The sequence below is a fragment of the Onychomys torridus genome, chromosome 8, assembly GCF_903995425.1.
Source record: "Onychomys torridus chromosome 8, mOncTor1.1, whole genome shotgun sequence".
In the NCBI taxonomy this organism is placed as follows: Eukaryota; Metazoa; Chordata; class Mammalia; order Rodentia; family Cricetidae; genus Onychomys; species Onychomys torridus.
Genome location: NC_050450.1, coordinates 57,532,907 through 57,599,004, shown reverse-complemented (window position 1 = coordinate 57,599,004; position 66,098 = coordinate 57,532,907). Strand labels below are relative to the sequence as shown.

Below are 66,098 nucleotides of genomic sequence, written 5' to 3'. Positions count from 1 at the left end.
AGAGAAAGCGAGGACCCAAAAAGCAGAAGGAAAACAAGCCAGGCAAGCCCCGGAAACGCAAGAAGCTTGTGAGTATCAGGGTCCCTGATGCTGGAGCAAGGCGCAGGGTCCTCCTCCCAGAGACTGTCCACCTTCTCTGGCCCTGGTTACCTGAGTAGAGGTGTCCCTGGTGTCAAGAGGCTCCACTCTCTCCCTTCTGTACCTCATCTGCACCTCTTGGACCCGGAACCCTAACCTCACTTTCTCCGAGCTGGTGAAGAGTCCAGCTGTCACTGTAACTTGCCCTACAATCCGAGAGAAAACAGTTGAGAGCGCCCTGGCTTGCTGAGGGTGTAGCTCGGTGGTGGAGAGCTTGCCCACATGTTTGAGCCCTGGGTTTAATTCCTCTGTCTTCCTGTCTGGGTCGTTAGCTCCCTGGGCCTCGATTCTTCTGTAAAAAAGTGAATCAATATAGATCAACTACTGTTTCATAGGGTAGTTGTAAAGATGGAAAGAGATAAAATATGTTTCATGCTAAGAACAGTTCTTGGCACATGGTAGGAATGAATAAATGCTATTTTATTTCTCTCCCTTAGGACAGTGAAGAGGAATTTGGCTCAGAACAAGGTGAGTACCGGGAGAAGTCGGAGAGTGGAGGCAGCGAGTATGGACCTGGACCAGGTCGGAAACGCAGAAGGAAGCACCGAGAGAAAAAGGAGAAAAAGACGAAGAGGAGGAAAAGGGGAGAAGGAGATGGGGGGCAAAAGGTGAGTAGAGTTAGGAAGTAAGGCCGAGGAATTGGCATCGGAGATCAGCGTGGGGATGGAGGGATGCTGCGGAGCTGGGGTTTGTAAAGCATGGGGACTGGGCTGCAGAGGGGAACGGGAAACTGGTGGAGACTGAGAGAGACATTGAAGGATGTCTGGGAGAGGAGTCGGGGAGCCCCACCTTACCACGCTGTCCCCCCCTCAGCAGGTGGAACAGAAGTCATCAGCTGCCCTGCTTCTGACCTGGGGCTTGGAGGATGTGGAGCATGTGTTCTCTGAGGAGGACTACCACACACTTACCAACTATAAAGCCTTCAGTCAGTTCATGAGGTACAGTGGAACTGGGCCTCTTTTCAGACAAATAGTTAATATTGGGGTGTGGGCTGGGCCTCTCTGGAATCTGTCAGAAATATATGAAAATGCTTCCCAGGGAAATTGATGGCATGTGCACACAAAATTTTGCACATACTTTCAGTCTACTCTTGGTTTGGCATCTGTCAGCCCCAGCTAAGACTCCATCTTTCCCTAAAGTTGTGGGGGCAGAGGTCGAGTCGAGTACTACATTAGAGAACTTTCCAGAACTAGAAGATAGTGAGGACAGGAAGGATTGAGTCTGCTCCTGCTCCGACAGTAGTTCCATTTTCCTCTCCCTGACTTCTTTTTTTTTTTTTTTTTTGAGCTGAGGATCGAACCCAGGGCCTTGTGCTTGCTAGGCAAGTGCTCTACCACTGAGCTAAATCCCCACCCTCTCTCTGACTTCCCTAGGCCTGGGTGACGTCATTGTCCTAGAGCTCTCATTTCAGGCTTGACGGCTCTTTCTTAAGTCTTCTGACGACACACCCCGCATCAGTAGCATGGGGCTTGAGCTGTGGAGGCACAAGCTGAGGTTTAACGCAGCACTTCATGCCCTGGCTTCATCTTGGGCAAGCTACGTAATTTCTTTGGTGCTCAGTTTCCTATTCTGTAAACTAGAGAAAATACATACTTTGTGGATTTGGTGGGAAGTTGAATGCATAGCCCAGTGCCTTTGGAACCTAGACTCAAGGGATGCTGACTGGTAGCTGTCCTTAGCCATATCTTCCTTGTACCTCTGCCAAAGACAGTATGTCTGTTGGCACTGAAGATCACAGGTGTCCTTGTAGGAGCATTGCACACACACACACCCTGGAGGAAAATGCAACGTCTGTCTCTTTCAAAACGTCCCAAGGGAAGCTTCCTTCAGGTTCCATGGAATTCAGTAAAATGCAGGAAAATCAAAGCAAGAGCACCATTGTGAGGATGGTGTGCAACAGGGCATATTTCCCTTTTAACTTCTTTTTGCTTCATTTATTACTTAAATTAATATTTTTCTTAATAGGACACATTTCCCCACCCAGGATAGTTAGCGTAGACTTAATTGATATGGGGAGATGGCGGTATTCCCAGACCATCTGTGAAAGGTCTGGATTTTCTGCTTCTCTGTTTTCAGGCCCCTGATTGCTAAGAAGAATCCCAAGATCCCAATGTCGAAGATGATGACCATCCTGGGGGCCAAGTGGCGAGAGTTCAGCGCCAATAACCCCTTCAAAGGGTCAGCAGCTGCTGTGGCGGCGGCGGCGGCAGCGGCGGCGGCGGCTGTAGCTGAGCAGGTGTCAGCTGCCATCTCCCCAGCCACCCCCTTGGCACCATCTGGACCCCCCCCTGCCCTTCCACCACCCCCTGCTCCTGAAATCCAGCCCCCACCCATCAGAAGAGCCAAAACCAAAGAAGGCAAAGGTAGGAGTGCTCTTCTTCCAGCCGGTCTCCTGCTTTCCGCACTGCATGGCTTCATGGCTGTAGCTCATGCCTTCCCAGCCCTGACTGCTGGGGAGGAGGAAGTGCTTCCCATGAAGGGGCATGAGTAAAACCGTAGCCTGTGGCGCAATCCCGCGTTCCTGTGACCCCTGTTCTTCCAGGATGTGTCATGGCCTATGGATTTTCTCCCCTCCTCCCTATTCCCTCGTTCAGGTCCAGGCCACAAGAGGCGGAATAAGAGCCCCCGAGTGCCTGATGGACGTAAGAAGCTTCGAGGAAAGAAGATGGCGCCACTCAAAATCAAGCTGGGGCTGCTGGGTGCCAAGAGGAAGAAGGCAGGCTCGGTGAGCGGCTCTTCCCTGTCTGCTAAACACCGGGAGTCGAGGGCTGAGATCTTTGGGTAGTCCATGGGGAAGTGGGGAACCCACAGTCTCGGGACGCAGGGTAGTGGTGGGCAGAATCAAGTACGCCTCACTGATGACCGTGGGCTACGGGCAGTATGTTTTTCAGAGTGATGAGGGCCCTGAACCAGAAGCTGAGGAGTCAGACCTGGACAGTGGTAGTGTCCATAGTGCCTCAGGCCGGCCTGATGGCCCTGTCCGTGCCAAGAAACTGAAGCGAGGCCGGCCGGGAAGGAAGAAGAAGAAGGGTAAGGCTGTCGCTGTGTGAGCCTCTCTGTCCGCCCTCTTCTTCCTTTGCTGCCTCGCGCTGCAGAGTTTGACTTCTCGGTTCCACCCCTCTGTCTTCCCTGAACCCCTTTCTTCCTTTCTTTCTCTGTTCCCTTTGCCTCGACCGGGGTATATGACAGTCCTGGGCTGTCCTGCAGTGGCCGGGGAGGAGGAGGTTGATGGCTACGAGACGGATCACCAGGATTACTGTGAGGTGTGCCAGCAGGGTGGGGAAATTATTCTGTGCGACACCTGCCCTCGTGCCTACCACCTCGTCTGCCTTGACCCTGAGCTTGACCGGGCTCCTGAGGGCAAATGGAGCTGCCCCCACTGTGTGAGTACCTGGTGCCCTCGGGCTCCACCCATCTCCTCTTCTTGCTTTATATTATGGTCTTCTGGGCTTCTCAGCAGTAGGTACACAGGATTCTGGAATCCTCATGGGGTCCCCTCACTCAGCCCTTCCTCCCCAGAGTCAGTATTTTTGGAAAATGGGGCTTTCCTGTTTGGTAGGTCCCGTGAGACGTCTGTGCACTTCTGGGACTCGGTCTTCTTGGCTTCGCCCCAACTTTCCAGTCTCCCCTCCTCTTCTTCTACCTCTCTCTTTCTGCTCTTGGCCTCCAGGAGAAGGAAGGGGTGCAGTGGGAGGCCAAGGAAGAGGAGGAGGAGTACGAGGAGGAGGGGGAGGAAGGCGAGAAGGAGGAGGAGGATGACCACATGGAGTACTGCCGAGTGTGCAAGGATGGCGGGGAGCTGCTATGCTGTGACGCCTGCATCTCCTCCTACCACATCCACTGTCTGAACCCCCCACTGCCCGACATCCCCAACGGGGAATGGCTGTGCCCGCGGTGCACGGTATGCCGCCATGTCCTTCTGGGCCCAGGCATGAGGCTCTTCCTGCCTTTGCCCCCAGCCTTGTTGGGCCTTTGACCTACCTAACAGGGCTCTCTGCCTCTTCCCTTCCTTTCTCTCCTGTGTGTCCGTCCCCAAGTGTCCTGTGCTAAAGGGCCGTGTCCAGAAGATCTTGCACTGGCGCTGGGGGGAGCCACCTGTGGCCATGCCAGCACCCCAGCAAGCAGACGGGAATCCAGATGTGCCACCCCCTCGCCCTCTTCAAGGCAGATCAGAGCGAGAGTTCTTTGTCAAGTGGGTGGGGCTCTCCTACTGGCATTGCTCCTGGGCCAAGGAGCTCCAGGTACAGAGCTTTTCCTGCCCCAGGGTCTGCTCCCAGTCACTTGTCCTCGCCTCCCTCTCTTCTCGGCTTCCATCCCCTTTCCTGTCTTCCTACTTCAGTTTCTACCCCTGGTCCTTCGGTCTCTTTCCATGTCTGTTCGTTCTCACCCCTTTCCTGACCGCCATCTCCTTCCTTATCTTCTTATTCCTTATCCATCTCCACTGTCCTGATCGCCCTGTCTTGTCTCTCAGGGTTCCCTAACCGTCTCCCCGGCCTGGCCTTATATCAGTTGTATTTATTTCTGTCCTATCCATTTTATTTGTTTGTTTACTTTGGTTTTTCGAGACAAGGTTTCTCTGTAGCTTTGGAGCCTGTCCTGGATCTCGCTCTGTAGACCAGGCTGGCCTCGAACTCACAGAGATCCACCTGGCTCTGCCTCCCGAGTGCTGGGATTAAAGGCGCGCCGGCATTTTCTTTCTTTTGCACCGTTGTTTTTATTATTAAGGTTTGAGTTTTAGCCTTTTCTCACTGCCCTTTGTCTCTGGATTTGGATGCTATCTCTCCTCTCCCTCTCTGCTCCATCAGCTGGAAATCTTCCACTTGGTAATGTATCGAAACTACCAACGGAAGAATGACATGGATGAGCCCCCACCCCTGGACTACGGCTCCGGTGAGGACGACGGGAAGAGCGACAAGCGCAAGGTGAAGGACCCTCACTACGCAGAGATGGAGGAGAAGTACTACCGATTCGGCATCAAGCCAGAGTGGATGACTGTCCACCGCATCATCAACCACAGGTGAGCCCTCGGGCCGGGGAAAGGCCCACCTGGACTGTGACACTGTCTCGCTGCGGTGGCGGTGGCCCCACATAAACCAGGTGACAGTTGAGGTTTGGTGACTGTCTCTGCGATTCCAGTCTCTTCTAGGGGACCTGAGAAACCGGGAGGAAAGCCCGTCCAGAATTCTTCACTTATTTCTATAGCCCAGGGATGGGGTGGGACATGAAAGCCAACTACGAGAAACAGGTCATCCAGATGAGTGTTTGCAGTGTGGCTTTTACTACCACACTAGTCCATTTGTACCAAAGCATGAGTGACAAGAGAGACATTTGTGGTTCACTCGCCGCTCAGCCCAATGCCTCCGTCCATGGGCTGAGTGTCATGTTAGACACTCAGAAATCCTGTCTGGGCAAGTGAGTGGTACTGTGGGCTCTCTGGGATGTTCTGTGATGCTTGGCTTTTACACGCCATCTCGAGAAGGCTGAGGTAGCAGATGCTGTGTTTGTTGACACTATTTATCAGGACTTTGTGCAATGTGTGATGCATACTATTTTTTCTCTTCTTGGCCTCCCGCCCAACAGTATGGATAAAAAGGGGAATTACCACTATCTTGTGAAATGGAAGGATTTGCCTTACGACCAGTCTACATGGGAGGAGGATGAAATGAACATCCCCGAATATGAAGACCAGAAGCAAAGTTACTGGAGACATCGGTGAGGGAGCCAGCGCATAGCGCATGAAACTAAGCTGAGGCCTAGGGCGGTGGCAGCCTGGGCTCGGCCTTTGATAGCTTTGGTAGTGGTAGTTTAAGGAGAAGCAAGATAGGGCCGGCATGAAAATATCCCAGCAGCTAGGAGCTCTTGAGAGGATCTGAGTTCAGCATACACATCTGCAGGCTCACAACCTTCTGTGATTCCAGATTCAGGGGATCAGATGCCTTCTTCTGGCCTCTGAGGGCACCCCGCACACATGTGCATGCCTGTCACACATACACAAATAAAGATAATTAAATCTAAAAGAATAAGAAGAGGAAATGAGATGTGGTCTGAGAAGTGGGTAAGAGATTGCCTGGAAGAGAAGGATTGACTCTCAAGGTATAATCCCAGGAGTGAGGACAGAAGGCTTGGGAGAGGGTGGCAAGATGGCTCAGTGGATAAAGGTACTGGCCGCTAAGCCTGCCGACCTGAGTTTCATCCCCCAGTACCCACATGGTGGAATGAGAGAACCAGTTTCCAGAAGTTGTCCTCTGGCCTCTGCATGTAGGCCATGGCATGTGCATACATGCACACCCAAAACTACGTGTAGTTAGATTTTTTTTTTTTCCTTAAAATGCTTTTGAGGAAGAAACTGAGAGAATCTGAGAAAAGGTTTTAGGCAGAGGGAGGCAGGTCTGGAATAGATTTAGAAAAGTGGGGGCTCCCGAGGACCAGGCCTTGCTCAGACGCCCACTCTTTCCTCAGTGAGCTAATTATGGGGGAGGACCCTGCACAGCCTCGGAAGTATAAGAAGAAGAAGAAGGAGTTACAGGGAGATGGGCCTCCCAGCTCACCTACTAATGATGTAAGTTCGTTTCCCTGTCACGAGAGCCTTGGGACTGAGTCCTGGAGCGGTCAGCCGCCCTGAGCAACTGCTCTGCTCCACCCTTCAGTCTGCCCTGCAGAGGGGCTGGGGATTGGGCGTGGGAGTTGGGGTGCTTCCAGAAGTACTAGCCCGGTTCCTTTCCGAGCTAGCCCTTCTTAGTGGTACTGATGGGCTTGATTTAGGGGCCGGGAGGTGGGGGTGGGGGTGAGGGTGGGGGGGGGGGTGAGGGAGGCCTGAAGAGTGGAACTCAACTCAGGCCGTAGCTGAGGATATCACAGTTCAGCTTGATAGCAGTGTTAGGACAGGGCTGAAGAACCCTGTCCCCTTGAACCTTTGCATGTTTCCCCTCTACAGCCTACAGTGAAATACGAGACCCAGCCCCGGTTTATCACAGCCACAGGAGGCACACTGCACATGTACCAGCTGGAGGGACTCAACTGGCTGCGCTTCTCTTGGGCCCAAGGCACCGACACAATTCTGGCTGATGAGATGGGCCTGGGCAAGACCATCCAAACCATCGTCTTTCTCTACTCACTGTACAAGGAGGTGTGCGGTGGATTCTGGGCCCCTGAGGGTGTGGGTCCTAGCCTAGCTGGGGTGGAGGATAGCAGGCTAGAGCAGGCAGCCTGGTGTGCGGTGCTTGAGCCGGGACTGATGGGATCCCACCCTTGACTCCCAGGGCCACACCAAAGGTCCCTTCCTGGTGAGTGCTCCACTCTCTACCATCATCAACTGGGAGCGAGAGTTCCAGATGTGGGCACCCAAGTTCTATGTGGTCACATACACGGGTGACAAGGACAGCCGGGCCATTATTCGAGAAAATGAGTTCTCCTTTGAGGATAATGCCATAAAAGGCGGGAAGAAAGCTTTTAAGATGAAGGTGAGTCCCTGTCACGTGCTTCAAGATTCTTGGATCTGGTATTCCTTTGTCCCGACCAGGGATTCCTCTCCTAGTCTTTGTGCCTCTGTTCTCCATCGTAGACTCTCGGTACTGGGCCTGGGAGTGGAACTAAGAGCTCTGGTCCGTGGTCATGTTTGGCCTCCCGAGGGAAACACAGAACCTGGTTCTCCATAAAGGGCAGGAGCTGGGGGTGTAGGTGGGTGTGGTAAGTGGCAGCTGAGTGGGCAATGGTTTGTTGGCAGAGAGAGGCTCAGGTGAAGTTCCATGTTCTCCTGACGTCGTATGAGCTGATCACCATCGATCAGGCAGCGCTGGGCTCCATCCGCTGGGCCTGTCTTGTGGTGGATGAAGCTCACCGACTCAAGAACAACCAGTCCAAGGTGAGTGAGATTCCAGACTCAGGCCTGGACTCGCATCTGTCTCGATCCTTCACACAAATCCTTTGGGGGAGTTGTAGCCTGGAGGGAGGGTCCTTGTGCCGTGTGGAGAAAGGACTGTACTGGGAGGGAGCGGGGCTGGGGTTTGGGCTGTCTCATCCTGAGGGTGTGGGGTTCAGCCCTGGCCACAGGGAAATGTCTGTGAGGCGAGAGCCACTTGCCACTGATAACCCTTTCTCCTGCCTGCCCTGTCTCCCTTCTAGTTTTTCAGGGTCCTCAATGGCTACAAGATAGATCATAAGCTGCTGCTGACGGGGACCCCACTGCAGAATAACCTGGAAGAGCTCTTCCATCTTCTGAATTTCCTCACTCCAGAGAGGTTTAAGTAAGTGGCTCCCAGAGGGCGGCGCCAGGGTTCTCGTAAAAGGTCCCCGAGATCAGAGGCAGGGGACTGCCACCTTGTCCGTCTTCTTACCTCTTTGTGTCTGCTAGCAACTTGGAGGGCTTCTTGGAGGAGTTTGCTGACATATCCAAAGAGGACCAGATTAAGAAACTGCATGATTTGCTGGGACCACACATGCTGCGGAGACTCAAGGCAGATGTCTTTAAGAACATGCCAGCCAAGACGGAGCTCATTGTCCGAGTGGAGCTAAGCCCCATGCAGAAGTGAGACTCAGGACAGGCTGTCTTGACTTGGGAGTGGCGTTTGGGTGAGGGTAACTTTCCAAGAGTTGGCACCAAGTGCTGCATTAGAAGTGGTTGCTGCTGGGAGTGGTGTCCCTTGCCTTTAATCCCAGCACTTGGGAGGCAGGAGCAGATGGGTCTCTGAGTTTGAGGCCAGCCTGGGCTACAGAGTGAGTTCCAGGATAACCAGGGCTACACAGAGAAACCTTGTTTCAAAAAATTTTAAAAAGGAAGAAAGAAAAAAGAAGTGGTTTCTTTCTTATTATCCTTTGTACATCCCTACCCTGGTCTTTAGGAAATACTACAAGTACATCCTAACTCGAAATTTTGAGGCCTTGAACTCGAGAGGTGGTGGGAACCAAGTGTCGCTGCTTAACATCATGATGGATCTTAAGAAGTGCTGTAACCACCCATACCTCTTCCCTGTGGCTGCCATGGTAGGAAGCAGAGCAAGGGGTAGGGGTGGCTGATCACGTGGCTGATTCTCTGGGAGGGTCTGCGTTGAGCAGAGGGGTGGGACTAGCTTGCAGGGCCCAGGTTCTGCCCTTGGAAGGGTAGGAACTGAGAAGTGTGGGAGCCTTATTAAGCTTTTGGTTTTTCTAGTCACAGCAGAAGTAAGGAGTACGCTTCCTGACCCTCTTTCCCCCACTTTCCAGGAGTCCCCGAAACTCCCCAGTGGGGCTTACGAGGGTGGGGCACTCATTAAATCATCAGGAAAGCTCATGCTGCTGCAGAAGATGCTGCGGAAGCTGAAGGAGCAAGGACACAGAGTGCTCATCTTCTCCCAGGTGACCCGCTGGCCGCTCCTTCCCACCTGTGCTCTGTGGCCATCCGCCAATCAGACTTCAGTGCCTGTCCTCATCCCTGGGCTGCTCTAGTAGGAAAGACTGAGATCCTGCTCATAAGCATGTCTTAACTCACGCAGGCAAGGTGACACATGCCAATAATCCCTGAAGCTGGGATGCCGAGGCTGAAGCCAGTCTACACATAGAGAGACCCTGTATCCGAGTAACCAAAAGAGAGGGCACGTGGCTAGAGATGGCTTGGTGGTGGAGCCCTTGCCAGAGCCCTTGCCTAGCTTGCATGAGGCTCTGATTGGATCCACAAATAGAACAATAATAAAGAAGTCTAGGGCTGGGTCTGGTGGTGCACCCCTTAAATCCAGCCTGGTCCACATAGCGGGTTCCAGGCCTGCCAGGCCTACACAGTGAGTCCTTGTCTTTAAAAACAAAGCAAAAAGCCTGGCTTGCCTGGCTCATCCCTTGATCTGACCCTTGTTCCTAAGACTAGTATGGTTGTCAGCCTTGTGAATGAATGCAGGTAGGAAGTACCGACCCTTTAGGATTCCGATGAAAGGTATTCTTCCACTTCGGAGAAAACCACATACCAGTTTTATGAGCTTTTCAAAGTATTTATAGGTTTCTCTGAAACCTTTTCATGGGTCTCAGAGAACCTGTGCCTTATTAGAAGATTAATCAAGACTGGCACTAGAACAGTGAATCTGGGGATAGAGGGAGCTAGTCACTGGGAGCCTCAGAGGGTGGGTGGGTTTCAGTATAAGGCTTGGGGATTTGTTAGTGAAGTATTGCTTTGGGGAACTAGGCCCAAGCCATGTCGTAGCCTTCTGAACTCCTACTGTCCCTTGGTTTAGATGACCAAAATGTTAGACCTTCTGGAGGACTTCCTAGACTATGAAGGTTACAAGTATGAACGCATCGATGGCGGCATCACTGGCGCCCTTAGGCAGGAGGCCATTGATCGCTTTAATGGTGAGAATGAAATGCTTTGGTCCCTATGGATATGGAAGGCTCGAGAAACTTCTGTCCTGTCCTCAGGATTGGGGATGGTGAGGGGTGTTGGAAACTTAGACGTTGGAGTTGGGATATAGTGATTTATAGTCAGAGCATGTAGCAGCTGGAGGTGAACTTGACCTCCTAATTCTCGCCTTCTAGCTCCTGGTGCCCAACAATTCTGCTTCCTACTGTCCACCCGAGCTGGAGGCCTGGGCATCAACCTGGCCACTGCTGACACTGTCATCATCTTCGATTCTGATTGGAACCCCCATAATGACATCCAGGTGGGAACCTGCATCCTAAATCCCCTGTGACATTCAGCAAGTTGACATGGGTTCATGGAAGAGGTTGTCCTGCTCAGGTGTGGGTCTTAGGAGGGAGGAGAAGGCCTTTCCCTGCCAGCCTCCTTTCCTGACCGTGTGCCTGCTTCTCCATGCCACTCCCCAGCTGACCTCCCTTCTCCCCTGCCCCTGCAGGCCTTCAGCAGAGCCCATCGGATTGGCCAGGCCAACAAAGTGATGATTTACCGCTTTGTGACCCGCGCGTCTGTGGAGGAGCGGATTACGCAGGTGGCCAAGAGGAAGATGATGTTGACGCACCTGGTGGTGCGGCCTGGCCTGGGCTCCAAGGCTGGCTCCATGTCCAAGCAGGAGCTGGATGACATCCTCAAGTTTGGCACCGAGGAGCTGTTCAAGGACGAGAATGAGGGTGAGACATGTCCCTGAAGGTAGTCCTGTCCTCCCCTGAGGAACACAGCAAAGGTGAAGAAAAACAAGGGTTGGCCATCTAAGGAAACAAAGCAAAAGACCCTTGACATGCGCTCCCAGGGGACAGTTGTCCTCTGCAGGGCCCAGGGAGAAGGAGGAAGAGAGGAGCATCTCACCATCCTGCCTAAACTGCCCGGGCTCCTGACTGGAGCCTCAAGTCCTTTCTGTTCCTTGTCTCTGCCAGGGGAGAACAAGGAGGAGGACAGCAGTGTGATCCACTATGACAACGAAGCCATCGCTAGACTGCTGGACCGTAACCAGGATGCAACCGAGGATACTGACGTGCAGAACATGAATGAGTATCTCAGCTCCTTCAAGGTGGCCCAGTATGTTGTGCGTGAAGAAGACAAGGTGAGAGGCGTTGGGGCCACACCCTGTCTCTCCAGGGCCATCTCTGAGGGGCAGTGCCTCTCACTAAATTTTGAAATTCTACACTCTTATTTTTGACTTATTATCCCACCCTGGCCCCCAGCAAAAAGCAACAGTGGACTTCAAACAGTCTCTCATTCCGATAGATGAGACTGCACTTTGGAGAGAGACATAGGCAGAGACCGTTCTAGTAGTCACGGAACTACTAGAGTCTGTGGGAGGAAGTGAGGGGAAGTGGAGGAGAGCTTTAGAGAAGATGCCAGCACATTGCAAGGAAGAGGTGCCAGGAAAGCTGTGCAGTGTCCAGAGATTGCACGCAGACCTGAAAATGGGGGGTGGGGGGTGTTGTTGTGGGGGGAGCATCGCACAGGACTGGGCCTACGTGGGGAGAGGGGTTTTGGTGCAGCCCAAGGACCGGTGAGGGAGGCTGCCAGCCTCACTCGGCTGCCTTGCAGATCGAGGAGATCGAGCGAGAGATCATCAAGCAGGAGGAGAATGTGGACCCCGACTACTGGGAGAAGCTGCTGAGGCATCACTATGAGCAGCAGCAAGAAGACCTTGCCCGAAACCTCGGCAAGGGGAAGCGGGTTCGAAAGCAAGTTAACTACAATGATGCCGCTCAGGAGGATCAAGGTGAGGACTGCCCCGAGGGGTGGGAAGGGAAGATGTGATGGAGAGCTCTTTGGAGGCCAGGTGATTGGGAAGGGTCAAGAGGAACTTTTCTAAAGCCAGATGGATTTGTGGGGATTTAACTCTCTAGGGACTACAGAGGGATCTTGTGAACACCGAGACTCAGTGTTTAGGGTAGCTTTGACAGGAGGCAGAGTGGTACAGTAGGAGGAGGTCCCTAGAGACCAAAGATGGCTAGGAATATATGACTGACGGATCTGACCCAGAGTCTCCAGCAAGACCAAGGCCGGGTGGAGGGGAGAAATGTCCAAAATGAAGAATCCAAGTGGGAAGGGCCCCAGTATGGTTACCGCTGACCATTGAACCCTCTGTCCTCACAGATAACCAGTCAGAATACTCAGTGGGGTCAGAGGAGGAGGATGAGGACTTCGATGAGCGTCCTGAAGGTGGCCTCTTGTCTTGACTTCCTGTCTCAGCCTTGCAGTTTTACTTCCTAGCTTCCTTTATGCCCACTATTTTTTTCTTCTTTTTTCTGTCACATTTGGAGCACATAGCTATGTGGTATCAGATGCTCTCAGGTCAGGAAAGGTAGTGAGGCGTGGTGATGCGCACCTGCAGGTCCAGCTCCTAGGAGGGTCAGACAGGATTGCTTGAGTCTAGGAGTCGGAGGGCTGGTCAACACAGACCTCATCTAAAACTACGAACACACGTACACCGAGACTACACAGGAAAATTTCGGTGTTTTACTTTCCCATGAGTAAGACTGTCTGTCAGATATTTGTTATTAACTTTTAAATATAACTTCTTTTAGCCTTACTAGGTAGTATTGCTGGCAACATACTTGGAGGAAAATTAGAGGCAAACATGACACAGGCTAGCCTGAGTTTTTGTATTATGGGGTGGGTGCTAAGGAAGACTGAGGGCTTAGAGGAAGCGACTCTGCTAACCAGTGTCACCCTTACCCTTAGGCCGTCGACAATCTAAGAGGCAGCTCCGAAATGAAAAGGACAAGCCACTGCCTCCACTGCTGGCTCGAGTGGGCGGGAACATTGAGGTGAGACTCTGCCCAGGCCCCATGCATGATCTCTAAGGAGAAAATGGTGGCGGGGGTGGGGTGGATGTTGGGGGGAGGGGCTGAAATTGAGGACTGGGCCACCAGCAGTTGAAAGGATTTCAGATTCCTAATCATTTGTGGCCCTGCCTCTTTGCCCTATCTTCAGGTATTGGGATTCAACACCCGACAACGGAAGGCATTCCTTAACGCTGTGATGCGCTGGGGGATGCCACCCCAGGATGCTTTCACAACACAGTGGCTAGTGCGAGACCTGAGGGGCAAGACTGAGAAAGAGTTTAAGTGAGTGTGGACGATTTGGGGATGAATTGAATAGGGGCTAAGAGCTCCGGGAATTACTTTCTTCCTCTTGGCTGCCATATGATGTGACCTTACTCAGCTGATCACCACCTCCCTACCTTAGACATGTCCAGGCTCGATTTCCTGGGAAGTGGGCTCAGCCTACCCCACTTCCCCTCAACAGAGCCTAGAATAAAGGGGCCAGGCCTCTTCCTTCATGGGGGTGTGTTTGAGGAAGGAGCCTCACCCCGGCTAGCCTGGCCTCACATTTACTTGGCCATGATAACTTGGCAGGAGGAGCTGGTGAACAGGATGAATAACTGACTGATGGGGCCCGGAACAAAGTGCCAAGTCCCAGGAGCTGCTGTGGGGGAGCTGAGGGGGAGGGTCAATGAAGAGTTAGGTGTGGGGGCTGATTCCAGTGGGAGGCCCATGGGCCGAGTCTTGGAAGCCACTGGGGAGTTGAAGTTCAGGAGGTAGTGATCTCTGCACCTCCCTCGTGGCCTGACCCACCCCTGAGACCTTGCAATCTTCTTCTGCCCCATGCTTTCCAGGGCCTACGTGTCTTTGTTCATGCGCCATCTGTGTGAGCCGGGGGCGGATGGCTCAGAGACCTTTGCTGATGGGGTCCCTCGGGAGGGGCTGAGTCGCCAGCAGGTGTTGACTCGCATTGGAGTCATGTCTCTGGTCAAGAAGAAGGTATCAGACTTTCCTCACTCAAGCATCTAGCCAGCTGCCTGGTCTCTGTTCTTCCTTCCTCTGTCTTAGTTCTAGCTTAGGCTGGTGTGCTACAGAGGAGACTAGGCCTTCCTCCGTGCCCAGTGCCAGGAATCAACCCTTGTCCTGTAACCCTCCTTCCCCAGGTGCAAGAGTTTGAGCATATCAATGGACGCTGGTCAATGCCGGAGCTAATGCCTGACCCGAGCGCTGACTCCAAGCGCTCTTCCAGGGCCTCCTCTCCAGCCAAGACGTCTCCCGCCACTCCCGAGGCCTCTACCACCAACAGTCCTTGCACCTCTAAACCTGGTAACTGGGAATCAGGACGGAGCGGGACAGGTGCAGTCAGATGTCAGGGTAGAGAGCCTCTGCTCCCCGCAGTGTGTGTGATTCTAATGCGGCTCCTGAAGCTGGGCAACTTTATAGGAAGTAGGCTTATCTGGGCTCATGGTTTTGGAGGGTCAAGGTCAACAGCTGCAACTGGTGGTGACCTTCTGGCTTGCAGAATTCCTGAGGTCACACAGGCTATCCCGTGGTGAAATGCAGAGAGCATGCATGTGTGTTCTTCCTCTCCCTCTTCTGAAGAGCCACCAGGATTCAGCTGCAGGGGAGGGGGGCTTCACCCTGACCCTATCTAACCCCACCTGTCAATAGTGTACTTAGATTCGGTTTCTACCGTTTTATTACCTCACACTGGGCATTAAATGTCAACACATGAACCCTGGGAGAACACTTCAGTTGTCAAAACCACAGCACTCTGCCTTCACCCACAGCTACTCCCGCCCCAAGTGAGAAAGGAGATGGTATAAGGACACCTCTCGAGAAGGATGACACTGAAAACCCAGAAGAGAAGCCAGAGAAGAATAGCAGAATGGGGGAAAAGATGGAGACAGAGGTGTGCAGACACCTGGATCTCTCTGAGGGGCTGGGGTGGAAGGTCTGGAGGGTCTTGGTACCTAGAAACTTTAGCTCATTGTGGCTCTACTGTCCTCCAGCAGATTGACTCTCCCAGCCCAGCCCCGTCACTTGGAGAGCGACTGGAGCCAAGGAAGATTCTGTCAGAGGATGAAACACCAGGGCTGCCTGGAGAGGTGGAGCCTGAACCTGGGTACCGAGCAGACAGAGACAAGTCTGGTGGGTCATTTTTCTAGTGCTGATGGTGATTGGAATGTGGGAGCTCTGTCTTCCGGAGCTGGGAGAGAGAAACATCTTTCCTTCTATTTCCTGACTCTTTCCACAGCCTCAGAGCCAACGCCAGGAGAAAAGGGGGAGGAGAAGCCGTTGGATGCACAGGAGCACAGGGAGAGACCAGAGGGGGAAACAGGGGATTTGGGCAAGAGAGGTAATGGGAGGAAGGACTGGACACCTGAGTCCCTGCGGGCACCAGGGGAGGTGGGATCTGGGGGAACCAAATGCCTGGGTCTTGGGTGGGTCGCCGTTGGAAGAGCCAGCACGGTTTATGTACTAAGTAGTCTTGAGACCTAGTAGAAGGCTGTCCTGAGGTGTGAACTCTTCCTTTTTGGCCTAGCAGAGGATGTAAAAGCAGAACGGGAGCTTCGATTTGGGCCTCCTCGTGATGAGCCACGGTCCAATGGGCGCCGTGAGGAGAAGGTGGAGAAGCCAAGGTTCATGTTCAATATTGCTGATGGTGGTTTCACAGGTGCGCTGTCGTCTGTTACCTGCCATTCTGGGCTTTCTCATTGTGCCTGAGGCTGCCTGCTCCATTTAATTCTAAGTACTTCCAGTGAGATAGTGCATGCTGACAGTGAGCCTTCCCACTCATCTCTAATAGAGTCTTTTGTCTTAATCCTAATGTGAGCCTGTTCATAACTAACTTTATTTCTTCCAACCTAACATAACCTTTCCCCACTTTTTAAATTTAGTCTTTTTCAGATTTATTTTATGTCTGAGTGTTTGCCTGCATGTATGTGTGTGCACCACTCTCTGAGGGTGCAGGACCCCCTGTACCTGGAGTTGCAGATGGTTGTGAGTTACCATGTGGGTGCTGTGAACTGAACTCGGGTCCTCTGTATGAGCAACAAGTGCTCTTAACCCCTGAGCTCTGTCTGTCACCCTATTCACAGTTCTTAGGAGCCTTTAGTGCTCTGGCGTCACTCAGCTTTCCATCTGTAAGAAACTGTTGGGATGGATGCAGGTCACAAATCTCTGATGCTCCCGCTGGTCTCTCTGCAGAGCTACACACGCTTTGGCAAAATGAAGAGAGGGCAGCTATTTCCTCGGGGAAACTCAACGAGATCTGGCACCGAAGACATGACTACTGGCTTCTGGCTGGGATTGTCCTGTATCCTTTGTATATATGCACGATCGAGGAGAAAAGGGGCTTAGCCATGTTTCTGTTGCTGCCATAAGCATCGTGACCACAAGCAGCTTGGGGAGGAGAGGGTTATTTCATCTTACAACTTGTGATGCACCTTCCAGAGATGTCAGGGCAGGAATCAAGGCAGGAACCTGGAGGCAGGAACTGATGCAGAGGCCAGGGAGGAGTGATTATTGGCTTGCTCTTCATGGCTTGCTCAGCCTGCTTCCTTATAGCAGCTATCCAGGGGTGGCACCACCAACAGTGGGCAGGGTCCTCCCACATCTGTCATTCTTAAGAAAATGCCATATAGGTTTGCCTACAGCCCAACCTTATTTAGGCATTTCCTCAACTGAGGCTCCACTTCCCAGATAACCCTAACTTGTGTCAGGTTGAGAAAAACTAGTCAGGACAGAGGAGAACTACGGGTCCATGAAGGGTCCACACTTGGGGCAGGGGGCCTTGTGCCACACTCTGGGGAAATCTGGCCACTCAGAAGAAGTGTTCACAGTCAAGCCCATTCAGTTGGTCTCCTTGATAGTTCCCTTTCCTCCACTGGCAGTCATGGCTATGCCCGGTGGCAAGACATCCAGAATGATGCTCAGTTTGCCATTATCAACGAGCCGTTTAAGACCGAAGCCAATAAGGGGAACTTCCTGGAGATGAAAAATAAGTTCCTGGCCCGGAGGTTCAAGGTGGGGATGAAAAAGGAAAGAAGTAGGGTGAAGAAGGTCTTGGGTCAGAGGTTGTCTAGGGGGCTGTTAACATCTTGAGAGTTGAGGTGTAGCTCTTGGGGCTAAGATCAAGTGTACCCTAGTGATGGAAACTGGTCTGCATCGGCATTGATGTTGGGGTCACACACTGAGGACCAAGAGCTGGGACAGAGTAGCTCTCTAGTGCTGTGTCCTGCCCCTCTGCTCACCTCTGTGCTCACCTCCGTCCTGTGCCCTCAGCTCCTGGAGCAGGCGCTGGTGATCGAGGAACAGCTGCGGCGGGCGGCCTACCTGAACCTGTCACAGGAGCCGGCGCACCCCGCCATGGCCCTCCACGCCCGCTTTGCCGAGGCTGAGTGCCTAGCCGAGAGCCACCAGCACCTCTCCAAGGAGTCGCTGGCAGGGAACAAGCCAGCCAACGCCGTCCTGCACAAGGGTAAGGGCCGCGGTGGCCCCGCGCGGGGGAGGGCCCACAGCGCTGCGTAAGTCTTCACCCCACACCCTTCGCCCCCTTACCCCTCTACCCTCTGAACCACTCCCCTCTGACTTCTAACCCCACCTCTGACCCCTAACCCCACCTCTGACCCAGCTGCCACCCTTGTGGGTTTTAGCCTTTATCCCTTGTCCGAGGTCTTTCTCCCCACTACCTGACAGGGTTCACATCAATGACCAATAGGGTACCAGTCACCGCATCCAGGGGGACCGCATCCCTGGGAGTACGACCACATGGTTGTACCTGCTGTGATCCTGGTAGCTTTAGTTTGTGTGTACACACCGCGCATGTCCTTAGCTTTGATCCCACAGATCACTTTCTTAGTACCTCCTTCACCCTATGAAGTGAAAACTCCTGCCTACCCGCCCTTGACCAAACTCCATAAAACTTGCCTCTGACCCTCAACCTCTTCCCCCACATCCTTCTCCTTGATAATTAGAGGTTAAGTCCCAGAGCCTTCTTAACACCTAACATTAGCACCTGGTGTAATGACTGACTTCTGCCTTAGGTCCTTCTGTATAATGCTGACCCCTTCACTTCCTCCCTTATGTACTAAAACTGATTCCTTCAATCACACTACCCCCATGCCTCCAATCCCTCCCCACCCCCTAAGCCTTCCTGTTCCAGTATGGGATGTTCTGACAACCCCCGACCCCATGTCTTCCAATGTCTTCCCCTCCTCTTTCCCATGTTCTTTTGTCTCCTTCTTCATTTCCATCTGTCCTGTGTGGTGCCTGGCCTGACACTTTCCTCCTCTGGGTCACTCCTTGCTGTCTACTTCCTGTCCTTTTTGTCACTGTGGTTCTCGGATGTCTGTGTCCTCTCTTTCTGACTGTTCTTGTCCATCTCACTGTCACTTTTTCTGGCTCCATCTCTCTTTCCGTCTTTCTCTTGCCCTTCTTTCTCTGTGGCCCGGGCCCCAGTTCTGAACCAGCTGGAGGAGTTGCTGAGCGACATGAAGGCGGATGTGACCCGCCTGCCAGCCACGCTGTCCCGAATACCCCCCATCGCAGCCCGCCTTCAGATGTCCGAGCGCAGCATCCTCAGCCGGCTGGCCAGCAAGGGCACAGAGCCTCACCCCACACCGGTAACCCCCTTTCCTTTCCCCTAACTGTTTCTCTGTCAGTGCCCCTTCTACACACACACACACACACACACACACACACACACACACGCGCACACACACACACACACACGCGCACACACACACACACACACACACACACACACACACACGCACGCACACACACACACACACACACGCTCCATCAGAATCCTACATATATGGAGAAACAGCCTGCTACAGTAGTCTTCACCTTGAGTCTCCCTGCCTGTACCACAGCCTCTAGTAATTCTGGAGCATGATCCCTCTCCCCTCTCCTCTAGACTATGGACGAACTAACCTCAGCTTGCTCTCTATTCCAGGCCTTTCCCCCGGGTCCTTACGCCACACCACCGGGGTACGGGGCAGCCTTCAGCGCCGCTCCCGTAGGGGCTCTGGCCGCCGCAGGCGCCAACTACAGCCAGATGCCGGCAGGGTCCTTCATCACAGGTAGGTGGTTGTTCCGACTCTGCTTCTCCATAGTTTTGCCAGACATTGTTCCTGCTTGAGCCCCTGCCTTGTTTAGTCCCACCTCTCCTCCTCGTAAGTGTCCACTGTTTTAGGGAAGAGTTGTTCTGGGCTTGTTTTATCTGTTCCTTTGTGTCCCTTCTTCTGTCCCTATGACAAAACTCTGTCAGTCAGGAGGCCAAGGCAGGATTCCTGAGAGTCCTCAGGCCAGCCTGGGCTGTGTGGTCGTGCACACACTTAACCCCAGCACCTGGGGGGCAGAAGCAGGTGGATCTCTGTGAGTTTGAGTTCCAGGACAGTGAGGGCTATAGAGAGATCCTTTCTCAAAAAAACAAGAGGCCAGAAGCCTCACACATGTGACTTTGCCTCTCCCACTTGAGCCGCCTCTACCCGATTTCCTCAAGAAGTGACCGGGAGCGAGCTCAGCAAGGCTCCGGAGTCAGACCTGTCACATTGTGGCATCAGGGGAATCTGAGGAGGGCTTCACCCCACTCCTGCATTTATGAGAAGAATCAGAGGGGGAGGACATGACGTGGCCGTGGGGTGATGTTTGGGATGTAGGGACTGACCTATCCACACTTGTCTCCCCAAACAGCCACCACCAACGGCCCCCCAGTGCTGGTGAAGAAAGAGAAGGAAATGATGGTAGCCTTGGGGTCAGACGGGCTGGATCGGAAGGAGCCCCGAGCAGGGGAGGTGATTTGTATAGACGACTGACTGGATCTCAGGCCTGCCCTTCACCTAGGCCCCGACCCCGGAGCCGACCCACATCTCAGGCCTTGGGGCCTGCTGCCAACCCTCCACCTACCCCACCCCTTGGGCCACCACTGGGCTAAGAGCCCTTTTGCCCCTCTATAACTTCTCCCTTCAAGGAGGACCCCTATCTCTCCACCTCCACACACCTTTCCCACCAAACCTTGAAGACTGTGCTGGTGTGAAGAGGTCTGCGGGAGATGGTTAGTAGGGTCTTCAAGTACCCTTACTCCCCACCACCAAATACACAGCTTCCCACTAAATGATTGTCGGGAGGGGAGAGGTGGGGCCCCCAGTCCTTACCTGCAGAATCTCCTCCACCTCCTGCAGAAGTGGGGGTGAGCCTGCCTGGCCTCTAAGAGCAACAAAGAGGAGGGTACGCCATTCCAGAGGGATGAGAAGGCACCAGGAGAAGGAAGGGGAGGGGAGGGGAGGGCGGCTGCATGCCACGTTCCCTGCCTCCCCACATGGAGGCCGCAGCAGCTACAAGAGAGGGCGTCGACTGCTGTCCAGTGGCTCACTCCCCTCCTGTGTACCAGCATCTTGCTTTAGGAACCTTTCTCCTCCCTAGGGACCAAGGACCACCCCCACCCAGAGTAATGGTTGGGTGATACTCCCTCAAGCCAAAGAGGAGCTCCCCAACCTGCTCTAGGAACCTAGAGAGGGTGGGAGAGAATACAGAGGGCCAGACATGGGGCAGACCCCCACTCTGGGGCTCAGGTTTCTGGAGGACTTAAATCCTCCCTCCTCAAGGCCTGGATACAGACTAAATTTGAGTAGGTCAGGCCAGGGGCCTAGTCAGGAGACTACCTTGCCTGTGGGACCAGAGCAACATAGTGGTAACAGGCCAGGGAGATATGGGCACCCTCCACGGAGGGGCCAGGGAGTGGCAGTTTGCATGGGGAACCCCCACTTCCTCCTTGCTGCCCCTTTCCCAGTCTCTTTGCTCCTACTCCTGGTCTGCCCCCAACCCTCTTCTGTATCAGGTTATCGGTTGTACATATAAATTATACTTTCCTTTCTGTGTGTTGTCGTTTGTACCTGGGGGGGGGGATCTTGTATGGAGGTAAGACAGTAAGAAAGATTATTGCTCTGTATGATTTCATCTTATTAACCCCCACCCCACCCTTTTTCTGTTTGGCTTTTCAGACGGGGTTTTTCTTTGTATCCCTGGCTGTCCTGGAACTTCCTTTGTAGCCAAGGCTGGCCTTGATCTCTTAAAGCATTTAAGAATCAAAGGAGCACCACTACTCCCTCTGTGTGTCCGGGGGGGGGGGGGGGAGGCAGAGTCCCTCTGTGTGTCCCAGGCTGTCCTGGATCTCACTCTGTAGCTCAGGCTGGCCTGGAACTCACAGAGATCCACCTGCCTCTGCCTCCCGAGTGCTGGGATTAAAGGTGTGTGCTACCACGGCCTCCATTCAGGAATCAAAATAAGACTTTTCCCAATACCAACCACATCATGAGCTCAGTGTAGAGTTGGTGAGCAGCAGGATCCCTGAAGCCACAAATGCTAAGTGGTGAGCAGAGCAGCCTTCCTGACATGAGGGAGACATGCCTAACACTGAAAACTGCTTCCCCCAAGAGTCAGTAGAGGTCACTACAGCCCCACAGGTTCAATCGCTATGAAGCAGAAAGTTTTTATTTAAATTTTGTTTTAAAGAACTGGGGTCAGTCTGGTGTCACTTGTGAAGAATTTAAACTGCTGGACGATACTTTGTATTATTCAGTAACAGCCTTTCACAGGTCGAGTGAGCCCAGATACTTTATTCTTGAGACTTACATTAAAAATAAATTCAGCAAACATTTTTTTTGAGTACATATTATACATTAACACTGCTTTTGGCCCTAGAGAAGATAGTCATTTGGAATTTACACTCTGGAAATACTGAAAACATAAAATGTTGGAAAATAAATGTAGCATTCCCTTTGACAGCACATACACAGAAATTTGACAATAAGGCACATCACAACGGACACATGAGGGGACTCCAAAAGACAACACTGAGCTGAAATTAAGGACAGGAAAAATGACAAGACTTTTTAAACAGAGGTCTATACTCTATAACTAGATAAATTATTGTCAATAAAAAGCTCTTAAAGACCTCTGAAAACTGAGGTCTATTGTAAATTCACATTTTTAGCTCAGAAAAAAAAATTTCTTCCACAATAGAATGTTACTTTAGAACTCTAAAGCAGTATGTCGTTAGTGTTTTAAACGTTCCACCCACAGATGGTGACGACATCCTGGAGTGACTAAGATCTAAGCCAGTGCTTCTTTCGGACACACAGATCACCTGGGATTCTGAAAATGTAGTCAGGGAGTGTGGACTGGGGTCCTGAAATTCTGCACTTCTAGCAAGCTGTGAGACCAACACTGTTGGTCTGGACTTTAAGTCTACAGTAAGATATTTACAGGGCTTTAAAATAGAACTAATCACATGATAAGCAATATCCCATTATGGGACACCAACTTAAAATTATGTGAACATCTTTTCCCCCAGTATCGCTACAGAGTCTGTAAAGATAACAGATAAAGGTTAAATTTTGATTCCTTTATCAAGTGGCTCACCCGTCCTTGATAAGCCTTAATTAAGGCCTCATATAAACACCACTTGGACATTTTCGTACCTGCCTTAGGGAGACTGTGTATGCAAGGCTTCCAATTATAATCAGAGAGGCGACACAGTAACTTCTAGAACAAGGAACCAAGAGTGGGAAGATGGCATGCCAGCACACACACATAACCAGGCAAGTGAGATTGACATCATTAACTTACCCCCTGTCCTGTCTTTTTTAAAGTAAACATTTCCAACCACTGACCACTGCTAAAACAGGATGTGCTGCTTACACCACTGCCTCCCTGAACAAATGGGAAAGCTATAGCTCTGCATGTTTTCTTCCCACATTATGGTACACTTCGTTTCTATTAGCCTTTGGCCACGGCCATCCTGAACACAATGTAAAGCTGGCAGTCTAGGAGCCTCCGCCGCTCCGCCGCTCCAAATTCGCACCACCTAGGGTACTTCTGTTCAACTCCATCGCGAACGTTACCAATTCCAGCATCAGAGGGGGTAGGTAGTCTTGACATCACGCCCGAAGAAGACGCTGCTCCCACTTGCCTTCTCTGCCATAGCTCCCAGGTTCTTCGGTTACAGCGTGCAATGGGTCATGTGGGCAATGTCCTTGACCTCTGGACAGTAGAGCACTGGAGGAAAGAAGAAGGATTAGTGGCGGCGTGAGGATGCAACCTGACCCAGCAGCATTCTTGGGCGCTCGGTGCCCAGCATCCTCCCTAGGCGGCCCCTCACCATTGCTAGGCAACGGACGCCGCAAGCGGCGCGCCGGCGCCAGGACCCTGTCCAAGATTCGGCGAACCGCGCGCCAACCCGCACTTGTAGGTCCCGCCCCCTTCTCGCTCTTGTCGTCCCCGCCGTCGTCCTCTCCGTTGTCTCCGCTTTCCTTGGCCAGGCTCCCCATCGGGTCTCGTTCGCGCTCAGCGCGCGCCTTTTCCTCCAGCCGTGACCACAAGCCGGGGTCCAGCGCGATCTCCGAGACGCCGCCGCGCGGGAGCGGGGAGGGCGCGCGGCAGAACGGGCACGTGACAGCGCGGCGCAGGCGCACCACGCGCGCGGCCGTGCGGCTGCCGTCGCCCCGGGCCGCCAGCTCCCGCAGGCAAGCGGTGCACAGTGTGTGGCCGCAGCGGGCGCGCGCCGTGCCGGGCAGGCGGCGGGGCGCGCGGGCCCCAAGGTTGAAGGGTCGGTAGCAGATGTTGCAGTCCAGCTCACCCCGCTCGGGAAGAGAAGGCACCCTCATCAGAAGCTGCATGGTGGCCGCTGTGACCCGCGGACGTCGATCCCGCGGCGTCCAGGAGACAGAACAAGCGGCCCTCCGTGGGCCAGGGCTGGGGCCTGGGGCCGGCGCCGCCGCCTCTGCCCCCTTTTAATAGTGAGGCCCCACCCTCGAGGCGTCACGCACCAGATCGGCCGCTCCCTTCCGTGGCACGCGTTGGGGCGGTGGAGGCGCGAGGCTGGGAATGCACTGAGTGGAGGCGCAAGCGGGCTGAATGCCCACACGATGCCAGAACTGCCCGAGGGAAGGGGGAGGGGACACGCACCACCCACTGCCCCCTCGGCGAACTCCTCACCCCCAGCAAAACACCGGCGCCATAATTAAACGTGGAGCAGATCCCCAGGTCCCCTCCTGCACACAGTCACTGGCTCAAGTCTCAAGAGCCCTCTTAGCCTGCTTGTCACATGCTCACACTCTTTCTCAACCTCCCGCAAACGGGCTACATATGCCAGGGTTACTACTGGTTCTGCCCAATTTTAATTGGGTTTCTGGATGTTTGGGTTCATGCTGCTCTGACCTCTGCTTTTTATACATGACCTCTTGGGTTCTTGTAAGGCTCTCTAAATTTCATCCTCCGTCAAAGAGTTCGATTCCAGCTAACATCTCGGCCTAGGGAGGGACTTAGATTCCAGGAGCATGGCCTTAGGAATGCTGGGAATCTTTTCCTTCCAGAGTATCCAGGTTTGGACACCCACACGGTATGATGGTTGAAACGAAGTAGCCCTGCGTGACTCCTGACTCAGGGGTCTGACTTCTCACACAGGTAAACAGGACGTGGTGCTCACAACCCACATTCCCTCATGGTGTGGTGCCCACACCCAAGCAGCCTCCTCATCTTCTCTTGTACTGGTAGCCCAGGTTCTGTTGTGGAGGATAATAAACAGTCTTGAGACAGCTGGCTAGAGTACCAATCCTGGTTGTGACATCACAGGCAAGTTACTTAATTCTCTGGGCCTTGATTTCCTCATCTACAAAATGTGGATAATAATAGTAAGGATCGAAAGAGCTTGTGTTTGTAAGGTGTTTTAGATGACGCCCGGGACACAGTAAACACTAGATAAGCAATAGCTGTTATTATCCTTATCATCCTTGGCTCCAAGCTTGCATCGTGTTCCCTTTAACTTCTGGGGTACCCAGTATTTCACATAAAGCATCTCTTGGTTTATTCAAGATGCGTTTCTCTATATGAATAGCATTTCCTGGTCCATCACAGGTTAAGGTAGAGCTTGCTTGGTTTTGTAACATTAGAGTTGTTAAAACCTGGAGGATAATCTTGGTTTTCTTTTCTGAGACTGGGTCTCACTATGTAGCCCCGGCTGGGCTGGAACTCTGTGTGTAGTTCTGGATGGCTTCAAACTCATAAATGATCTGCCTGCTTCCGTCTCGCGAGTGCTGGAGATTAAAAGCATTTATTACCATGCCTACCAAGGTTATCTTTTATCCAGTCTAATTCGGAATTCACTGTGTAGCCTAGACTGGTCTCAGACTCATGGCGGTCCTCTCCCTCAGCTTCCCGAGCCCCGGAATTATAGCTTCTGGAAAAGGATCTTTTTGTGAGATTTACCTGAGGTTTATTTTACCTCTAATTATGTATGTTTGTGGGTCAGTGTGTATGTGCACACGAGTGCAGGAGCCCCCGGAGCCCAGAAGTGAGTGTCAGATCTGAAACTGGAGGTAGAAGTGGATGTGAACTGCCCAACGTGGGTTCTAGGAACAAAACTGGGTCCTCTGTAAGAGCAGCACAGACTGGTGGCCTCACGTAACTCAGACTGGCCTGGAACTCTACAGATACCTGAAAATGACCTTCAACTCCTGACCCAGGTGCTAGGGTTACAGATGTGTGCCATCATGTCCTGCTTTGGTTGGCCATTATTTTCAAGCAGATGCTAAGCATTTAGGAGCTCGGTTGCTTTCATGGTCACTTGGGAGAACTCGACCACTTATTCCAGTGACACTGTCATAATTCAAACCTTTTGTAGGACTTTTCATTGGGAAGGTGAGCCTCACATTTTAAAATATCTTCAGGGGGCTGGCAAGGTGGCTCAGTGCTTAAGAACACCTGCTGCTCTTCCAGAGAACCTGAGTTCAGTTGTCAGCACCTATGTGGGGTAGCTCACAGTTGCCTGTAACTCTAGCTTCAGATGTGAATCTTTTCTAGACTCCACATACCTGCACACACCTGGGCATACATACACAACAGACTTCAACAGATGGTAAATTTTAATCTGTGCTTGTATGTATGTCCATGTATATAATGTGTTGATTCCTGTGTGTAATTCATGCTATGACACATGTGTGAAGACAGAGGATGACTGCAGGTGTCCTTACGTGCACCCTCTTTGGCTTTTCCTGTTGTTGGTAGTGTGTGTGTGTTCTTGAGGTATGTAGTCCTGACTGGCCTGGACCTATGTAGACCAGGCTGGCTTCAAACTCACAGAGATCTGTTTGCCTCTGTCTCAGAGTATTAGGATTAGAAGCATGCACCACCATGCCCAGCCTGACCTTGCTCAGGCCAAGATTTCACAGATTTGTACGCCAGGATAGCTGGCCCACAAGCTTCTGGGATTCTGAGGCTTCTCCTGTATCCACCTCCCACTTGCTGTAGGAGAAATGTAATTACACTCAATCATGACGCTCAGTTTATGTGAGGTCTGTGGATTCAAACTTAGGTTCTTACACTTGTGTTCAGGTGCCTTACCCAGCGAGTCATCTCCCTACCCAACTCTTACTTATGGAAGGTAGAATAAAACCAGTCCGAAGCATTTCACCACCAAGGGTCCCTCTAAGCCGCTCATCATGTCACCTGCTCCACAGCCTTTATCACCAAGAACCCAGACTGGTGATCTCTGTTTCCCAAGGCAGACCTTCTTCCAGCTTTTCACTCCCTTCCTCTGCTGGCCCCATCACCCTGGGTGAAACCCTTACGCTCTCCCTTCCCTTCACAGTCCCCTTTATTGACCCATCTCCAAGCCCAGGTCATTCTGTCCCTTTAATAGCCAACCCACTTACTTAGCTCCACCTCTTGCTCACCCTCCTGGTCCAAGCTGTCATCATCTCTCACCTCCCTGTCCAGTTAATTCACAAACACTGGTGTTCTACAGGCTGCCCCCACCGTGGTATTTACAGAGAGCTCTCCAAATCTCAACCAATCACATTCTATCCCCGCTTCCACGCCTCTCTAAAATCTCTTGATGTGGTCAGTGTTGGGTGGCTCCCAGATCCTTTGCCGCCACATCATCAGTCAGGGCCTCGCCTAGGCATGGTGGCTCACAACTGCAATGCCAGCACTAAGGAGGCCAAGACAGAAGGATTGAGTTTGAGGACCACCCGGACTACTACAGTGACACAGTTTCCAAACAAAAAGAATCGACTTCCCAATCTCAGCAATGGAGGATGGCTTTGTGACCAGCCTTGACCAGTTAGTTACTAGCATGAAGCAGAAATCGCCTGCACAAGTGGGGTGTGTGTGTGTGTGTGTGTGTGTGTGTGTGTGTGTGTGTGTGTGGTGTGTGTGTTCTGGAGCCTAGGCTTCCACAGCATTGCACCTGTCTGCTGGAAGGTTGCCCTCAAACCACCATCGAAGGAAGTAGGGTTGGACCTAATCACCATGGAAGGAAATGGATGCACCCCAGGCAATGGCTAGTGCTGACTGCCTGACATGCTAGTGAAGCCATCTGGAATATTCCTGCTCGGTTAACCTGCTTAGTGAACACAGCCACATAAATGAGCCCAAGTGACACAAGAGAGAGACTCCCGGCCAACCCACGGAGTCATGAAAAAAAGTGTAATTTATTTTTTTATTTATTTTTAATCTCCCCCCCCCCCCAGTGTGTATATATGTTCATACAGGTGCCTGCTGAGACAAAAGAGGGTGTCAGACTCCTCCCAGGGCTGGAGTTATGGGGGTGTGAAGCACCTGAAGAGCCACAGAAGGACATGGGTCCTCTGCAAGAGCAGTGTGCTTCCTAACTCTCTTCAGCCCTCCTCCTCCCACCTCACCTCAATTCCTTTTCTGTTTTGTTTTCCAGACAGGGCGGCTCTGTGTGGCTTTGGCTGTCCTGGAGCTCACTTTAGAACAGGCTGGCCTTGAACTCACAGAGATCCGCCTGCCTCTGCCTCCCGAGTGCTGGGAGGCTCAATTTCATTTTAAAAAGTTGTTTCAAGTCACTAGATTTGGGGTTGATTGGTATATTTTCTAACAGATAACGGAAGTACATGCTACCCTGCTATCTTGATGATTAAGATAATACTCTGAAATGCCCAGAAGACTTTGTGTGCTCTGACTTCAGTGTGCTCACGTGTATTCTGCTTGCCCCAAACACTCCGGCTTTGGAGACTTGGATTCTGTTATGCTGTGGATCTTTAAACGTCCTCCAAAGCCATGTGTTGAAGGTTCCGGGTGATGGTACATTGGAGAGGGGGTGGAACTGTTAGAATTTATATTATACGAGGGCTCTCTGTGTGTGTGTGTGTGTGTGTGTGTGTGTGTGTGTGTGTCCTTGAGAGGGATATTGAGAACTCAGCAGCCCCTTCCTCTCTGCTTCCCAGCTGCCATAAAGTGAGCAGTTTATTCCACCGTGATGGTCTGCCACAGACTCAAGAGCGAATGGGCCAAGCAACCTCGTGCTGAAAACTCATAAACTGGAAAAAACCTTCCCTTTTTAATTGTTTACCTCAGGTATTTTGTCTCAGCAACAGAAAGCTGTCTGGAGTGCACGTTCCCTTCTCTGCTAGGCCTTTGTAGCCATTACTGCCCTCACACTTTTTTTTTCCCCCTGGAGTTGAGGACTGAACCCAGGGCCTTGCACTTGCTAGGCAAGCGCTCAACCACTGAGCTAAATCCCCAACCCCCTTTTTTGGTTTTTCGAGACAGAGTTTCTTTCTGTGTAGTTTTAGTGCCTGTCCTGGATCTCACTCATATAATCAGGCTGGCCTCGAACTCACAGAGACCCGCCTGGCTCTGCCTCCCGAGTGCCGGGATGAAAGGTGTGCGCCACCTGGCCCAGCGCCCTCACACTCTTGCCTTTCCATTCACACCCTCTGCTCCTAGGGTAGCCGCACCATGTCACAGCTTGATGCTGCTAACGCCATAGGCCTCCCTCTGGACACTGGGCAACAGAAGTTTGTCTCTGTCAGCAGCAAACACGACGGTAGCTTCATACCCCTACGCCACACCACGGAAGGACTCCATACACGAAATATTCATTACATTCGTGAATCGGGTGGGTGAGGAATGATGGCAGATGTTTATATACGAAGGACATGTGACAATCAAGCAAGGTTTTGGTGACAAGGGCCTTCCAAACTGTCTCAGGGAAGTCTAAGAGGAGGCTTTAAAATGTGTTGAAGAGAAGAGGGAAAACACAGGACAGACGTGCTGCGCAGGGGGAGGCAGGGTCCGAAGCGGTGCACTGCTCTCCAGGAGAACTATTTAAGGGGATACTATTTTGAATTGATAAATTCTTGTGTGTTTGTCACAGAAGAGCTAATCATAGCTTAGTCACACATTTCACTTTGTTCCCCCACGTCTTCCAGGATGAGTGGGAGACGAAAGGGGCGTTTGGAGGTACTCATTAGTTGAACCTGATGGCTGCTAATCCAGCCAGGAGACGGCAGGCAGCTCAGTCTCTTTTGGAAATTAGTTTTCCTCTGCACCCCAGCTTTAGGATGGAGGCAGGAGGAGCAGGGGAGAAGGGAGCCGCTGAGGTTATATTTAAGGGTGGCAGAAGTCGTCTCCCTTGCTTTGTGATCACTGCAGAATGTGACTTCCCACCCACTTCCTTCCCTCCAAGAAACCAGAGTCCATAAAGGAAGAAAATGGCGGCTTCACCCGCAGAGCCCACTGGATTCTGGTTTTCCACTGCCTTCGCACCCGGCCTTTCACTGCTTTCCCTTGCAAGTTATGGCTCTTCCCCTACTCTGTGTCCCCTCACCTTATCACTGTCACATCACAAAACCACAGCCCCTGTGACCTTTCCCATCCAGCCACAACAAAGCTGCTTCTTTTCTGGGTACCTGAAGGTACAGGACAAGAAGGAAAGGAAGCTTACAAGACGGGAAGTGTGGCAGATAAAAACCGTGTATGTGTGTGTGTGTGTGTGTGTGTGTGTGTGTGTGTGTGTGTCTCAGTGGTTAAAAGCACTGGCTGCTTTTGCAAAGGACCCAGGTTTGGTTCCTGGCATCTACAGGGTGCCTCACAGCCATCTATAGCTCAAGTTCCCAGGGGATCTGACATCCTCTCTGTCCTCTTCAAGCACAGGCACACATGAAAGTAAAATGCTCATACACATAAAAGCTTTAAAAAATAAAGAAATAAAATGGGGTGAGGTGGGTGGTGGAGAGGTGGGTGCTCTTGCAGAAGACCTGGGTTCAATTCCCAGCACCCACAGAACAGCTTGTAACTGTTTGTAACTCCAGTCCCTGGGGATCCAACACCATCTTCTGGCCTCTGTGGCCACTTGGATGCAAGTGGTGCATAAATTATACATGCAGGCAAGACACCCACATACATAAACAGAGACTAAAGGGTGGGCAGGCTAGCAGGATAGTTAAACAGGTAAAGGTGATTACTGCCAACAATAACAACCTGAGTTGGATCCCTAGAAGCTATATCGTGGGAAGAGAGAACCAAAAGTTGTCCTCTGGCCTCCACAAGAGCACTGTGGCACATGTATGCACACTCATACACACATAAAATACAGCTTAAAAAGGCAAGCTGGGCTGTGGTGGCGCATGCCTTTAATCCCATCACTCAGGAGGCAGAGTTAGGTGGATCTCTGTGAGTTCAAGGCCAGCCTGGTCTACAGAGCGAGTTCTAGGACAGCCAAGGCTACACAGAGAAACCCTGTCTCGAACAACAAACAAAAGTAATGTAGAGAAAGGGGAGTGTTATCCAGCTACATCCTTCATAAGGAAGATAAGAAGGGGCCAAGGAACTAAGAAGGAGCATCACTGGGTTCTAAAGAAGGGACCAGGGGGGTTGGGGATTTAGCTGAGTGGTAGAGCGCTTAGCAAGTGCAAGGCCCATGGGTTAGATCCTCAGCTTAAGAGAAGGAGGGGGGGGGGGACCAGGACCTGGCCCAGGGGTACCTGGTGCTTACATCCATCGGCCAAGAGCTCCATAACCAGGCGTCAACACATGCCTGAGCTACTCACATGAGTGGAGAGGAAACCAGCGTTGAGAGCATTCTAACATAGGAGTTAGAGGAAACTTTATGTGAGACAGTGCCCTTACGGCCCCACCGACACAGCCCCCCACAATCTGAGACGGTGTGAGGATCAAGCTGAGGTTTTATTTACATTTAGTTCCCTGGGAAATCTTACAGCAGAGGGGCTGTCTTTATTGCTTTAGGTTTATTGCCAGGAAGAAGACTGCAGTCCTCCGATGCTACAGACTAAATCCAGTTCAAGCCCAGGGTTGTCCCCAGACCTTTTACAATCCCGTGTTTTTTGCTGGTGGCCCAAAGGCCATCACTAAATCCTCCAAAGCACGTTGTTCTCTAAGGGCCACCCTGCCATTTCTGAGATACAGCCATCAAATTTCTTTCTGCCTTTGGCAATATTGTCTCCCCACCTTTGTCCCCTCTCTGCAAGCACAAAGTGTGACCCTAAGCTCTATGTTTAAGTGCTCCACCTCCAGGCAGGAGGAAAGATTCTGGTTTCCAAAGATTATCATTTACTTTCTGCCAGGACCAGCCTGGCGTCTATTGAACAAATACTACAAAAGCCCCGTTTCCCGTGCTCCAGAATACACGATAACTCACGAGGATCTTGCCACTTTGGTGACATTTCAAGGCCCACTTTTGGGGTACTCTCAATGTTTCTTTTACCTGCTGGATGTTTACTGGGTTTCGGCAATAGGGAAAAGAAACGAGCGAGACCGAATGCCTGAGAGAAGATGGCTCATGCCCTAGAACACACAGCAGGGGCATACAGGGTGGGTGGGAGGTCTACTTTCTCTCTCAAGCCCCAAGGCGAAAGGATATGGCTTTGTTCATGCGAATCGCTACTCGAAGCCGGGACTCGTTGGTGGGCGGGGCTACCCTGATTCTGCCGCTGCGTGGGAGCAGGGTTGGGGGTGGGGGGGAGATCCGGCGCTGGAGGGCCGGTCGCTGGAAAGTGGTTTCCGGCAGGTGCAATCACTCCGCGTTGGGCCCCCGCGCCCCCAAAGGACTATTTCTTGGAATGCGACTTGTTCCCCAGGAGTGCGTCTATTTCCATCACTGTCTGCGGCGTCAGCTGACTCAGCACCTTGAGAATGGGCAGTGGAGAGGACAGTTTTTGCTGGGACACTTAGGAAGAGCATGACGCAGGCCGCAGTGGGACCCAATGAGAAAGAAGGGGTCTCAGCTGTTTGGCCCTGTCTCCCTGGACTTTATATTCAGGGTTAGACAGTATGGCCTTGACTCCCTGGGGAAGAGGGGAGAAAAGGATTCTGTCTGCATCTCCAACTCACCTGTAGGGAGCCCAGATGTTCCATCAGCTGCTCTGCACTGGACACCCCCAGTAAGACTGAGCTGACACCCTCACTTCGGAGACACCAGGCTGGGACCAGAGGAGGAAAGGGAAAGGAACTGATAGGGTCATCTTGGGCACTCGGACTCCGGAAGTGTCTGAAGAGGGTCCTCTCCAGGGACACACTAGTCTAGACAAGTTTAGGAAGTCTCACCCACCGGAAGGCGGGCCCCTGCAGGATCTCACCTATAGCAAGCTGAGCCACAGTGCAGTCTAACTGGTGAGCTATGGGGAGAAGGTCCATGACTCTGGCTTGTTGCTTCTTACCATCCTCACCCTGCACTTTTTCCTTGAGCCACTGGTACCCCTGGAAGCCAAGGAGAATCAGCAAAAGACCCCACCCCCTCCTCGACCACACTGCAACCTAGATAGCCCAGCCCTGCCTCCCGGAGCCACCACATCTCACCTTGACAGTTGCCTTGCAACTGTCTGGAACTCGCCCATCATACTTGCTAGTAATGAGGCCACACGCCAGGGGAGACCAAGTGACCGAGCCAACACCTAAGAGCAAGAGGTTTTGGTGTGGGCCAGGGCCTTAGGTCACGGGTGAAACAGGAAAGGTGGGGGTGAGGGTCTGCACACCAATCTTGTGGTAGAGTTCAGGCAGCTGCATCTCCACCTTCTCCCTCTGAAAGAAGTGGTTCTCTGCTTGCTCACACACGGGAGGGATCAGATTGAACTGTCTGGCCATGGAATAGGCCTCCTGGGTTGGTGTGGAAAGGAGACAGGGGTCAGAGCAATCCTCCTATCTTCCTGCTTCTCAGCACAGTGAGGTTTGGACTGGGCATGAGAAAAGGGAACCAGACTCGGGATGGGGCGTGTCAGAGTCACATACCATGATCTCTGCAGCATTCCATCTGGATGTCCCCCAGTATAGGGCCAGGCCCTGGTTGATGACATAGGTCATGGCTCTCACAATTTCTAGGTGCACAGGAGAGGAAAAGCCTCGAGGTCTGATCCATAGAATCCTAGACTCTAGATCCACCCCACCTAGACTCTGTCCACTCCCAACAGGACCCAGGCATGTCTGTATCTACTCTTCACCTCCTTCCTTGTTTAGGTCCTAGGGTCTGAGCCTCTGCTATGGAGACTGGGGGGGCTTTTGAGTAGGGGAGGCTGGCTTCCTGATGCCGATTTGAGAAAGTGCCCAGTTTTGAAGGGCTGTCAGGTTTAGGGAGGCTGGTTTTACCCTCCATAGGACTGTTAGGGTCTGAACGATTGGCGAAGACTATGTCAACGTATTCCAGTTGAAGGCGGTCCAGGGATCCTTGCAAGCCTGGGAGTGGGAGAAGGAAGAGGGAGGTAAATATCTCACCTTCAGTTTGCTAAGAATCCAGACCATAGTCCCTTGTCTCATGGTCAACTTAATCTTCTACTTCAGGACTTCAGGAACAGTCCCAAGCCCTCTGGCTTCCATGCCCACCCACCTCAGGTGGCCAGCCACCAATTCTCACCTTCAATGATGTGTTTGCGACTCAAGCCTCGCTCAGTTTCTGCCCTGTAGGAAAAGGCTATGTTAAGGATGAGGGATATTTGGAGCTATGAGACAGGGGGATGGCATGAGCCCTCACAGGCAGAATGGGGGGGACAGCAACCCCCACTCCTATCTCACATACCACACAGTCTTTGTACGTCTTCTCCCCAATTACTTACTGTCCTCCCCAAAAAATCTTAGTGGTGATCACATAGCTTGATCTCCTGGAAAAAAACAAAATGAGAGAGCCAACAGGAAAATGATATTTGGTTGGTTGATCATGTCTCCAGTAACCCGAAAAATCAGTCTCACCTCCAGCCTTTGCTCTTGAGGATGTTGCCTAGGGTTCTTTCAGCCCTGAAATAAAGACAACGTGAGGACACCGATCTCTCCAAGAAAGGTCAATCCCTCCCTTTCTCCCGCCTTGTCTCTTTTAGTAGAAAGAAAGGGGAGTGGGGAAACAGGAGTAAATTTGGAGTCTCAGGTCCATCTTGGACAAAGGAGGGGCTTCTGGAGCTAGTAGTTAGAAACACAATCTTTATTCATTTGCCCATGTTGTGTACCAACTATGTACTGAGTCCTAGTGTGGGTACTTAAGGGGTAGAGCATGGTGAGGTGAGAGAACGGAGTCAGGGTGGGCACTGCCTTTTCTGGTTTCAGTCACCTTGATCTGCCTCTGTAAATACCAGAGGTCCACCTAAGTCCAGCTCTGATTCTGCCTGTGAGTGCCAGTCTATGGTGAGTCCTCACCAGCTCTGATTCTGCCTGTGAGTGCCAATCCATGGTGAGTCCTCACCAGCTCTGATTCTGCCTGTGAGTGCCAGTCTATGGTGAGTCCTTCTTATCAGCTTCCAGAGAGTTGCCCGGAACTACAGGTGTGTGCCATCATGCCCAGCCCACACAGTCTGCTAGGACACAAATGTGGGCTAATCTGTGTCCAGTCTTAAATTACTGAAACACTTTACAGTGTTGGAGCTCTTCTCTGTCCCTTGTTTGTATAATCACTTAGACTGTGTACTTTTTAAGGTTATGTTGACCTCTTCCCTGAAACTGTGCATGCTTTGTGATGGCCTCTCCAGAGGGTCTTGGGAAAACAAGTTCCATGGAGGTGGGAAGCCTCTGAGGTTCGTATAAAGCAACTATACTTTATATCAGAAGGGAGTACTGAGTGTCATGGATGCTCACAGAAGGTTGTGACCAACTCTGGGTAGTTGGGTAAAAGCTTCTTGGAGGATTTGACGTTTGAGCTAATCTTGAAGAAGAATGTTTCAAATAAAGAGGCAGAGTAGGCCACCCTAGACTCTGGCTGCTCCCAATGTAAAGTCATGGGCATGTGATGTGACATGGCCTGTTTGAAAATACAGCTTTGTAATCTTTTTGTTTTTGTTTTTGTTTTTTGAGACAGGGTTTCTCTGTGCAGCTTTGTGCCTTTCCTGGAACTCATTCTGTAGCCCAGGCTGGCCTGGAACTCACAAAGATCTGCCTGGCTCTGCCTCCTCAGTGCTGGGATTAAAGGCTGGCTTTGTAATCTTAAGGATAAATTTGTTGATTTTATTTTAAATGTGACTGCACACTATGTATACTGACCTCTAATCCAGAGAGGGAAGTGCTGTGAGAACTACAACTCCCATAATGCACAGGGGGTATATGAGCCCCGAAAAGTTGGTCTTTAGTGTTCCCAGAATTCCCAGGTTCTTTTTTTTTTTTTTTTTTTAAAAGAGGGAAACAAGAATCCCTGACGTTCTCTCAGCCTGCCTTCCAAATATAACTTTACTCTTTTATCCTGGCTCTTACTTTCCCGCCGCATACACTTCTGCCGTGTCAAACAGGTTTACACCATGCTCATAGGCCGCTGTCAGCACATCTTCTGCTGTCTGGGGGGGAGAAAACGTTGAAGATGAGCGGCTGCCCCTTACTTACTTCCCTCCCTGCACCCTTCAGCCCTGACTCCCCCATCTTCCCTCCTTTGCCCAGCCTCCAGCCTCAGCTCCCTTCTCCCCGCCCCACCCGCCCCCACCAGGCTTGTCCGAACCCTAGCCAGATCCACTCCTTTCTCTCCTTAGTCCCTCTCCACAACCACCTCTACCCTGTTTCTAGGTCCCATCACTTATACCTCATCTGAGATCTGAGAGCCAAATGTGACCCAGGTACCTGCAAGACAGACATGGGACACATGAGGACTGTGGGAGTCACACTATAAAAGAATGCTCCTTTTCTTTACTTTCTACTCTAACTCACCAAGGCCAAGGCAGGACACCCGGAGACCAGACTTTCCCAGGTTCCTGCAGGACACAGAAGCAGCAGGGAAGGGTGAAGCCTCCGCTGGGGACTTGGATGATCAGTCCCCAGCTCCTGTCCTTCCAAACTGAGATGCCCTCAAGGGTCTCAGTCCAAAGAAACCAGACCCAGTGGGCTGCTGGGATGGACAGTGCTACCCCATAGCAGAGGCCCTAGGAATATTGTTGGAAGAACAAGTGAATAGTGATGGGTTGTTCCTGCAGAGCCGCTCTCTAGCCCTCAATCCCCGTCATCTGTGCCTTCCGGGTTGTCTTCTGGGTGAAGTCCTGCCTGTGTCGCAGCCATCTCTGGGATGCGTGGAGTTGTGAGTGGGCTCTGAACAGTGTGGCTGATTGTGGTGAGTTTGAGAACAGGCTCTGGCCAGGAGTCCCCTAAGGTGAAGTAAAATTCCCATAGCCCTTCCCATCCAACTCTTGTCTTCCAACATGAGGATGAACGTGTGGTCTGTCCCTTCCCCTCTCCTGACCTCCTCACCCTGGAAAGGTTGAGGGAGCCTGGCTTCGGGGCTGGTGGGGGCAATATCTGGGTCAGGCGCCCCAACCGGCCAGAGTGAGATGCTGTTTCCTTGCTCTTCTCCCCAGGACGCCAACCCAAGGGCACTCCATCGGAGGGGGAAGCAGCCTGGAGATCAGGCGTTCCCCGCTTTTTGACGGATAAGGAGGGCACCTCAGGGGCACTGTTTAGATACGACAGGACTCTCTCAGCCTTGGTAAACTTGGTCTCATAGTTAGGGGAACTAACAGAGACCAGGAGAGAGAGTGCCAGGGACGGAAAGCAGAGAGGGGAATGAATAGGGGCCTTTTAAGCTAAGTTTGAAGGGGTCGCGGCGGCGATAACCCAGAAAGCCTCAGGGGTCCCGACAGGGAAGCGAATGGGTAGGCTGCCCGGCCACCCCATACCTGTATTTCATGCCAGTGCCTCGGCCGGTGCTCTCTCGGAGGGCCCCAGCGGGTGCTGGGGGTCGGGGGACCAGTGCAGCTCGTGACTTGGGTCCACCTCCCGGAGGGTTCCCATGCCCTCCGCCCACTGGGCCCCCATTACCGCCCCCAGGACCCGGTCGGGGTCCACACAGACGGTCCTCACTGCTCCGGCTGCGAAGGTTCTGCTCGGTACACGCGATGGACACCTGCATGCCGGCTGGCCAGGGCGGGGGAGGGGGCTGCGAGGGAGAGGGAGGAGGGAGCGGGCAAGTCCGAGGGCAGACACCCGTGTGGTGGTAGCGCGACCCCTGGGAGAGCGGGAAGGGAGGGGAGGCTGCAGCTGGAGCCGCCAAACGGGATCGGGCCCGCGGGGGCGGGCTGCTGGAGGTCGCGGGGGTTTGCGGCGGGAAAGGAAAACCGTGGCGGGTGCCAGGAGTGGTGGGTATTCAGATGCCCGGGGCTGTGATGCAGGGAGTAGGAGGATAAACGGGCAAGGATAAAAAGTCGAGGACGGTCTTCCAGGATAGAGACCCAGGGACAAGGGGTGGCGAAAGACGGGTGCCACTTCAGCTGGAACCGCTGCGGGACCGCTGTGCTCCTAGCCGCGTCGGCAGCAAGCCCAGCTCATCAACATGCAGCCCCGCCCCTTCATCTGCATGGACCCGCCTGCCTCCCAGCGAACACGCTGCTTTATCTGCATAAGCTCCGCCTGCGGAAGACTCCCCGGCTCAAACAGAGCGCCTGGGTCAGGACGTCCCGCTTTAGGAACGTGGTTCTACTTTTTGTGCTTCAAGTATGTCAATTGTCCTCCCGGTCAGTGATGTGCAGTCGAGAGGGGCTTTTTTTTTTTTTTTTTGTGTGCCCCAGAAAACAAGATTTAGAGACACTGATTGTCACAACTAGAGGTGAGGCTGGATGTATGTACTACATCTAGCGAGTGGTAGCAAAGGTTGCTGCTAAAATACTAAAACGTAGTAAAGAATTATCCAACTGATGAGATGTGAGCAGTAAAAGATCGGAGAAATCTGCTGGAAAAACCTCTTTCTGGGCTTCAGGGATGTGTGGCTACACTAGTTCTCATCTTTATGAGTCACAATGGGAGGGGCCACAGAAACTCACACTCAGGCAGCAGAAGGTGACAAAGAGTTTATTCTGTGTTCCTCATAGAGTCAAGCAGGGGATAAAATTGTCAAAGACTCCTTTGGGCTTCGTTCTGATGACTTGAGGCAGTGGGTGGCGGGCCTTCAGGTTGAAGCTCTTGGGGGAGACAGGGAGGTTCACGGTGGTGCCACAAGTCACAGGGGTCCAGACAGTCACAGATTCTTCTGAGGGGTGAGGTAGATGTTTCAGCCAGCTCGGGCAGAGAAGAAGGGCAAAGATCGGACATAGGAGTCTAGCCGGGAGCGAAAGAGCTCACTCTGCACAGTCTGTCCCAGTGGGCACAGAGGATTCTTCACGACCAACTCAACATACAGCTGTGGAGAGGAGGGTGTGTGAGCCAGATGTGGGACACTTCTCATTTTCAACCTCAAGCCTAGTATAACCTCAGGGATGTAAGAATACACAGAGGGGGGCTGGAGAGATGGCTTAGCAGTTAAGAAAGCATACTGCTTTTGCAGACGACAGTCAGCGCCCAGCACCCAAGTTAAATGGCTCACAACTGCCTGTAATTCCAGCTGCAGAGGATCTGTCACCCTCTTCTGCCCTCCACAGACACCTGTGCTCACATGCATAAACCTCCTCTACGTAATACATATAATTAAAATTAAATCATTAAAAGCACTCAACCTCTCCCTTAGGAATAGCTATTACTGTTGAAGGACCTGAAGAAAACTAGAGAAAACTGAGCCCTAACAGAGATATAATACAAAAGGATTAGGGCAGAAAATGTGAGGGTCTCCTAGGGCTCTGGGAGAAGGGTTTCCGGCTGACACTGACCGCACTGTAGATGTGGTGTAGCACATCTCGGATAGGTCCCACGCCCAAGTCAGTATTCATGACAACCTTGATTCCAGTGGGCGTCTCGTAGTAATGGAGTTTGTACCGGCTAGTTTGGAAAGACAGAAAGCCATCCTTCCTGCAGAAGTAGGTATTGAAACAGGAGCGGAATCACTCCCAAAGAAATATTTGTGATCCCCTCAAGATCAACTCCTTCCTATTATATAAACAGATGGTCTGTAGCGGCCTCATTGAGTAAAAACACCTACCATCATCTCCACCCCTCCACTTAGTCGCTGCTGCTCTCAGAGTCCTACTCTCAGAGTCTCCCTGCAGCCGCTCCTGCCAGCTTCAGGGCTCCTGTTCCAGATTCAACCTTTCTCTCGCTACTATCAGCCTCCCCTCTCAGGGGCCACATGCCACTTCCATTCCAAAACAATATCTACTATTCCCAAGGCTAGCTAGTCCTCCCTTCAACACCCCCCCTAACACGACCGTACATGTCTAGCGGGGACATCTTGCTGACGAAGGAACGAATGGAGAAGAGCATCCCATACATCAGCTTGTACTCCTGCAGGGAGAGGGTGTAGAGTTAGGTCTCGGCTATGGAAGGAGAGAGAATGGGAGTGGGAAGGAAGCGGGATTTGGAGAAGAGGGACTGGGATGAGTCTATGTGCATTTGGGGGTGTGCCGGGACTCTCCGATCACCTCTTCCTTAGGGATCCCCGCTTGCTTCTTGCGGTGCCACTCGCTGTAGTGGAGACACACTCCATTCCGGTCAAATAGGTACAGATTGTGGACAGTCATCTGCAAGATAAAGAGCCTCGCTCACTGGCATGCACCTGACTCTATGGAACCGGGTTCTTCAGTTAGGTGGGAACCCCACCTCCGGACTCACCGGAATTGCTGCGAGTGAGGGTGACAAGCTACTTCCGGTTTCCAAGCGCAGCTGGGTCGCAAGGCGCACCAGCGGAGCATTAACCCCGCCCCGATAGTCTCACCAGACTCCACCTCTCTCCCGCAGCCAATCGGTGCTCGCCGATGCCGTACGCATGCGCGCCTAGGACTCTGAAGCCGGGGGAGGAGCGTGTGGGGAGCGTGGCCTCGCGGGAGGGTGACGTAATTCGTGGGAGGCGGGGCTGCAGGCGGTGGGCGGGAGGTTGCCAACGGTTTTGAGAGCGGGGTGCCGCGCTGGGAAGGGCTGGTGTTTGGTTTTCTCTGTCGAGGTTATGGGGAAGGGGACAGTCCTCTTCCTCCTGGCAAACTAGGGGCCGACATGCTCGGAGCCCGGTGGTCGCGGTAGAGGATCCCGGGCGGGGGCGGGGGGGGGGGCGGGGGGCATGCTTTCTAGGGCCTTTAGAGAGTTCTTGGGGTGAAGCAGGCAAGAATTCTTGCGGACCCCTGTGGCCTTCTTACCGGGAAGGGTTGGAGAGGAGATCCGGGGGAGTCGACTCTGGGTGGCACCGGTGAAGTAGGGGCGGGAGCGTGGCTTGTGGCAATGAAGTCTTAACCTATTTCTGCACTAACACCAGTTGCGGGACAGACATCGGGCCCGCTTTGGTTTGGGATTTGTTTGCAAGTTTTGAGTGTGAAAAAAAAAAAAAAAGTTATCCAGTTAGCCGGTGCCGAAGCTGATCTACCGCCTCCAGCCCTCCAGTTCGGAAAGAACGTTAGCGGTCCGGTTGCTCTGCAGGTCTTCTGTCCATTACCTCGAAATCCGCTTTACGCGGTTTCCAGGAGAAGGAATGTCTCCCTCCCCATGGCCCCTGGAGCGAGTGGATACTCCTCTAAGCAGAAAGCCCTGATATCCTTATTTACTGAGGATCCAGCCTTCTTCCTCCCTTCTTACAAATCTTCCTTTCTCGGTGAACTTATCCACACGTTCAGCCAGGAGTTCCCAGTCTTCTGCTGTGTCCGCTTGTCTCTTCCCTGCACATGGCTACAGCAGCTACCAGCCCCAGTTCACCTCTCCGCTCAGAGGACCTCCTGAGCGACTCATCAGAGCCTCCTGGGTTGAACCAGGTGTCCTCGGAGGTCACCTCCCAGCTCTATACCTCTTTGCATCTCAGCCGTCAGGCGGAGGCGACAGCCCGAGCCCAGCTGTATTTGACTTCCACCTCCTCACCTCCTAATGAGGGCTTAGACAGCTTGGCTCAAGAACTGAGCCGAAGCTTGTCAGTTGGACTGGAGAACAACTTGAAGAAAAAGGTGAGAGAGGTGTGTCTTGGAGACCTTTTGGGTATTAGAAAGCATTAGGCTCGTGGGCTTTCGGGTTAGCTTCGCTGCAGCTTGAATCTATTATCAGATTTAAATTATCTCTTAAGTGCACAGGTTTTGATGCTTTCGTCCCATAGAAGATGTGTGTGAGGGAATGGCATGGAAGAACATCATTTGGAGAATTGTGATGGTTCCTAGGGTTTTGTTTTTGCATGGTCAGACAGACGTCTGCACTGTAGAATAGGTTGGTTACCTGGAAGAAGGGATTAGGTTTCTTGGACTCAAGTCAGAGCAACTGAAGACAAGAGGCAAATTGTGTAAAGGTCCTTTCAGCTCAAAACTTTGATTTTGTGGCACACAAGTCATTAAAAATGCATGTTCTAAGCCTGGCGGCGGTGGTGTGCGCACACCTTTGATCCCAGCACTCTGGAGGCAGAGCCAGGCAGATCTCTGTGAGTTCGAGGCTAGATCTGGTCTACAGATTGAGTTCCAGGACAGGCACCAAAACTACATGGAGAAACCCTGTCTCGAAATAAACAAAAACAATGCATGTTCTAGAGAAGGGAGTTGTCCTAATGGAAAAAGGTCCCACTACTCTGCAGACTTGTCTGGTCTTCCAGAGTGTGGAATCCAATAGGTAGGCAGCACCAGGCTGCAGATGGGCATTTGCTCTGCAGTTGACAGCAGTCCCCCTCAGCCTTGTTTTATACCTGCTGTTTTATTCACTCACTCTCCTTTCTGGCTTCTGTAAACATTTGGGTTTTGGGTTCAAGATTAAGGTCTTTTTTGTTGGGCCTAGCTGCTTTGCTCAGTTTTCTAATGCCTATTTGAAAATTCTACCTAGACAGTATGTAGACTATAGATCATACAGGTTAAATGTGACTTCTGTGGTTTTGGTTTTTGACTTCTGTGGTTTTGGTTTTTGTCTGCTCCCCCCGCCCCCCAGGATGGGTCTAAACATATCTTTGAGATGGAAAGTGTTCGGGGTCAGCTCCAGACCATGCTCCATACCTCACGTGATACTGCCTATCGTAAGTCGGCCCCTTCCTTAGCGCTCTAGAGGAAAGCTGAGGTGTAAGGACAGGACAGGAGACGGGAAGCAAGGATGTAGACCTCTGAGTCGAGACTTGAGAAGAGAAAGCACCCATTCTCTGGGAAGAGGTTTGGGGAGTAGAGGCCCACTTTTCTTCAAATGGCCTCTGTTCCTGTTCCTACTTGATCCTTACTTTGGGGTCTCTCGGACTGCAAGCAGGGGATCCCCTCGTTCCAGGACCTGGCTCCGAGAGACAGGAAGGGGACTCCTTTGACAGCGACAGCACAGCGACCTTGCTCAAGTGAGTGCTCCTCGGAGGTGCTCCTGGGAGGGAGTTCCTGTGGCCCATTCTGTTCCCCTCCCTCGTCCCCTGTCACTGTCCCCTGTCACTGCTTAGTACTTCTGAGGGATCTCAGAAGCTTGCCATGAGTTTCCATCTTTTTCTGTCTCTTCCTCTGGATCCTGGGCAGTGGCTGTCCAGGTCTTGGCTCTCTCTGTCCTTAGCCCCTCTTCCCCTTGAAAATATGATTGTTTCTGCTGTTATTAGACCTCATTTTAGGGGCTGTGATATGGAGGAAGGAATGTCAGGGATCAATCCCAGGCCTCTGTGCTCTCGACGTCTCTCCTTAGCTTTAGCTTTCTGACTTTGGGCAAGTCTCTTGCCCATGCTAGTCTTGGTTTTCTGATGTATAAAATATCACCGTAGGATCAGTGGGGCTCAAAGGTTTTCCTAGTTTTGACGTTCTCTGTCTGGTTTGCTTAGCACGCGACCTCTGCAAGACCTGTCTCCATCCAGTTCAGCCCAGGCACTGGAAGACTTGTTTCCTCGATATACCAGCCTTCGGCCAGGGCCCCCCACCAACCCCCCAGATTTTCAGGGCCTGAGAGATGCACTGGACTCAGAACTTACCCGCCGCAAGGTGAGAGGCAAAGGGTTTCTTCTGAAAGTGGCAAGGTTAGGAATTAGGAGCCTTGGGTGGAAAAGTGGGGCTGAGATTTATAAGGCTGAAGGCTGGGTCTGTGCCCTAGGATGTCTTCAGAAAGGCCCTCAGTGATGTGTGTGTAATGTGTACCACCTTCCCTGCAGAGAATCATGAGATCCCCCATCAGCTTATCATGGATACACATCTTCTTTGTTCTTCCCCCTAAAATCCAAGCTCTTCAAAGTTCAGTATTGTGTCTTATTCAGCACTGGCTGAGGTCTAGAATACACCTAACACAGAAAAATCATCCCGTGTTTGTTGAATGGACAAGAACTTCATCGGCTTGCACAGACCTCTAGGGCTATGGGTGATATGATGAACTTTTCTTCCATGTCTGTCAGCCTTAATGTCTGGGGGGACAGAGATGAACGAGAATGAAGAACGGCAGAATCACTGGTTGTCAACTTTGGAGCTCTTCCCATCGTTTTAAATGCTGGGCCATGAATGAAGGCTTTCTGCTTTGAGATGAGTGTGCTCTTTAGAGCAGGAGTAACGTCCCACACTTTACAGTGTAGGCTGCTCTGCTGTACCTCTGCCAAATGGTTTATGGGAAATAGGGACGGGAAGAGCTTGGAAGCTAACAACCATCTCCTGAGCTAGTAGAAAAAAGCGTTTAGCAGTCTTGGGTCTTAAGGTTCCTGCTCCAGAATTCCTGATTCTTTCTTTTCAAACGGTTCTGTTTTGGGGACCCAAGCTTCCTGTCTCTAGCTCATTTCTCCTTAAGGATGCTGAACTGTCTGGTGCTGTGTTCTGAATAACAATGAACAGCAGGTTGGGGATTTAGCTCAGTGGTAGAGCGCTCAAGTGCAAGGCCCTGGGTTTGATCCTCAGCTCAAAAAAAAGCAAAAAAAAGCAAAAAAAAAGGATGAGCAGCATCTCCAAGCCTCTTGTTTCCTTCCAGCATTGTGAGCGCCACATTCAGAGCCTGCAGACTCGGGTGCTGGAGTTGCAACAGCAGCTAGCTGTGGCTGTGGCTGCTGACCGCAAGAAAGATATCATGATCGAACAACTAGATAAGGTGACGGGGTAGCAAGCATCGGTGGAGGGTAAATGAGGAGGTGATAGGATCTCATTATATAGTCTTCCCTTGAGCTTTTGGTGGCCTTCCTGCCTCAGCCTCCCAAGTGCTGAGATTACAGACATGAACCATCATACCTTGCTCACCCACTGCGTGTGGCTAACAGGAGGACGTGGTGGGCGGCTTTTCTGACTGGAGAAGCATGTGGCTGATGACTTGTAGAAAAGAGGGCAAAAGGCAATTTTGAAATTCCATTTTACTTGCCTTTCTTGAGACCCTGGCACGAGTGGTAGAGGGCTGGAATCGTCATGAGGCCGAGCGGACAGAGGTGCTGCGTGGACTTCAAGAGGAACGCCAGGCAGCAGAGCTCACCAGAAGCAAGCAGCAGGAGGTGGGTGTCTAGGGAAGAAAGGGCTTTGGTATTAGGGTTCCCAAAAGACTGGCCTGCAGCTTGTAGCTGCTGTTCTTAGCCCACCCCCCTTTCCTCTACTGTTCCTACTTCTGCTGTCTGATTTATGAGTGGCGGCTTCCCAGTTCTCCCTCCCCCACACTGTCTTCTCTGGTGCCGTAGGTCAGTTAGTTAACACTGAGGCTTCAAGTTGACATTGCTTATTATTCCTGAAGTGGAGGCATATCCCCCATGTTCACCGTTCTGTTTTCTCTCACGAAAGACAGTAACCCGCCTGGAACAAAGCCTTTCTGAGGCCATGGAAGCCCTAAATCGTGAGCAGGAGAGTACCAGGCTACAGCAGAAGGAAAGAGAGGCACTGGTAAGAAGGCGGGCCGGGTGATTGCAGTGCAATAGTTAATCGTGTCTAGAGACCTGAGGGTTGTCGGGATGATCTAGAAGAGCGTCTAATTTGAGGGATACTAGGGCGGTGCTCCTCAATTGCATCCTTAGAATGTTAGTTCTGCTAATATCTGTTAGTCTACCGGAAGCAGCCTGCTGCCAGGTCAATTTGAGGCTGAAAATTATATCCTTGAATTATCCTTAAACGTATCTGAGAAGCTGGGTATGGTGGTGCACGCCTTTAATCTCAGCACTCTGGAGGTAGACAGAGGCAGGTGGATCTCTGTGAGTCTGAGGCCAGCCTGGTCTATATAGAGAATTCCAGGCCAGCCAGAACTACTACATAATGAGACTCTGTCTCCAAACACACACACACACACACACACACACACACACACACACACATTTTTCTTAGAACCCTTCCCCTACTTGTAAAAGCTAGAGCACCCTAGAATCTTAGAGCCTTACATGTCTAGACAAGAGTTCTCCCATTGAGCTACACCCTCAGTCTCTTATCCCTAGAGGTTTTGATTCAACAAAGCAGTGTAGGATGGAACTCATTCGGGATTCCTAGAGCTGAAGTGATTGTTACGCGGATACCTACGTGAGTTAGTAGCCAGGCTTGGAACTTGTTGCTTTCATGACACATACTTGCTACATGCATTTGATATTTGTGGTCTTAACTCCATCTGACAGTGTCTCCACGTGGTGGAGCCACATGACCAGCTCCTGAGTAGGCTGGAATTTTTTTTTTTTTTTTTGGATGATGATGGTGATAGCTGTTTGTTAAGTACTTGCTAGGTACCAGACCTGCTAAATGCTTTATATACACTGCTTTTACTTTCAACCTCATAAGGCAAACAATGTGATTATCTTCCTTTTACAGATAATGATGCGTGTCTAAGACACGCAGAATACTGGGCATGGTGGCATACCCCTGTAATCACAACATCTGGGAAGCAAGAGAATCATGAGTTCAAACTCAGCCTGGACTATAGAGCCAGACTCTGACTCAGAAACCACATAAGAAACAAATATGAAAAATAGGATTCAGGCTGAGATTTGAATCCAGATCTACCTAACTCTGGGAAAGTTTCATATGCTTATTATTTTTATTTAAAAAATTATCAGCCAGGCACAGTACTTTCGAGGCAGAGGCAAGCAGATCTCTGTGGGTTCAAGGTCAGCCTAGTCTACATAGTTTCAGGACAGCCAGAGCTATATAAGACTCTGTCTTAGGGTTGGGGATTTAGCTCAGTGGTAGAGTGCTTGCCTAGCAAGTGCAAGGCCCTGGGTTCGATCCTCAGCTCAAAAAAAAAGCCTCTGTCTTAAAAAAAATTAAAATTGTATTGAAGGTTTGATAAGAAGCAGGGTGTTTTTATCCCACATCCACAGCCCTCAGTATGTTACGTCTTCATTTGACCTTGTATTTCCTTTAAAGCACCATGAGGTCTTCCAGCTCCCTTCCACAGCCTGTGTTAGGGTACTCAGTCTCTTAGTGTGAAGAAGCATCGCACTGCAGGGCTATTATGTAAGTCAAGTTCAGAAGGCTACCAGCCAGGAGCAGTGTGCTGGGTGGGTTGTTTCTGGCTTGCAGGCAGGTAACTTCTTGTGGCATCCTCACTTGGCAAGGAGGCAAGGTATATCTGCTTTTAAAGTAGAATGTCTTTTATTTATTCTTTACTAATCTTGTAATTTAAACAATGTGTCTTGATAAATAGACCCCAAATCCTTCCACTCCCCCAGAGGGCCTTCATGTGTCTCCTTTTCTTTGGGGTGACCCACTTAGTCCAGTTGGTGCAATCTTTTCAGCTGATGACTGATCTTGTTGGCTTGATCACACACAGATCTCATGCAGGTCACCACAGCTGCTGTTCTTGAGTACAATTGTCCTGTCATGCTCGACATCTCACGGCACTCCTCCCTGTCCCCTGCATGACATTCCTGAGCCTTGGGAAGGGTTGACATAGATGTAGATGCCCCATTCAGAGCCCCGCACTCAGTAGTCACTGATTTGCAATACTCACCAGTCCTGCGTTTCCAAATTGAGTGCTGCCCATAGCAGAATGAACCCTCTCTGGCCAAGGTTGAGGGCACCACAAACATACGTGTTTAAACATGAATTTTAAATTTTTATTTTATGTGTATGGTTGTTTTGTCTGCAGGTATGCCTGTGTATCATTGCATGCCTGGTACTCACAGAGGCCAGGAGAAGGCTTCAGAACTCCTGGAATTGGAGTTAAAGACAGTTGTGAGCCACCGAGTGGATCCTGGTGACTGAACCTGGATCCTCTGGAAGAGCGGCCGATGCTCTTAGCCACTAAGCCATCTCTCCAACCCCCATCCCCAGGACTTATAACCGTCAAGCCTTGGGCTTCCGCTGGGTTCACAGTACCAGGCGTGCATTCCCTCTGTGGAGCAGTGGGGTGGAGTTCTTACCCACTGCATTATAGCCTTTGAGCTAGTCAGCTGCCGTGTTTTCAGTGACAGGATTTTCTGCGCTCACACAGTTTCGGTGGTTTGCCAGGTTGCCGGTCTCTGGAGGGCGTACTAAAGAAGTCGGCTTTCTCCTGGGGCTTTAGGAAGAAGAGAGGCAAGCGCTGACTCTGAGGTTGGAAGTGGAGCAGCAGCAGGGCCGGGCCCTCCAGCAAGAGCGGGATGAGGCTAGGGCTGGGCAGCTCAATGAGCGCCGCAAGCTGGAGGCCCTTCAAGTTGCTCTAGAGGAAGAAAGGCAGGCCTGGACCCAGCAGGAGCACCAGCTGAAGGACCGCCTTCAGGCTCTGCGAGAGGAAAGCCAGGCTCAGCTGGAAAGAGAGAAGGTAGAGTTGGGAAATGGAAACGTAGGTTGGGAACGAGTTACTGACAGGATGAGGTCAGAATCTGGAGGTTACTGGGGAACAAGGATGGAGCAGGATGAATTTATACCTGGAAGTCAGGAGTTGGGAACCGGTGTGAAGGTCTGGGGGCGACAGATACATGGCAGGCCAGAGAGGGACGTTAAAGAGGAAACAGGGCGAGTGGGAGGAGGCAGAGATGGAGTGTGACTTGGAATCAGTGACCAGGACTTAGGAGGTGAGGCACGCCCTGAGAGCGGATATTCTTCTTAGGGGACCAGCCAGAGGGAGGCCCAGGCAGCCCGGGAAGCCCAGCAGCAGCTGGTACTGCTGCAGTCTGAGGTGCGGCGGCTGCAAGGGGAGCTGGACACAGTCCGGAGAGAGAGAGACGCACTGCAGTTGGAGATGAGCTTGGTCCAGGTGAGCAGTGAGGTTCTTAGGGGTCGTCTGTGCTTGAGAGAGCAGGTCTGAGCACATACAGTGACTTCTGGGAATTGAGGGAAACTTGCCCATCTCAGGTATTTGGGACTTCCCACTGTTTAATTTGGTACTATTCTGTCTTAAACTCCCCTATTCCTCACAGAAGGACAGTTTCCCACAATGTGGTTTGGCTTACTGTTACTTTTAGACTACACTAGTTTAAATCTGAGATACCTTATACTGTTCTCATGAAGTACATCCCGACCTCAGCCTCCCCTTACACTGCTCTTAAAGAGACAGTAGGAACCCACTCACCGAGTGCACTGACTGAGACCCATTCACTACGTTCAATGACTGAGCAGTTGAAAGCTTCTGTGAGACCTGACTCCAATTGGTAATGGTCTGCTTTGTATTGTTATTTATCCTTTTTTGTTTGTTTGTTTTTTGTTTTTTGTTTTTCGAGACAGGTTTCTCTGTGTAGCTTTGCGCCTTTTCTGGAGCTCACTTGGTAGCCCAGGCTGGCCTCGAACTCACAGAGATCTGCCTGGCTCTGCCTCCCGGGTACTGGAATTAAAGGCGTGCACCACCACTGCCCAGCTGTTATTTATCTTACATTTATTTTTATTTTATGTTCGTTGGTGTTTTCCCTGCATGTATTTCTGTGTGAGGATGTTAGAAGCCCTGGAACTGGAGTTATAGACAGCTGTGAGCTGCTGTGTGGGTGCTGGGAATTGACCCTTGATCCCCTAGACTGCTGAACTATCTCTCTAGCCCTCACTTCATTTATCGTTTAAAAATTTTACTTATTGTTATACATGTGGTATATATGTATGTGTGTGTATGGATGTGTATATGTGTGAATATGTACCAGACACGTGTGTAGAGGTCAGAGAACAGCTTTTTCCTTCCTCTTGAGTTTTTGGGATTGAACCCAGGTTATCAGGGTTGTGTGCCAGTATTTGTATCTGCTGGAGCGTCTAATGGATCCAATTGTCACTGCTTTAGTAACTTCTAACACCTCAGCGTTGGGGAATTCCTGAAACAGCCCAGAACCTGGCACACAGTAGTACCAAACACTGTCAGATACAATTCGAATGAAAAACATGTTTCAGTAATTTCAGCTACTTGGAAGGCTGAGGCAGGAAGATCTCAAGTTCTAGCCCAGCCTGGGTTGCAGTGTGAATGTGAATTCAAGGATGGCTTAGCTAACTTAGTGAAATCCTGTCTCCAGATGTAAAATGTAGACTAGGATATAGCTCAGTGGTAGAGCACCTACTCAGCATGTGTGAGGCCCTGGGTTCAATCCCCAGCACTGGTTAAAACAACAGCCAAAACTCCTTTCTGAGGCTAGAGAGACGGCTTGGCTGCTTTTCCAAGGGACCCAGGTTCACTTTCCAGCACCCACCTGGCAGCTGACAGCCATGTTTAACTCTAGTTCTAAGGGATCCAATGCCCTTTTCTGGCCTCTGGACCAGGCACCAACATGGTGCCCAGACACACGTGCAGACGAAATCCATATGCAATCAAAAACAACTGTTTGTCTAACTAGTGCATTGAATCCTTAACTTCACAGTAGTTAGACTCTGACCTCTACTAAAGTGGGGCTTGGTAAACCTGCCAAGGACCAGGGAGTAAATATTTTGACTCTGGGTAGTGTGCTCCCAGTTGTAACTACTCTACTGTTATAACACCAAGTAACTGGATAGTACGTAAATAGGTGGGGATGGCTATGCCTGGTCGGACTTCATTACCAGAAGCAGGCAGAAGCCAAGCGGCAGTGGTGCACGCCTTTAATCCCAGCACTCGGAGGCAGAGACAGGCGGATCTCTGTGAGTTCGAGGCCAGCCTGGGCTACAGAGTGAGATCCAGGAAAGGCATCCAAAAAACTACACAGAGAAACCCTGTCTCGAAAAACCAAACAAAAATAAACCAAAAGCCAGCAGTTTGGGGACTAATTGAGTTTGCTGATCCCTGGATCAGTGGAGAGAACTGTGTTTCGATCATGGGGAAACCTGATTTGAGGAGCCCTGACTGGGAGGACTCTGTTCTGACCATCGTGGGCCTCTTTTAATGTGTACAATGGGTGCTAAGGGCCAGTCATGCGTTTCTGAGGGCAAATTAAAAAGTAGAATGAAGAGACCGGTCAGAGGCAGTCAACAAGCGGAGACAAGAGTGGCCCTCGGGGGCCACAGCTCAGGCGCTGCGGCAGGGAGAGGTGCACTGGCGCGGGAAGTCTAGTGTGCACAGAAGCAGCTAGGAAGTTCGGGGGTACGTGGGGATTTTTGTTTTATTTTTGTAGACAAGGTCTTGATTTGTGGAGGTTGGCTGCCTCAGCCTACTGCCTCAGATACCAAGTGCTGGAGTTGAGGCATGAGCCACCATACCTGGCTTGAGTATATGGGCTTAAAAACTTGGAAAAAAGTTCAGGTTAAATGAAAGATTTGGGAATTAAGAAATGTAGTAAAACCGTGCCTGGAGGGAAAAGCTTATTATATACACTTAGAATAATCTGGCTGGAATGTCACAGACAGTCGAAAAGAGAAGGGAGGGTGGGACTGAAGGGCAGTTGGAGGCAGAGCCGTCAGCCAAAACTCAGAATGAGAACAGAGAGGCCCTGCAGAGAAAATCCTCTAGACAGAGCTTTGGCCCTCGGGTCAGTCAGGAGTTGCAGTGACATCATAAAAGACATAAATGAGGGTGGTGGTGGTGCATACCTTTAATCCCAGCACTCGGGAGGCAGGGGCAGGCGGATCTCTGTGATTTTGAGGCCAGGGAAGGTGCGAAGCTACAGAGAAACCCTGTCTCAGAAAAAAACCAAAAAAAAAAAAAAAGAGAGAGACATGAATGGAGAGAGAGCCACTGTGGGACTGGAACTGAGCTCTTTGCAAGTGAAGTAGCCATCAGATAGATGCCTGTGAAGGAGGGGAGTGTGAGGGGGGGAATGGAAATGGCAGTTGTAGGTGACTGACTGACTGAATGCCTACCTCCTGGCTTCAGGTAGAGGTAATCCATGTGTTATCTCAGACACATAATGCAGATTGCTCTACATTTCCTTAGGTTAATAATCTTATTTTTTCTGTCCAAAGCCATTTTTACATTTGTGTGCATTCATGATGTGTCTCACAGTTCACTAAACAAAGGGAACCCGTGTTGCTCTCTGAGGCAAACTTCTTGTTCTTCATCCTTAACGTGGTCTTGTTACATTTCCCACCACTTAGAAGACTGAGCTCGCACAGAATTGGGCTGCAGTCAGTCCCCTCTTCCTTCACTCCAGGCCCGGTACGAGAGCCAGCGGATCCAGATGGAGTCTGAGCTGGCTGTACAGCTGGAGCAGCGGGTGACCGAGCGCCTGGCCGAAGCTCAAGAGAGCAGCCTGCGGCAGGCCGCCTCCCTGAGGGACCACCACAGGTACTGGGCTCACAGAAAGCCTTTCTCTGGCAGCTGCAAGTGTAATTAGCTTCTAGCCCATGTGCTCACGCCTCCCCCCTCTTCCAGTGTGAGCCCCATCCGCGACCATCTGAGTCCCTCCTGGGAGAGTTCGGGGAAGTGCCATGGAGAGGCCCCCGAGATTTCTCCCCCATAAGGCGTAGCCTTCAGCCAGCACTGAAGGGGCAGGACCATGCTGTGCTAAGTTTCTTCACAGCTGCTGTCTGTGAGGAGCCTCCTCCCTATCCCAGCCTTCTCTCACCCCATCCCTCATCCATGTTTTCTGGAAGGCTTCTTTTTTTTTTTTTCCTGTTTGTGTTTTTTCTTTTTCTTTTTTGAGACAGGGTCTCACTCTGTAGACCAGACTGGCCTTGAACTCACAGAAATCTGCTTGTCTCTGCCTCCTGAGTGCTGGGCTTAAAGGCGTTTGCCACCACCGCCTGGCCCATTGTGTCATTTTCAACTGGACATGGATTACAGTCCTGTGAATCCCATCTTGGGTGGCTGAGGCAGGAGGATTGCAAGTTTGAGATGAGTCTTGGCTAGGTAGTGAGTTTCTGTCTCAAGTTTAAGAAATACAGCATCACTGGGTGGTGGTGGCGGCGGTGGTGGCGCACGCCTTTAATCCCAGCACTCAGGAGGCAGAGGCAGGCAGATCTCTGAGTTTGAGGCCAGCCTGGGCTACAGAGCAAGTTCCAAGATCACAGAGAAAGCCTGTCTCACACACACAAAAAAGTACAATATCTTATATACTATTTGTGGGGGGAGTGGTGTGACCAAGGTCAGCATTGAGTTAAGTCAGACAATATTGGCAAAGAACACAGGATTGCTCAGACACAGCTGCCTAGGGATTGATAACCACAGCTCAGGGGGAAAAGTCAGGTCTCCAGAAACTACAACCTTGACTCTCTGAGGAGACACTGGCTCCAGCCCTAGACTGGCCTCACCAAGCCCACTTCGGGACAAGGACACAGAACTAAACTCCCTTTGTCCTTTTCCTGGGCCTCTTGAGAAAGTCTTGGGTTGGTCTGGCTCCCCACATCGTCCCTTACCTACACACAGTCTGTCTTTCTCTTACTGACCACATCTTTTTGTTTAAAAATGACTTTATTGGGCCGGGCAGTGGTGGCGCACACCTGTAATCCCAGCACTCGGGAGGCAGAGGCATGTGGATCTCTGTGAGTTGGAGGCCAGCCTGGTCTACAAAGTGAGTTCCAGGACACCCTCCAAAGCTACAGAGAAACCCTGTCTCGAAAAAACCAAAAAAAAAAAAAAAAAAGACTTTATTTTTAATTGCATGTAGACGCATGTGTGTTTAGGTATGTGAGATGAGTACAGACGCCTGTGGAGGCCAGACAGGGAGTGGGATCCATGGAACTGGAGTTACAAGCAGTTGTTAGCTGCCCAATGTGGGTGCTAGGAACCGAACTCAGGTCCTCTGCAAGAGCAGCACGTGGCACACTCTTAAACACTGAGCCACCTCTCCAGCCCCCTGGTGGTATCTCCTGTCTATAGTCTGCCTCTCTCTCTCACCTGGGTCTTCTAGGAAGCAGCTGCAGGAACTCAGTGGGCAGCACCAGCAGGAACTGGCCACCCAGCTGGCTCAGTTCAAGGTGGAAATGGCTGACCTGGAGGAGCGGCAGCAGCAGGTGCTTCAGGACTACGAGCTCAGGTACTGGCCTGGGTTCCTCTTTCAGTGGGAAGAGCCCGGACTGGGGATGGCAAAGAGCGGCCTCTCAGAAGATCGGGCCTCATCCAGTGTATCTCAGTCCTTCATAACTTCTCAGCCTCTGTTCCTTTAAACTCCCTAAGTCCCCTCTTTAATGTGTGTATGGGGGAGTATGGATTTGTTCCTTTGGGTGAGTGTGGGCCAGAGGTCAATCAGATGTCTCCTTCACCTTAGTTTTGAGACACTGAACTTGGAACTCACCAGTTTGGCTGGACTGTCTAGCCATTGATCCCTGGGTCTCTAGGGATTGCCCACACTGGAGCCCCACGTGTGCTGCCACACCCGGCCCTTATGTGGGGGTCCTAACTCTGGGCCTCTGGCTTCTGCAGCAAGCAGACAGGTTCCCACCTGAGCCAGCTCCTCAGCTGCTCTCTTTTCTTCAGACTGGCAAGGGAGCACGCTCGAGTGCGGGACCTGAAGAGTGGCACCCAGCAGCTGGAGGAGCAGCGGGTGGAGCTGGTAGAAAAGCTCCAGGCCATGCTGCAGGCCCACTGGGACGAGGTCAGCCAGCTGCTCAGCGCCACACTCCTGCCTCCCAACCTCCAGGTAGGCATTGCCCCAGAGAACAGCTGTTCTGCCGAAATAAACCGTTTTCCATGGCCATAGCTCACCATACTGGCCCCTGCCCATTGGGCATAGCGCTGTGATTCCAGTACTAAGTCATGAATGAATGAATGAATGAGTATGTGATATCAGTCTGGTGGACTAATGGCTGAATTAATTACGACAGTAAGTTGTTGCTAAGGCTAGGGAGATAACTATCAGTAAGGGCTTTATAAGCATGAGGATCTGATTTCATCCCCAAAACCCATGTAAAAAAAATAGCTGGGCATGATTGCTTGTGGAGGCAGAAGGTTAGACACTCAAAGTTATCCTCAACTTTAAAGTGAATTCAGGATAAGCCTGGGCTACGTGAGGCCCTGTCTCAAAGCAAAAGCAAAACAAAACAAATAAAAAAAAAAAACTAGCAACAACAACAAAGAACTACAGTCAAGTGTGAGACACATGCACGCACGCACGCGTTGTTGCTGAGTCCTGCCCTCCACTAAAGCAGGGACCCTTCTTCTAAGTCTTTCTTCTGTTGGCTTCTCCTCCTTTTGTTTACGGTGTGATTATTGGCTAGAATGTCACATGTGATATTGGCTAGTTAGTAACATGTATGTGGTCAAAGCAAACAAGAAAGTCTAAGCTCTGAAATAAAAAGTGTACAGTAAAAAGTAACCTCCATCCTGTCCCAGGACCCAGCTCTCCATGTCCAGGTCCCTTCCCCAGAGGCAGCCGTGAGCTGGGGTCTTGAACATCTCTCCTCCTCCCTCAACCCTCTCCCCTAGATGCCACCCTCTGCCTATGGCTGTATAACTTTGGATGTGATCAAGTGCTTATTCCTGGCTACGGAAATGGTTTTCTATATTTTATATCTATAGTGTTACAAGAAATACTAAAATACATGTAATTGTATAAGTTATCTATAAAATTTCTGGAAGTAGAATTGTAATATGGAAAATAATCAGTTTTAACTTTGATGGAAATTCGGTGCCACCCAGTCTCCTTGAAGGGAATTCCGGTAGCTTGTAATCATATTCAAATGCCTGTACTAAGACTTGTGTTTGAGCCCATGGGGCTGTGAGCTTGCTTGCTTTCTCTCTCCTGGCCAGGCTCCTCCTGCTGAGCCCTCTAGCCCCGGGCCTCTGGAGCCAGAGAAGGGGGACAGGAGGATCTGGGCAGTGCCTCCAGTGGCTGTGGCCCTGAAGCCTGTGTTGCAGCAAAGCCGAGAAGTGAGGGATGACCTGCCTGGAGCACCTTCCGTTCTCTGTAGCACCTCCCCAGATCTTAGCCTCCTGCTGGGACCCCCTTTCCAGAACCAGAACTCCTTCCAGTCCCTGGAGCCCAAACCTGACGTGGCTCCACCCTCAGGTAACCGGCCAGAAGCCACTGGGGTTCCCTTATGTGCATGAACGGCTTCCTTACCTAGCTTCCTTCTGATGTCTTACCGATCATGAAACTCATTCAGGAAAGGGAAGAGGACACATAGAAGTACATGGACTTACTGAGAACTGGAGTCCAAAGCGGGTGACGTCAGGAACAGTGGCAGTGTTACCTCTCTCTAGGAATGCCCTTCTCCTGACTGTCTGGCTCTACACCCTTGCTTCTCTCTGTAAAAGACTACCATTCCCTGTCACTCTCTCACACTAGTGGTTCCTGTTCCTTATGACCTTGGCTTATTTGTGGCCTTGACCAGTCATGACACTGACTCTAGCCTAGGCTCTTGACACTTAATAGTTCCTTAGGTCCAGTTTAAAGACTCCAAGTGATGGGTGGTACTTATCTGTTGATGGTTGACTTTCTTTGTAGTTCAAACATCTCAGTCTAGTGTGAATTTAGAGTGGAGACTGTGCTGAGGTTTGTAGCCTAGTTGTCAATGGATTGCTTGCCTAGCATGCGTGAAGCCCTGGGTTCAACCCTCAGCACTGCATAAATGACCTGGTGGCATATACTAGTACTCACTAGGTGGAGACAAAAAGGTCAGAAGTTCAAGGCCATCCTCAGCTATATAGTAAGGTGGTTTTAGGATTATTTTTATTATTTTATGTGTATGAGTGTTTTGCCTATATGAATATATATGCACCATATGCATGCCTAGTACCTGTGGAGACCAGAAGAGGGCATCTGATCCCCTGAATCTGGAGTTACAGATGGTTGGAAGCCATCACGCTAATCCTGGGAACTGAACCCAGGTCCTATTGAAGAGCAGCGAATGCTCTTAACCACTAAACTAGCTATAAATACACAGTGAATGAAGCCAGCCTGGCATAGATGAAACCCTATCAAAAAAGGGAAGAGGAAAAAAAAAAAAAGAGTAGATCTAGAAGTAGTGACTCATACCTGTAGTCCCAGCACTTGGAAGGTGGAGGCAGGAGGGTAAAGAGTTCAAGGCCATGTCTGGAGCTGTAGCTCAGTGGCAGCTTGCTTGCCTCTCATCCGAGGTGCTAGGTTCAGTCCCCAGCACACAGAGAGGAAAGAGTTGGCCTGGCTGGTGTAAGAGCTTGCTGTGTGAGCCCTGGGGCCTGAGTCCAGACCTTAGCATCCATGAGAAAGCAGAGTGGTGACATCACTGATAACCGCAGCTTTTGACAAGGCGGGGGGGGGGGGGGGTTGTGATGGATGGCTCTTCTATGGCTCTTCTCAGTTGCCAGTTTGACTATACCTGGAATGAACTACAATCCAGTCCAGGCCTTTGAGGTAGGAAGAGAATGAGAATGAGACACTGGGCCTGGCTTGAGCATCTGAGACCTTAAAGCCCAACCCCAGTGACTCACTTCCTCCAACAGGGCCGTACTTCCTAATAGTGCCACTCCCTATGGGCCCATGGGCCCCATTGTCACTCAGCAGGGTCGCAGACCACTGGGGCTTGTAGCCCCAGGTTCAGTGAGAGACTCTGTCCAAAGGGAGCAAGGCAGTCCTTCTCTGCGTTTGCACACACAAACAGTAATTTTTCTTTTTACATTACTTACCTGCATCTGTATATGTGTAGGCACATGCATACCATGGTATTTATGTGGAGCTACGGGAGTTGATCTGTTCTTTATATCATGTGGGTTCCAGGAATCAAACTCAGGTCATCAGGCTTGGCAGCAAGTGCCTTTATTGGCTGAGCCATCTTGCAAGCCCACCAAAAAAAGGAGGTGGGGTTTGCCTTGGATTCACTGTCATATCCACATATGACCTTGAACTCTGATTCTCCAATGCTGAGACCATAGGAGTGTGCTGTCACACCCAGTCTGTGGTGCTGGGATCAAGGCCAGTGTTTCAAGCAGTCTCTGTTGGCTACCTCCCCGTCCCTGTGACGAATGTGTCTTTAAGGAGTTGATGGTAAACCTGTGTGGAGTGTAAGTGACACAACTTTCTGCTTCTGTCTGCAGTCTGTCTTAAAATTCAGCTGTCTGATCTCCAGACAGCTTCCCTTCCTCCCTCTCCAGCTTCTTGCTCTAGTGTCATCTCCTCCTAGCTGTGGTGGCCTTCCTACATTTATTTGTTTTAAGATTAAAAAAATATGTGTATGGGTGTTTTGCCTGTCTATATGTCTCTGGACCACATGTATGCAGCGCCTGTGGGGCCCAGAAGAGGGTGTTAGATCCCCTGAAACTGGAATTACAGCCCGTTGGGAGCTGCCGTATGGGTGCTAAGAGTTGAACTTGGGTCCCCTGGAAAAAACAATAAGTGCTCTTACTACTGAGCCATCTCTCCAGCCCCAACTCTTCTGTTTACCGGTGCCTTTCCTTTGGGAGCGTTTGGTGGGTTCATTTATGGAGAGACTTCTTCCATACAACACATACGTACAAGGTACCTGTCTCCTTTTACAGATGGACCCTTCTCTGAACTGGAGACCTTCACTGCTGACCATAGACCAGAACGACCATTTCCTGAGGAAGACCCTGGGTCTGATGGTGATGGCCCCCTAAAACCAGGGCTGCCACCTGCTTCTCAGCTCGAAGGCCTTAAGAATTTTTTGCAGCAGGTAAGAGAGATTCTACCAAGAACTCCATTTTTCTTATCTACCGACTCATTTGCTCTCAATTAGGATCTGATCCCAACACTTGTTCCTCCTGCCTCAGCCTCCCAAGTGTGGGTTCACAGGCTTGTCACTGTGCCCGACTGGCTTCCTTGCCTTTGTGTGTAGGTATGTGTGCCTGTATGTGGCGTGTGTGTGTGTGTGTGTGTGTGTGTGTGTGTGTGTCTGTGTGCGTGCTCATGAAGTGTGTGAGCCAGAAGTCGGTGTTAGCAGTTTTATTCTGTAGATCCCAACCCTATTTTTTTGAGACAGTGTCTCTGACTGAACTTAGAGTTTACTCATTGGCTGGAGTGACTGGCCAGCAAGCCCCCAGGACTCACCTGTCTCCCTGTCCCCTTCCTCCTAAGTGCTGAGTGCAAAGTGGCCCCACCCCACACCGCACCTGGATTTTTTTTTTAAAAGATGGTCTCAACCTGGCATGGTGGTTTAATCCCAGTACTTGGAAGACAGAGGCAGGTGGATCTCTGTGAGTACAAGGCCAGCCTGGTCTACAAAGTGAATTCCAGGACAGCCAGCCATGGCTGTTACACAGAGAAACTCTGTCTCAGAAAAACTAGGGGAAAAAAAAAATGACAGGACCTTACTATGTAACCCTGGCTGGCCTGTGACTTCCTGTGTAGATCAGGCCAGCCTCAAACTCACAGCGATCCCCCTGCCTCCCAGCACTGGGGTTGAAGATGTGTGACTTCCTGTGTAGATCAGGCCAGCCTCAAACTCACAGTGATCCCCCTGCCTCCCAGTGCTGGGGTTGAAGGCCTGTACCACCCTTTCCCACTTGTGCTGGCGTTTATGCCGATGTTGGGAATTGAACTCAGGTCCGTCCCTGTGCTTGCTCAGTATGCACTCTGTCACTGAGCTGTCTCTCAGCCCCTCCTGCCTCCTCAGGAGCAGTTGTTTCTCCCAGCTGTTAGTTTATGTCACTCTTAGTCCATAACTCTCCCGGGACTGAGGCCGTTGACCCTGCCTCAGTCACCTCTGTTCCCTCAGACCCCAGGTTTCTTTCTACAGTTTTCTAGGGGAGCCTCCTGTCTTCTTTCCCCAGCTGCTGGAGACAGCACCTCAGAGCAATGAAAACCCCCCTGCCGACCTGTTGGCCCCTAAGTCTGGTGAGTCCCAACTCTGAAGAGGATTGGGGCTGGGCCGAGAAGAGGGGGGTTGGCAATCTAGGATGAAGTAGGAGCGTGGGGTAGGACTCGACTCTGCTCCATTAACTGCTAAAGACTTACCTGTCTTCACATATAAAACAAATCTGAATTAGAAACGAGGTCACAGTAGTTTTCTGTAGAGAGGTTTTATGTACATTTATGTGAATTTGGATTCTGTTTCTTGTGTTGTTGTTGTTGTTTGTATGTTTTCTGTAGCAGGATCTCATTCTGTAGTCCAGACTGGCCTCAACTTTGCTGTGTATGTACATCAGGTTGAACTCAGCAGGTGGCCTTTCTTGGTCTCCCAAATACTGGGTCTCCAGGAGTGAGTCACAGTGCCTGGCTTAAATTTGGATTCCATTTCTAAATTAATTTTTATATATATACAAAAATATATATATATATAATTTTACCTGGTAGTGTTAGAAACAGTTCCTTCTGGTACTTTATAATGTATTAATAACAGCTAAATTAATATAGTTAAACTTAAAAGTACTCATTTAAATGCCCAGACAGTTATGCTATAGTACATTGTGATCACTGGAATATCATACTTACTTACTATTTTTTTATTACATAGTACCCAGGACATAGAACATTTTTATTGAGGGAAAGGATTGTCATTTTTCTTTCTGAGACCTGATCTCACATAGTCAGAGGTGACCTGATCACTCTGCCTTTACTTCCCAGGTCCTGAGAGTACAGGTGTGTGCCACCATGCCCAGTTTTATTTGTGCTGGAGATTGAACCTAGGGCCTCGGAGCTGCTGTCTGTGAGCCGAGCTGTGCCCAGGCTTATCCCATGTTCACTATTACATCTCTCCTGCTGCTAGGTTCTCGGGCTGTCTCATCTTGGGAGGAAACACCTCAGGTGCCACGCCTCCCACCTCCTGTCCACAAAACCAAAGTTCCCTTGGCCATGGCGTCTAGTCTTTTCAGGGTCCACGAGCTTCCCTCATCCCATTTACAAGGCAGTGGTCTCAGCACTGGCTCCCCAGAGAGAGGTAAGCAGGCCAGGGTTTGCCAGGGAAAGAAAAGGAAATTCTCGGGACTCTTTTCTTTGGACTGTTCCTAGGGAAATGGGATGAACGCCGGGAGAGGAGCCCTTGAGTAATGGTGTCAGCTTATCTCTCAGGCACAGATAGGCTCAGCTCCCCAAGGCAGCTGATGGAGGTGTCTGAGCTGCTACGGCTGTACCAGGCTCGGGGTTGGGGCGCTCTGCCTGCCGAGGACCTGCTGCTGTACCTGAAGAGGCTGGAACATGGCGGGTATGAGCCTGGGAGGGAAGAGGAGGAGCCAAAGGAGGAATTTGGATTAGGAGATGGTCAGGCCTAGTATATCCACTGGGTGTGGGGGACACACAGAGGAATGAGGGATGAAATGTGGAGTCACAATTTTCCCATCTCTTGGCAGAAATGTCTACTGATTTTCTCCTTAAACTCTTACCCATGTCCCTGTACCTCAGCTTTCTTTCCTCTCTCCCCAGAAGCTCAAAACTCAGAATCCCAGGAGTTTTGCTTATTTAGTGAAGGGCTTCTAAAACGTTTTCCACCTGTGGCCCTTTTTACCTGGGAACTTTTTTAATAAAACAAACCAAACATTTATTCATAGTAAACCATAAGGAAATTTGCTTATTTGTTTATTTATTATTTGTTTGTTTATTATCTATTTTTGAGACAGTGTCTCACTCTGCAGCCCTGGCTGGCCTGGGACTCACTGTATAGGTAAGGCTAGCATCAAACTCGGAGACCGACCTGCCTCTCTCTGCCTTCCAAGTGCTGGGATTGAAGGGACATGTGTGAACATGCTTGCCTTGATTTTTTTTTTTTGTAATGAAACTTAAGTCATGAACTCAAACAATTTCAAAGCAACCCTGTGACTACCACCCGGAGACATGCTAATTCGATACTTGATGAGGATTGACAGGGTGGAGAGAGCTCCTGTGGGAAAGTGCTTGCGATTCAGTGACAAGCCAAGAGTGAACCTGAACTCACAGAAAAACCAGGCATGGTAGCACACACTTGAAATACCCTGGGGCTCACTGGCCTGCAGCCAGCTAGGCCAAATCATTGAGCCTTAGACCAATAAAAGACCCTCCCTCAAAAAATGAAATTAGCCAGAGAGTGGCCCACACCTTTAATCCCAGCACTTGGGATGTTGAGGCAGGTGGATCTCTGTGAGTTTGAGGCCAGCCACACAGTGAGACCCTGTTTCAAAAAGACAAAAAAGACTAAGGTGGACAGCTCCTGAGTAGCAACCCTGAAGGCTGTCTGTCCTCTGCCTCCACAGGCATGCTCACGCGTGCATGTACACCTGGATGCACCCAGATGCACCCATGCCCAAACACAGTCCTTATTTTCTATAATTAAACTGTTGTTCCTATGAGAGCAGAAAACTTCCTATGGACAGTAAGCACACTGCGATTCACAATGTGCAGCAGTCAGAGCCGAGGTGTTTCAGGCAGTGGTCATGTGTGGTAATGGTAGACGAAGTGTAAAACTTGGGTGCTGTGTGTTCGGAACCAAGGCTGCAGTGGAGTCCCATAGTACACCATACAGAAACACCTTGCACTCATTTTGGGCTTGATTTTGAGTTAATATTTGGTTGTGCCTTGTTCAGAAACCTTTTCTGGTTTCCAGTTGTACCACAGTTTAAGAAACTGGGGTCCAGAGTGACTCGTTAGCTTACATTGAGTCTCCTCCAACAGTCTCCAGCTCCGTTCTCGTCTCAGTTCTCTTTGTAAGCTAGATATTGAGGCTCTGGCCTCCCGTTCGTAGGATGAGTCCTCTCCCATCTGAGCCTCTCCCAGACTCACACTCTTAAGAGAGGAAATGGCGAGCATTTCAGTTTGTGTACAGATCTGTGTGGAATTGGGGGTTACCCCCCACATCTTCGCTCACACCCTTGATCTGTGTGGCAGGACTGACAGCCAAGGGGAGCTTGTCCCCAGAAGAAACACAGACTCCCGCTTGGGTGAGATCTCCCGGAAAGAGGTGAGGGAAAATCAGCAGGGACCAGGGGAGAGCAGGCCTCTTGTCTACTGGTCCCTCAGCACTCCACACTCCCTGGCTGGCCCCGGTACCCCACCTGGCCCCCCACTTTCTAGCACACACACTTCCTTCCCTTGTGCTCACTGGTCGGGGCCACTTCACACTGGGCGCTTTCTCTGTGGGGTTGGGAAGTGAGGGTATATGATGATGGCTTTCCCCTCAATTCTCAGATCCCCTCCCAGGCCGTCCCTCGACGCCTTGCTTCAGCCCCTAAGACTGAAAAGCCTGCACGGAAGAAGAGTGGGCATCCCGGCCCCAGCAGCATGAGGAGTAGAGGAGGCATCTGGAGATGAGCCGCCCTTCGCCTTGCCTTGTTCTGCTCCCTCTACTCTCTGTCTGAATCAGAGGAAGTGGGGAAATGGAGGAGTTGTAGGAAGCTACTGTGTAAAGAAACCTTTAAGAATACTGCTTGAGTATTCTTTTTTTGAGTATCTTTAAAGAATATCGTATTTCTTTGAGGCTGGTGTGTGACTAGAAGTATGTGTGGGCTGAGGCTCAGTGTATGCTTGCAGTAGTTAACTGATCAGGAGCAGAATTATGAGTGACTTCTTTTTTATACATTTTGTATTTTCTAAAGTAAGTATGTATGTATTTAGTGATAACTTCCAAACTTTTAATAAAAGAATAAATTATTGTGTAAATGTTGGAGAAAAACTTTTGATGCTGGGGAGAAAGTTCTCTTTTAAAACGTTTTAGAGTGAAATTTTATTTTTTTCCATTTTTGAGACCAGGTTTTTCTCTGTGCAGCCCAGGCTACTGGCAAACTTATAGGTCCCCTGCTACATACATGTTGGGGTTACAAGCATGTGCCAACATGGTTGGCATTTCTGCTTTCTAAGATCATATGATTCTCGTGGGTGGCACTAGGGATTCAGATCGACAGGCCCTGTGCAGCCAATAGACATGTTTGGGCTCTAAAACATGTAAATAATCTGAGCAGTGGTGGTGTATATCTTTAATCCCAGCACTCAGGAGGCAGAGGCCGGGAGGATCTCAGTTTGAGGCCAGCCTGGTCTACATTGTGAGTTCCAGGACAGCCAGGGCTATACAAAGAAGCCCTGTCTTGAAAGAACCTAGTTAATTAACATGTAAATAAATCCTGGCAAGAAAATAACAGCTGTTTCCAAAACCTTCCATCCTCATGTTCACCAAAATGAACAAAGAGAAGCAGTATTAGGAGCCGGTCATGGTGTCCTGTGCCTGTAATCAAACACTTGGGAGGTTTTGGGGAGAGGATTGTCACAAGTTTGAATCCAACCTGGGCTACAGAATGACTCATCTCAAAAACTAACAGAATGGAACTCCTTAGTTGAGGCCCCAGCTTTCAGGGAGACCCAGAGTTTCATTTAAACAGAGTGGAAAGCGTATAGTTTGAGAGAGACTGAGGAATGCCTGAGGGTCTGCAGACAGCACCCTGCTCCGAAGCAGCGCAGTGGTAATAAAAGGGCTGACCAGCCACTCGGGAGGGTCCTTGAGGGACAGTGCTGGCTTCTGAGGAGGCTGGGCCCCTCTGACCGAGTTATGCGAGGCGGTCCAGTATAGACATGCTCTCAGATAACGTCACAAGGTGAGTAGCAATACATCTGCTCCGTTCCCACCACGGGCTCCTCGGGGCAGGGATGGAAGCAGATGACTAGCCAGTCATGTGGTCGCGCTGCTCATCACCACCTAGGATACTTGGTCCTCAGCTGGACTCAGGACTTCCGCTGTGTACAGCAAGGAAGGAAACGGCAAATGGCTCTGGGAATGGCCCCAGGCTTGGAGGCTTTTCTTTAGCCCTGCCTTTAGGAATGTTTGCGTTTTTATTTCAAGGGCCATAGTCTGACCAAACTGATCTGTGGTACACTATCACCATAAGAGTTAGTTTCACACTTTTAAGAATATTGGCAAAAGTTCAGTTTGTATCTCATCTCCGGTCCAGCCTGCCACCATCAGCCAACGTGCCCTACATTTTTCTGGGCTCGCAGGCTGGAGAATATGTCCCTGAAAGAGCCCTCAGTGAGGAAAGGGCAGAATGCTGACTTACCCACTTTGGGAGGTCATCCTAGCAGGGCAGCTTCGATTTTGAAGTTGTCTTAGTCACTGAAGGAAGTTAGGTGGGAGGAGGGAATCAAGGCCGACTCCCACCCAACACCTCCATGGCTATCTTGGGAAAATTCTAAGAAAGGAACGGGAGAAAAAAAAAAAAAAAAAGGAAAGAAAAAGCCCTGAAGGAGTTCAAGAAAACCTCCAGGCTTAGGCACCTGGTGTGGATGGGGTGTTGATAATGGGATTTTCATCTCCTGAGAACATTCAGAGGCATGTGTGGGAGGGGTTAGGGGACTCAGGATGTGGGTTCCACGAGGGCAGAAGCTGAACTGCTGGAACAAGCCAGGGCCTTTCAGACACTAATCCCGAACAGTGGGGGTGTCTGACTTCACATGCTCACTTATGACTTCCAGCTGGAAAGCGAGAGGAAGATTTGTGGGGTCCAGTGTCTTAAGACATGGTTGGAAATATGGTGCACTGATTTTTGCTACCATTTCGTTGGCAAGGTAGTCACCAATGGCTACGTCGGTTAGCCTAACAGGGCTGCCATGTGCAACAGCCTACATTATTGCTGTGTGTAACAATGCAGGAAGGAGAAAATGGATCTTGATGGACAGCCAGCAGTCTGCCATACAGAAGACTGGGCCCTTAAAGAAATTGAAAACTAGCCCATGGGAGGCAGAGGTAGGCAGACTTGTGAGTGAGAGGCCAGCCTAGTCTACAGAGTGAGTTCCAGATCAGCCAGAGCTTCAAGGTGGGACCTTGTCTTTAAAAAAACAAAAATACAAATAATTTTAAGAGGAAGTTGGAAACTCTTCACCGGGAAGATGACCCACAGCAATAATCAGTAGTGACCAACTGTGAGGTGATGAGAAATGCACACTAGCCAATGCAGCTCAGACCAACCCAAGTGCAGAACTGAACTAGTCTCTCTCAAAATCAATGTTGGAAAGAACTTCTTCAAGCTGCTTCTTGAGAAGAGAAAGGTGGTAGTTAAAGGTAGCAGTCACACAAGCAGGTAGCGAGCAAAGGAATGGACTCCAGGCTGGAGAAGTGACTCAGTGTCTGGGGTACTTGCTGCTCTTGTGGAAGAACCAGATTTGGTTCTGAGAAGCTCACAACCAGCTCTAAGTCCAAGAGATCTGACGCCTCTTCTGACATCTTCCAGCCCCTGCATGCACATGTCACATATGCATACACTCAGGCACACACACACAAAAGCATATACATGCAGCTGGGCATAGTAGCCCATCTCTTTAATTCTAGCACTTGGGAGGCACAGGCAAGCAGATCTCTGAGTTCAAGGTCAGCCTGTTCTACACTGTGAGTTCTAGGACAGCCAGAGCTACTTAGATAGACCCTGTCTTAAAAAATAAACACACACACACACACACACACACACACACACACACACACACACACACACGAATAGACTTTACTGAAAACCATGAATGTTCCTTAGAATAAAAATTTTTCGAAATCTCCCATGTTTACAGAGCTCTTTTTTTTTTTTTTTTTTTCAAGACAGGGTTTCTTTGTGTAACAGCCCTGGCTATCCTGGAACTCACTCTGTAGACCAGGCTGGTCTCCGAACTCACAAGAGATCCACCTGCCTCTGCCTCCCGAGTGCTGGGATCAAAGGCAGCACCACCACCCGCCCGTAGCCAGTGCTCTTAATAGCTGAGCCATCTCTCCAGCCCCACATCAATC

At 50.9% G+C, this 66,098-nt stretch overlaps 5 protein-coding genes and 1 non-coding gene across 13 annotated transcripts in view; 3 read left to right on the top strand and 3 right to left on the bottom strand.

Annotated features, from left to right (window-relative positions):
* The window catches only part of Chd3 (chromodomain helicase DNA binding protein 3), a 26,028-nt gene extending 4,853 nt beyond the window's left edge, over positions 1–21,175 (top strand). Inside the window, exons 2-40 of the mRNA XM_036194513.1 lie at positions 1–68; positions 576–746; positions 952–1,076; positions 2,215–2,501; positions 2,733–2,863; positions 3,018–3,168; positions 3,328–3,521; positions 3,809–4,039; positions 4,176–4,379; positions 4,944–5,155; positions 5,719–5,850; positions 6,598–6,697; positions 7,073–7,264; positions 7,398–7,598; positions 7,862–7,999; positions 8,260–8,381; positions 8,489–8,662; positions 8,976–9,117; positions 9,337–9,468; positions 10,332–10,449; positions 10,633–10,757; positions 10,950–11,181; positions 11,425–11,591; positions 12,065–12,242; positions 12,620–12,685; positions 13,208–13,293; positions 13,460–13,593; positions 14,145–14,289; positions 14,454–14,616; positions 15,081–15,202; positions 15,306–15,441; positions 15,548–15,649; positions 15,839–15,967; positions 16,501–16,609; positions 17,187–17,319; positions 17,578–17,773; positions 18,754–18,917; positions 19,256–19,382; positions 19,996–21,175. The exon at positions 1–68 is cut by the window's left edge and continues 45 nt beyond it. Of these exons, the coding sequence (XP_036050406.1) occupies positions 1–68; positions 576–746; positions 952–1,076; positions 2,215–2,501; positions 2,733–2,863; positions 3,018–3,168; positions 3,328–3,521; positions 3,809–4,039; positions 4,176–4,379; positions 4,944–5,155; positions 5,719–5,850; positions 6,598–6,697; positions 7,073–7,264; positions 7,398–7,598; positions 7,862–7,999; positions 8,260–8,381; positions 8,489–8,662; positions 8,976–9,117; positions 9,337–9,468; positions 10,332–10,449; positions 10,633–10,757; positions 10,950–11,181; positions 11,425–11,591; positions 12,065–12,242; positions 12,620–12,685; positions 13,208–13,293; positions 13,460–13,593; positions 14,145–14,289; positions 14,454–14,616; positions 15,081–15,202; positions 15,306–15,441; positions 15,548–15,649; positions 15,839–15,967; positions 16,501–16,609; positions 17,187–17,319; positions 17,578–17,773; positions 18,754–18,917; positions 19,256–19,382; positions 19,996–20,117 (5,861 nt within the window). The 3' untranslated portion in view covers positions 20,118–21,175. The remainder of the gene's footprint in view (positions 69–575; positions 747–951; positions 1,077–2,214; positions 2,502–2,732; positions 2,864–3,017; positions 3,169–3,327; positions 3,522–3,808; positions 4,040–4,175; positions 4,380–4,943; positions 5,156–5,718; positions 5,851–6,597; positions 6,698–7,072; positions 7,265–7,397; positions 7,599–7,861; positions 8,000–8,259; positions 8,382–8,488; positions 8,663–8,975; positions 9,118–9,336; positions 9,469–10,331; positions 10,450–10,632; positions 10,758–10,949; positions 11,182–11,424; positions 11,592–12,064; positions 12,243–12,619; positions 12,686–13,207; positions 13,294–13,459; positions 13,594–14,144; positions 14,290–14,453; positions 14,617–15,080; positions 15,203–15,305; positions 15,442–15,547; positions 15,650–15,838; positions 15,968–16,500; positions 16,610–17,186; positions 17,320–17,577; positions 17,774–18,753; positions 18,918–19,255; positions 19,383–19,995) is intronic.
* On the top strand, positions 13,723–13,861 carry LOC118590541. Its single transcript, XR_004945829.1, has one exon.
* Positions 21,176–21,897: 722 nt separating the features above from the next.
* Rnf227 (ring finger protein 227) lies at positions 21,898–24,151 on the bottom strand. The gene is made up of 2 exons (XM_036196405.1): positions 23,462–24,151; positions 21,898–23,358 (listed from the first exon to the last, which is right to left on the bottom strand). Exons 1-2 carry the CDS (start codon positions 23,976–23,978, stop codon positions 23,303–23,305), a joined length of 573 nt encoding a protein of 190 aa, XP_036052298.1. The 5' UTR covers positions 23,979–24,151; the 3' UTR covers positions 21,898–23,302.
* Positions 24,152–31,274: 7,123 nt separating this feature from the next.
* Kcnab3 (potassium voltage-gated channel subfamily A regulatory beta subunit 3) lies at positions 31,275–37,842 on the bottom strand. Of its 2 annotated transcripts, XM_036197587.1 has the most exons (14): positions 37,188–37,842; positions 36,229–36,272; positions 36,104–36,141; positions 35,785–35,864; positions 34,303–34,347; positions 34,170–34,214; positions 33,971–34,014; positions 33,706–33,792; positions 33,352–33,437; positions 33,099–33,219; positions 32,923–33,017; positions 32,703–32,823; positions 32,458–32,546; positions 31,275–32,252 (listed from the first exon to the last, which is right to left on the bottom strand). In XM_036197587.1, exons 1-14 carry the CDS (start codon positions 37,418–37,420, stop codon positions 32,175–32,177), a joined length of 1,206 nt encoding a protein of 401 aa, XP_036053480.1. In that variant the 5' UTR covers positions 37,421–37,842; the 3' UTR covers positions 31,275–32,174. The 2 variants fall into 2 exon arrangements, with proteins under 2 accessions (XP_036053480.1, XP_036053481.1); XM_036197588.1 differs by lacking the exon at positions 32,703–32,823 and having other exon boundaries at positions 32,186–32,252.
* A 497-nt stretch (positions 37,843–38,339) lies between these two features.
* Positions 38,340–40,149, bottom strand: Trappc1 (trafficking protein particle complex 1). Its single transcript, XM_036196815.1, has 5 exons — positions 40,045–40,149; positions 39,855–39,953; positions 39,647–39,717; positions 39,147–39,285; positions 38,340–38,683 (listed from the first exon to the last, which is right to left on the bottom strand). Exons 2-5 carry the CDS (start codon positions 39,951–39,953, stop codon positions 38,555–38,557), a joined length of 438 nt encoding a protein of 145 aa, XP_036052708.1. The 5' UTR covers positions 40,045–40,149; the 3' UTR covers positions 38,340–38,554.
* A 344-nt stretch (positions 40,150–40,493) lies between these two features.
* Cntrob (centrobin, centriole duplication and spindle assembly protein) lies at positions 40,494–62,957 on the top strand. Of its 7 annotated transcripts, none has more exons than XM_036196917.1 (19): positions 40,494–41,354; positions 42,310–42,394; positions 42,634–42,697; positions 43,160–43,316; positions 44,281–44,397; positions 44,672–44,788; positions 45,069–45,167; positions 47,770–48,006; positions 48,295–48,441; positions 51,716–51,849; positions 53,414–53,539; positions 53,980–54,142; positions 55,252–55,510; positions 57,958–58,112; positions 59,209–59,272; positions 60,144–60,314; positions 60,446–60,578; positions 62,231–62,303; positions 62,531–62,957. In XM_036196917.1, exons 1-19 carry the CDS (start codon positions 41,082–41,084, stop codon positions 62,651–62,653), a joined length of 2,697 nt encoding a protein of 898 aa, XP_036052810.1. In that variant the 5' UTR covers positions 40,494–41,081; the 3' UTR covers positions 62,654–62,957. The 7 variants fall into 7 exon arrangements, with proteins under 7 accessions (XP_036052810.1, XP_036052808.1, XP_036052807.1 ...); XM_036196915.1 differs by having other exon boundaries at positions 42,616–42,697; XM_036196914.1 differs by having other exon boundaries at positions 42,613–42,697.
* Positions 62,958–66,098: the final 3,141 nt, after the last annotated feature.

What these genes read in the sequence shown, in the direction of transcription:
- Rnf227 (XM_036196405.1), bottom strand. Translation starts at nt 23,978, where the DNA reads ATGCAGCTTCTGATGAGGGTGCCTTCTCTTCCCGAGCGGGGTGAGCTG. An exon ending in GCGTCCGTTGCCTAGCAATG is followed by an intron (nt 23,359 to 23,461) that starts GTGAGGGGCCGC and finishes TCTTTCCTCCAG; the next exon opens with TGCTCTACTGTCCAGAGGTC.
- Kcnab3 (XM_036197587.1), bottom strand. Translation starts at nt 37,420, where the DNA reads ATGCAGGTGTCCATCGCGTGTACCGAGCAGAACCTTCGCAGCCGGAGC. An exon ending in GCTCTCAGATCTCAGATGAG is followed by an intron (nt 35,865 to 36,103) that starts GTATAAGTGATG and finishes TCTCCCCCCCAG; the next exon opens with ACAGCAGAAGATGTGCTGAC. An exon ending in AACATCTGGGCTCCCTACAG is followed by an intron (nt 32,253 to 32,457) that starts GTGAGTTGGAGA and finishes CCCATTCTCAAG; the next exon opens with GTGCTGAGTCAGCTGACGCC.
- Trappc1 (XM_036196815.1), bottom strand. Translation starts at nt 39,953, where the DNA reads ATGACTGTCCACAATCTGTACCTATTTGACCGGAATGGAGTGTGTCTC. An exon ending in AAGATGTCCCCGCTAGACAT is followed by an intron (nt 39,286 to 39,646) that starts GTACGGTCGTGT and finishes CTACTTCTGCAG; the next exon opens with GAAGGATGGCTTTCTGTCTT. An exon ending in TACACCACATCTACAGTGCG is followed by an intron (nt 38,684 to 39,146) that starts GTCAGTGTCAGC and finishes TCCTCTCCACAG; the next exon opens with CTGTATGTTGAGTTGGTCGT.
- Cntrob (XM_036196912.1), top strand. Translation starts at nt 41,082, where the DNA reads ATGGCTACAGCAGCTACCAGCCCCAGTTCACCTCTCCGCTCAGAGGAC. An exon ending in CTTCAGGACTACGAGCTCAG is followed by an intron (nt 53,540 to 53,979) that starts GTACTGGCCTGG and finishes TCTTTTCTTCAG; the next exon opens with ACTGGCAAGGGAGCACGCTC. An exon ending in CACTGGCTCCCCAGAGAGAG is followed by an intron (nt 60,315 to 60,445) that starts GTAAGCAGGCCA and finishes CTTATCTCTCAG; the next exon opens with GCACAGATAGGCTCAGCTCC.